Source organism: Pygocentrus nattereri, chromosome 15 (genome assembly GCF_015220715.1).
Source record: "Pygocentrus nattereri isolate fPygNat1 chromosome 15, fPygNat1.pri, whole genome shotgun sequence".
Classification (NCBI taxonomy): domain Eukaryota; kingdom Metazoa; phylum Chordata; class Actinopteri; order Characiformes; family Serrasalmidae; genus Pygocentrus; species Pygocentrus nattereri.
This window is the reverse complement of record NC_051225.1, coordinates 29468682-29540770: the sequence shown is the minus strand read 5'-3', so window position 1 is coordinate 29540770 and position 72089 is coordinate 29468682. Positions and strand designations below refer to the sequence as shown.

General features: G+C 37.9%; 4 protein-coding genes across 9 annotated transcripts; all 4 read right to left on the bottom strand.

The window, feature by feature from the left end:
- Positions 1-24121: 24121 nt before the first annotated feature.
- Positions 24122-25521, bottom strand: foxq2 (forkhead box Q2). Its single transcript, XM_017716797.1, has 2 exons — positions 25114-25521; positions 24122-24442 (listed from the first exon to the last, which is right to left on the bottom strand). The coding sequence occupies exons 1-2, from the start codon at positions 25519-25521 to the stop codon at positions 24122-24124; spliced, it is 729 nt and encodes a 242-aa protein (XP_017572286.1).
- Positions 25522-28580: 3059 nt separating this feature from the next.
- On the bottom strand, positions 28581-47774 carry si:ch211-129c21.1 (uncharacterized protein LOC563087 homolog). Of its 4 annotated transcripts, none has more exons than XM_017716784.2 (15): positions 47495-47774; positions 38461-38864; positions 37559-37704; positions 37398-37460; positions 36379-36477; positions 36050-36149; positions 35279-35383; positions 34762-34913; positions 33576-33748; positions 33216-33375; positions 32072-32294; positions 31642-31757; positions 30542-30705; positions 29472-29524; positions 28581-29386 (listed from the first exon to the last, which is right to left on the bottom strand). In XM_017716784.2, exons 2-15 carry the CDS (start codon positions 38570-38572, stop codon positions 28719-28721), a joined length of 2334 nt encoding a protein of 777 aa, XP_017572273.1. In that variant the 5' UTR covers positions 38573-38864; positions 47495-47774; the 3' UTR covers positions 28581-28718. The 4 variants fall into 4 exon arrangements, with proteins under 4 accessions (XP_017572273.1, XP_037401003.1, XP_017572274.1 ...); XM_037545106.1 differs by lacking the exon at positions 47495-47774 and adding an exon at positions 46947-47024; XM_017716785.2 differs by lacking the exon at positions 47495-47774 and adding an exon at positions 43179-43328.
- A 2404-nt stretch (positions 47775-50178) lies between these two features.
- Positions 50179-59072, bottom strand: LOC108438769. Of its 2 annotated transcripts, none has more exons than XM_017716796.2 (5): positions 58721-59072; positions 57587-57934; positions 57121-57180; positions 54225-54353; positions 50179-50657 (listed from the first exon to the last, which is right to left on the bottom strand). In XM_017716796.2, the coding sequence occupies exons 1-5, from the start codon at positions 58770-58772 to the stop codon at positions 50506-50508; spliced, it is 741 nt and encodes a 246-aa protein (XP_017572285.1). In that variant the 5' UTR covers positions 58773-59072; the 3' UTR covers positions 50179-50505. The 2 variants fall into 2 exon arrangements, with proteins under 2 accessions (XP_017572285.1, XP_037401093.1); XM_037545196.1 differs by having other exon boundaries at positions 54225-54350.
- Positions 59073-64904: 5832 nt separating this feature from the next.
- On the bottom strand, positions 64905-71110 carry LOC119265263. Of its 2 annotated transcripts, XM_037545537.1 has the most exons (6): positions 70957-71110; positions 70157-70501; positions 69463-69840; positions 68751-69062; positions 66833-66892; positions 64905-65878 (listed from the first exon to the last, which is right to left on the bottom strand). In XM_037545537.1, exons 1-6 carry the CDS (start codon positions 70997-70999, stop codon positions 65757-65759), a joined length of 1260 nt encoding a protein of 419 aa, XP_037401434.1. In that variant the 5' UTR covers positions 71000-71110; the 3' UTR covers positions 64905-65756. The 2 variants fall into 2 exon arrangements, with proteins under 2 accessions (XP_037401434.1, XP_037401435.1); XM_037545538.1 differs by lacking the exon at positions 68751-69062.
- Between the last annotated feature and the right edge of the window lie 979 nt (positions 71111-72089).

The following is a 72089-nucleotide window of genomic DNA, read 5'->3' as shown; positions in this document are numbered from 1 at the left end:
TGCACTCGTGTGTGTGTGTGTGTGTATATGCGCGCCTGCTTGTGTGCATGCGCACGTGTGCGCACGTCCAGCCTTCAATACTTAGGTTTAGACCTGGAGAGAAAGAAAGGGGGGAAAAAAATCAACCTCTACACTCGATAAAGCACCGGTTGCTAGGAGACTGAGGGAGAGATGGATTGAGGAGGCACAGCCGATCAATTCTGGAGAGAGTTAGGGAGAGAGAGAGAGAAAGAGAGAGAGAGAGAGAGGGAGAGAGGGAGAGAGCGAGAGAGAGAGAGAGCGAGAGAGTGTGAACGGAGGGCGGTGGAGAGCTAAAAGTGACTGCGGCTGCTTCACCAACACGCTCCTTTGAAGTCAAGTCCAAAAGCCGCCTGCACACCTGTCTCCAGCTGCCCCTCCTGACCCCTAATAATGAATTCATCTGCGCCTCTCACCTGCCCTTCCCCCCCAACCTCTGTGTTTACATCTATATTCACACAGCCTTAACTCTGCAGCTATTGACAGAGTTCTTAATTGTGCATTTTGCAACCCGCAACCTGATTCAAACTCCGCCAGCCAGCCCAAATAGATGCCCACCCCCCTATTGATATAGCAACACCCACCCACACACGCGCACACACACATACCCTGCAGTGTGCGTCTGCCCAGAGTAGTGTTGAGTGAATCGACTGCTTATTGATCCTCCCACTCACCTCCCTGCAGTCAGCTCTTGTCCTACATAGCATGGCCTGTCTGATTCCTCCCTTAATGGCTTTTACCCAATGCCAATCTTTATTTAAACTGAAAGTAGGAATTAGCACTCACCTCCCCATACACACACGCACACCCTACTCCTCTTCCTTCCATTCTCTTCCTCGCTTTCTTACTTTCCCCCTTCTTTCCGTCAACCATTCATCTTCTGCTCAACCATTCATCTTCTGCTCAACCATTCATCTTCTCATCTTCACGCTCACACTTGTTACTTGCAATTTGTTCATCTACTGTTCAGTGCATCATTCTTCTCTTTGTTCCTTCTCTTACTTGTTTCCATCGCTCCCTTTTCATTCCACCTTCTTCGTCTCTTCTTCTCATCTTCACCCCTACATAGCTGCAGTTCACTAGTCTATGGTTCTTTATTACATTCTTCTTTCTTTCTATTTTTCTTTCTTTCCATCCACTGTTCAACTTCTCATCTTCATGCTCACACGCTGTTAGTAACAATTTGGTTTACTGCTGTTACTCATCTTCTAATCTTTTTACTTCTTTCTTTCCATTTACAATTCATCTTCTGATCTTCATCCACACTTGCAGTTTGCTAGTCTACTGTTACATCTTTCTTTCTTCCGTCCATTTATCTTCTCATCTTCATGCCCACACTTAGTTGCAACTTGCTTGTCTACAGTTCATTAATTTTTAGTCTTTCTTCAGTCTTTCTTCTACTTACATTTTTTCCATCAGCCTTTCATCATTTATCCACTCATCTTCTTCCCATCTTCATGCTGACACTCACTGTGCACTGTTTCCATTCCTTTTCTTCCATCAAGCATTCTTCTTCTCATCTTCATACTCAGTGTTAGTTGCAATTTGCTCAATTGCTGTTCATTCGATTTCTTTCTTTCTTTTTTTTCTTTCAGTCTTCTTCTCTGCCACGTATCCACCATTCATCTTCTGATCTTCATGCAAACACTGTTGCAGGTCCACTATTCTTCATTCCATTTTCTTTCTTTCAGCCATTCATCTTCTTATCATCATACCTACACTTGGTTTTGCAATTTGCTCGTCTACAGTTCCTTACATTAGTTTTTCTTCATTTTTCCCTTACTTTTTCAGATTTTTTCTTTCCATCAGCCTTTCATCTCCTTTCAAGCATTTGTGTACTGTTCAGCTTCTCATTTTCATGCTCATACTCTTTTCTTTTTAACCTTACTTCATTCCATTTCTATCAAGCAGCCTTTCATCTTCATGTCCACACCAGCAGCTTATTTACAGTTCATTACAACTTACTTTCTATCTTTCCTTTCTTAATTTATACCTTCTCCTTTGCCATGTATCCACCATTCATCTTCTTATCTTCCTACTCACGCTGGTGCAGTTTGCCCATCCACTGTTCTTCATTCCATTTTCTTTCTTTCCATCACTTTTCTCCTCAGCCCTGTATCCACCATTCATCTTCTTATCTTCGTGCGCACACTGCTGCAGTTTCCATTACTCGTCATTCCATTTTCTTTCTTTGTTTCTCCTCATTTTCTTTTTTCTTTCTCTTTTTCTTTACCACTCATCTTCATGCTCAGTGTTGGTTGTATCATGCTCTCTTCAAGCAGTTATCCACCATTCATCTTCTCATCTTCATTCCCACCTTCATGTTCACATAGTTTGCTGTAATTTTCTAGTCCACTGTTTGTCGTTCTTTTTTCTTTCTTTTTATTAATTGTTCATCTCATCTTCAAGCTTTACACTGATTACTAGTCTACTGATTGCCATTACATTTTCTCTGTCTGTTTTTCTTTCCATTAACCATTTATCTCCTCCTCAACCATTCATCTTCTTCTCTTCATTTGTATCTGGCTAGTCTGCTGCTCTTCGTTCCACGCTTCCTCCATGCCTTTTTCCTTTGTACCAAGCATTAATCTTCACCTCATCCATTCATCAACCATTCATCTCCACATCTACATGCTGTCATTTGGCTCTTCATTCCACACACACACTCTCTCGTTCTCTCTCTTTCCATCAAGCATTCATCTTCTCGTCTTGATTGTTCGCAAATTGCTAGTTTCAATCTGTTCGCCAAAAAAAAAAAAAAGATACATGCAATTCTTTAGTCATATTTTTAGTCGAATAGGGTGAAGAATATCACTGTGATTTACAGTTCTTAGTAATAATCTCTCAAACATCAGTGTGAGAGATGGGTGCTCCTTATCTGCTTTCATCTAAAGAAGCTGTAGCCAATAAGACACTGCGTTCTATCCGTTCAGGCACGCACAATGGGGATTAATTGATCTGCTAATACCACAAATAAATCAATCCATCCCTCCCTCCCACTGAGCCCCTCCAGCCAATGAGGAGGTGCGTGAGTGGATCAAAAGGTTTTGCTCAGCCAATGGGAGGTGGGCTTGGAATAAACTGGCAGTGGTGGAGGCTCAGTGGAGGCAGGGAGAGTCAATCAGAATGTCATTAGCAGGAGATATTGTGCCTGAATAGTATTGCATGGAGTTCTGTATCCACATACGTGCAGCACTGCACTGAGCCAGGGAGCCAGATGGTGAAATACAGAGAAATATATTAACATCCAGTTTTAAATGCTGGGGTGTTGAGTGCTGAAAAGTCCACATCGCTCTCTCTCTCTCTCTCGCTCTCCCCCTCTGTTGTTTTCCTTTTTAGACGTCTATTTTCTTGAAGCTGCTTCTTTTCATGCTTATCTCATACAGCTTTTTCTTTCCCACAAATGCGTCCTCATCCAAAAGCTCACATCATAAGCTAAAAATATTCCCTTTCTTTCTCCTGATATTGATTTTGCCTGTAGCATTGTTTGTGTTGTCTACCGTGTGTATGGGAGCGTTAGGAGAAGACTCACAGAAAGCAGCTTAAGAATCACATCTTCAGTTTCCAGTTCTCTACTTTCAGCACTCCCCTCACGCATACTGTGATTTTCAAAAGGCAGGCATTTGCGAAATGAGCGAAAAAGCATATTCTTTTACTCTAAGCATCCCAGGCTCTTTTTTCACTGGGATAGAATGGAAATGGAGAGAGTTGATCAATAGCGTATTGATCCTCGTTGGAGGGAGTCAGGGGAATTGAGAGAGAGAGAGAGAGAGAGAGAGAGAGAGAGAGAGAGATGTGGGGGTTGATTGTGAGATGTGGGGTTTTTGAAATCCTCGGTTTAAAGGATGATAAATGCTCTGCTGAAAATAGGCGCTCTTGTCCTCCTCATTGCATGTGCCCAAAATGATGCTTCCAGGTTTGACTGGACGCTTTATTTTCCCTCGTAAAAGAGGACAGTAATGCAGAAAACTGGCTCTGCTTATGCAAGATAAAGAAAATTTCACCTGTTTGCTGACCTCTGCCCAGCATATTTTTTCATCTACTTTGGAATCAAGATCTTAATACTCATGTATTTAAGGCAAGAGGTGAAGATTTCATGAAGAATTTTCACAATAAATGCTTCAGGTTCTCCCAAGTATTCTTTTATGTGCAGAATGTGTTCATTTATTGATTAAAACTGTTTACTTTGCATCAACACTCCAGAAATAAAGGGTTCTTTGGAGCAATACCATAAAACTAAAATGTTTGGATACCATAGTGTGCAGAATGTGTTCTTTTCTTGGGTATACTTTGATTAAAACTTGTTAAAAAACTGCACCAGTACCACAGTAATTAGGGTTCTTTGGAGAAGTACCATAGAACGAACCCTTCAGTGGATGGTGTTTTAAAGAATGCTTTTTGTAATTCAGAAGAAGTTCACTTAAAATAAATTCGCAGATTTTATTTTTTACTTTAATGCTTTTCAGTGCAACCAATAGCTACAGTTAAAGGCCTCAGTGTAACTGAATGTTAATCCCATATTAGTTATATCTTGAGGAGCATATTCAAAATAAGACACAAGCTAATCCTAAGTGACTGCTTTCATAACTAGTATATTAGAGTATAGCATGTTACTGGCTGGTTACCCTGCTATATCTCTAAACAGGCTTCAATAACTTTAGAATGCAGCAGCCAAGAGAAGAACATTTGAGCGTATTACTGTGGTCTTGTTTCATTTACACATACTTCCTGTTAAGTTCTACATCAACTACAGTCGTGCTAGGCCTAACTCTATCATATCTTACTGATTGGCTGGAGCTTTATAGCTCAACCAGACCACTACTCAGCTGAGGCAGGCTTACTGCAAACTCCTAGGATCACTTATAGTTCAGTTGGTGGAAAATCATTTTCTCATACAGCTCTTAAACTCTGGACTTGCATTCCAGACAATACTAGGAATGCAAGCTTGATAGATTGACTTGCATACATCTAGAGCACTGTGGCTCAATTTAAATTTTTGTAATTATATTGTTATTTTTCACTTAAACTGTAGTGGTTTTATCTTTTCAGTGTGTCGTATAACCTTGTGCGAAGATTTTGTAGCTAAGATGAAAAGCACTATCTAAAATCAGACCCTAAAATGCCATATCCAAGCCAAGAACCATTAAGGAACCATTGCAGAGTGTAGGCCTCATATTCTATTGGCTCTGATAGACCACTGTACCTTTCCATAATGACCAAATAAATGTTTACTTCCAACTGCACTGCTTCTATGTGCATTTGAACAGGAACTGATGTCTGACGTTTGTCCACCGTAGTGTGCTAACTGATACTGAAGATACATATTGGAGCTATCTAACCCTGTATCACTGTCGGATGTTGGGAACTAGGTGTGCATGATGTTCTAATGCGCAAAGCTGGCCTTGCATTGATCACCATGCAGGATGTCAAACATTTTAGCGCAGATCTTGCCCTTGTTATTGCCCTCCACGGCCAGGCTGTTAATGCACTAAAAAATCGTTTGGCCCTATCTTTCCCAACCCATCTCTACACAGTGCCCGGAGCAACAGAAGAATACGCCACCATTGTACTGTACAACCACTCCTATCCCTCCCTCCCCCTTCCTGCACTCCCCTCATCTCTCCCCTCATCCTCCCATTCGCTGTCTCCATCTATCTTTACGACACCTTGTTGCATCTCCCTAATGTTTCCGGACTTGACGGTCTCCATGCTCAAAAATTCATATTAGAGCTTGCTGTGTGTGTTTGCGGTTTGGTGAGCTGCAGTCTGACCAAATAAACTGGCTAATAAAAATAATGTTTTCATGGAGGAAGGCGAGAGGCTGGGAGAAAATCAGGAATTGTTGTCTGCTCCCCAACAACACTATCTGCTGTCCTTCCTTCTTTTATCTTCATCCATTGCCTCCCGTATCAACATCACTGTCAAGATGATGAGACATACAATACTACGCAACAATCAGAGATCATCCTTCATTTATTTAAAATCCAGTCAAAACAACTATAATATATAGTTATTCATTTTTCAGGGGATATTTGTGAGGAGATTACATATACGTTAATCCACTTGCATAAGGAAGAGGAAAATCAAGGAAAAATAAGTGGAAAAAACAAAAAAAATACTAAAAGATACAGAGGAATGAGACTCCTAACAATCATGCCAAGACCTGGTAGACCACTAAAATTGTTCCCATCAGATAAACAGCACATAAATCTTACATCTGAGAAATGGAAAAAAAAAATCAAGCTTAACTTTTGCTTCAGATTCAGATCCACTGGTGTTTCTGTTCTTCCTTCCACTCTGAGAAGACAACTCAGGGCTAGGGGTCTGAAAGGATGTGCAGCTGTCAAGAAGCATTTAATGAGAAAAGGACATACACAAAAAGAAGAAAACTTGAAAATCAAGCAAATAAGTTGGTGTGTTCAGAACAATGGACTGACCAGCCCAGAGTCCAGACTTCAACCGAATGTGTCTGGCATGAGTTGGATCATGAGAAGCAGAAAATGCAAGCAACTTCTAAGACTGAACTTTCGAGGGGTGGAAAAATATCCCTGCAGATTTCTTTGAAAAACTGAAAGCAAGTATACAGAAAATAATAGAAGCCCTTTAAAGACTAAGAGTGAGTATACAATATATATGTATTTTGCTTTTTTCCTGACTCTATAATATGAATAACTCATACTTAATGGCTGTTTGGACTGGAAATAAATTAATGAAAGGTTGTCTCTGACATTTGCACAGTATTCTAGGTTAACATTGGGCCTAGCTTCTTAAGCTTTTGGCTTACCACCCAGAAACCTATCAGTTTGTCTGCTTAGTCATTCATCACTTTCCTATCAATCCTGGAAATATGACTGTTCATCCTGTATGCCACCTTGTCGTTTACAAAGGATTATTAGAGTTGTTAGAGATTGTTCACTGCATCTTCAGCAAGACAGAAGCTCTGCATGTATGAGTCTATATTGCTTACTCACTGTAGTTAAGATACTGAAGCTGGAGCAAGAAATCACAAGCTACACCTTCATACTTTTTGGGATCTATGTTAAATGTTGCAAAGGCATTTTGGCAAGACAAAGAGTTTGGCATGATATGGACAGGCCAACTGCCTACAAGGTGAGACAGTGTTCCCTACAGTATGTTGATATACACGCATCTGAGGGTGCCACTGGTTTTCAACAGCAATTACTTCTGCACCTACAGAAAAATGGAAGAGAGCAGAGATATATTGCATTTGTTCATTTGAACTAATACATGACTTTATTCCATTTAAATAACAAAGCACATATCATACAGTTCACAACAAAATATGTCTGTAATTTACAGTGTGATCATACCACACATCATATTTTGTGAATTTAGGTCAATGACAGGATATGCATTGTTTTTGTGTGTACTGTTTTCCAATTAAATAATTTTATGACATATAATTACATTATTCTACAATCTCAAATCATTCAAAATAAAATTCTGTTTAGCTGTTTATGCTTACCGAGGTACAAAAATGTCAGGTGGTGTGACCATCCAACCATGTACTATGTGTAGATTAAGAAACCAAATTAAGACAAGGTAGGATCACTGGCAGGATCAATGGAAAACAATAAAAATGTGTAATTTTATTATAATATTGTTTATTTATTTGTTATAAATTATTAATTTAATGATGTATATCAAACTTTGAGTTCAAAGACAAAGACTAGTTTTCAGTAATGCACATTTTCAGTAATGCTAAATCACTTTAAGATATAATATTTTGCCACCTGACAATTTCTTGGTGGTAAAATTGATGATCTTGTTTAAAAAAGCATTTACAGCATTCAAAATACTTTGAATAGATTCTTGCAGATGCAACCTCAATTCCGAAAAAGCAATGATGTGCAAATCATTTAAACCTTATATGTAATTGGAAATAGTATAAAGACAACATAGCAAATGTTGAAACTGAGAAATTATATTGTTATATGAAAAATATATTGCCATTTTGGATTTGATGCCAACAACATGTTCCATAAAGGTTGGGACAGGGACAATAAAAGACTGGGAAAGTTGTGTAAATGCTAAAAAATGCTGCCACCTTCTCTGGACCAGAGCTCATTTAAAATGGACTGAGGGGAAGTGGAAAAGTGTCCTGTGGTCCGACGAATCAACATTTGAAATTCTTTTTGGAAATCAAGGACACTGCGTCAGGACTGATGAGCAGCTGAAATCCTGTATCAAACCAGAATGGAAAACATTTCAGTTTCTAAACTACAGCAGCATCTCCTCAGTTCCTAAACACTTACAGAGTGCTGTTAAAAGAAGAGGTGATGAAACACAGTGGTAAACAGGCCCTCGTCCCAGCTTTTTTGGAACATGTTGTTGGCATCAAATTCAAAATGGGCAAATATTTTTCAAAAAACAATAAAAGTTTTCAGCTTCAACATTTTATATGTTGTCTTTGTAGTGTTTTCCTTTAAAAATATGGTTTACATGATATGCACATCATTGCATCCTATTTTTATTTACATTCTGCACAGCATCCCAACTTTTTTGGAATTGGGGTTGTACAAAAACACATTAAATCCTTATTACCAACATTTTTTTATCATCAATTTTATTACAGTTCCATCTGGACCAATGAGAGACCGGACTCCGATCCACGACCACTTTAATTTAGTGTTGGGAATCAAACTTCCACAACTGAAGTAAGATGGGTTCACTTAGCTCCATATAACCTTACCTACTAGGGGACACTTTCAATCTCACACCTTTCGTGTTATGGTGAAACAGCTTCATGGTGTTAACAGGACAGCCTGTGGTGTTGCTGCCTCCTCTGAGAAAGAGTGGGGCGTGTGTGCCTGTGGGTGTGTGAGAATGGCGTTTCTATGAAGTGTGTCAGTGAGAGGCTTAAGAGGTGTGTGAAGAAGCCTGGTGCAGGTTTGTCAAGTGAGCGCGTGAGTAAATGGCAGTGTTTAGTGTAAATGACTGCAGCTAATCAGATGTGCTGTGAAGTGCTGTGTTTGGAGAGTCCTTACATTCTCAAGGCCTTTCAGGGTCCTGACACCTCTTAACCTCAATCCCACTTTCCTTCTAGCAGCTCAACGCCAGAGCTCCCTGCAGATTCCCTGCCTGCACCCGACATCAACAGGTACAGTTGAGCAGCGTCTGTCAAATCAAGCATTCAAGTTGAGTCAGGAAAATGAAAAAATGTATCTGAATATTCTACCAAAAACTATATTTCACTAGACCGTGATCTCCAAAGTCTCCAATCCAAAGTCATTTTTTTACTATATACATTTACAAATCTAACAGAGCACATTTACACAGTTACACTCCTACAAATGAAAGTGCTTATTTCATTTACAAATGAAAACAGCTTATTTGAAGCACTTCCCTAATGAACCTTTTAATCAGGGGTCTCAAACAATTGCCCCATGAGACAGTCATTCACAAATCTACAGTTTATCATTGAATCATTTTGTGAATATAGATTTGCTTTACACACCAGACACTGTGGCTGGTTACCCAGCAAAGCAATATACAATTAGTTTATACTGAAGCTTAAAAAGTTAAAAGCAAAAATACAGCACTGCATTTAAGGAGAACCATTCAAATGAAAACCTGACGTAGCACGAACAGTGCACATTGAGGGGAAATGGCTGTAATTTAGCTATACCTAATATAGCTACAATTTATTGGTATATAAAATTAGTCAGAATTCAAAAATGAACACAATTTTCAAATCAATTCACCAAGAACTCACAATGTGCCGTTAATTTTGCTAACACTTCACTCACATTCAGCAGGAATGTCCCACATAATTCTACTGTTAAATATAAGTTTACATGATTCAAAAATCAGTACGCCCTACTCTTAGGCGTGAACATGTGAAGGATAGGGCTATGTGGTAGGGGCAAAGGGTGAAATGGGATTGGGCCATAGTCTTTCGCATCAATGCCTACATACTGAATAAGAGTTCTTGATCTGTTGAACAGGTTTTCTTCATGATTAAAAGTATTCAGTCACTCGGTACTGTACATTTCTTTGGTCTACCAAGTTGTTCATTATTTCTGGGTTAAGAACTGACCCTAAGGTCCTGAAACTACTGCCATCCCTTACTCTCCATGTCACACCAGCCCCCAATTCTGCTGCTGTGTTTACCATATTGGACTTGTGCACAGTCATCTATCCATCCATAATATTCTGTTTGGATAAGGAAAAATCAATATATACCGAAACACTTCAATTTATGCGCACTAAATGTGGTTCTACTAAACGTGGTAGTTAATACTGGTTACATGAATTTTGCTTCACTTTGTCAGGTTTTCTGTCCATATGTGCAAATACAGCAAAAGTGTGAACATCCTCAGTCTTATTACATGTTGTGTTGATTTTCTAAGCAAAAAGAAATTAACCACATCATCTACAGGGAGCCCTTTTTCTGCAAATTTTAGTGCACAGGTATTATAATGTTTCTGTATATATTTTTTCTGATCCAAACCTAATATTATGGATGGATGGATGACCATGCAAATGTCCAGTATCGAGGAGCAAACAAGGCAGCGGAAATGGGGGCTGGTGTGACATGGAGAGTAAGGGGATGGCAGTAGGGTCAGGACCTTAGGGTCAGTTCTGGCAGGTGAAAGGTCACTGTGTCGAGGGTCCTGTTAAAAACCCCTTTTAGAGGACGTTAGGGATATCTTGCAATGACAGTGGGAATAGCTAGGAGGTTGTTAGCTTCCTCATAAAGGACGCATGTTCTGGAGAAGTGTGTTACAGAAATGTGGAAAGGTTAAAAACACGTGTGACAAGGTTAAATAGTCAGGTTTCACTTTAATTTCAGGCTTTTCCAACAATAGGCAGGGAGGGAAAGCCTTTTGTATCTAAGGTATATGGTTCTATGTGGAATCTTTTTGAAAATGGTTTCATACAGCATCAAAAAAAATGGTTCTACTATTGTTATGATGACATCTTTGTAATAGTAGAAGAACCCTTTTTGGTGCCACTTCACTATGCAAAGAACCCTTTAAACATGAAATGGTTCTATATAGAACTCATGACTCTTCATTTCTTGGAGAAACCTTTAAATGGTATAGAACTTTTACATTATGTGGAGGTTCTTTGAACTTGAATTTTTGTCAGTTCTCAAACTGTCTGCATTAAACATCTTGCAAAGCTAATTTAAAAGACAAATTTTGATATTTTCAGTTCTGACTGAGCCACATATATACCGACTGCATGATCATATACTTTTTAAAATCAGTATTTCATTTGTTTTTTGTTAGATATTCACTCTGTGTGTTTTTGCCTAGTACAATACATCAAATGTAACTAAATAATATACTGTACCATATGCATGACATTCACAATAGTGAAAAAATAATTTATCAACTTAAAAATAAAAATAAAAAAAAACTAAAAGAAAATGTAGATTCAAATAATAAGTTGACAGAATTAAAGAGATTATTGTCTGTTAACTATTAAAAGTTAAATTAATTCAAAATCTGTGGACTGTTTTTGCCATTAGCGGTTGCTTAGGACCCCCCACGCCATCAGAGGATGCCACATATGTATATTTTAAAATTAATTTAGTATTATTGGCCAAAAAGTGCAGTGACTCCAGACATTTTTTATATTGTTTCCTTATCAAGAATAATTAAGTACCAGTTCTTGTTCTAAAAAAATATAAATTAGGGTGGTTGGGTTTGGGGCCTCTCGAATAGGTTGTCACTTAAGGCCCAGTGTTCAAAAGTTTAAAGAAATGGTTCAAGAAATCAAATATGCAGTTTTTCCCCTACACCAAATGTAGTCAATCTCCCAAGGCGTTTGTTGTTTGATGCTTTTTTAGCTTTACACTGGAGTTACAAGACTAATGTAGATGAGTGATTCTACAATTAAGCTGCCATTTAGCCCTTGTAACTCTTAAAAACTGAACACTTTTCAACACTGAATTAAACAAGTTTCTTTTCTGACATTAGCACAGAAATAGATAATGCACAATATGTCAGGGGTGTCCAAGCTTACCCATAAAGGGCTGGTGTGGCTACAGGTTTTCATTCCAAACAATCAGGAGCGCACTTGGTTCTACTTGTTTAATGAACTGGCCAGGCTTCCACTGATCAGCTGAGCTCCTGCACCCCTTGTATATGTGGTCAACTAGCATTATGGTAATGGCACAAGTCCATTAATGACATAAAAAAAATAATTTACTTTTAGTCTATAATTTGAGTAACAGGGTTGACTTTCAATGAGTCAGTCCAAATCATAATATAACTTAAAATAAAGAAATAATCCCATGATCTTCAGGAAAGCTGGATAATGCTAATTCCTAAAATACATGTTTTGGAGAATATTCCAGACCAGGGTTGATGATGTTGGATTTAACAGATGTGTATTTTCTTAGTTTTGAGCAACTCATGAAAATGGATGTTTAAAATGTTAAATTGTTTCACATATTAATGCACATCATCTAAGATTTTTAATATTTTAAAGATTATATTTCATGGTAAAGCATTTATTGGGCTGGAACGAGCTAATTTCTGGTTCCTAGGATTTGTAGTAGATGTTACTAATGTTTTCATTTATTTGAAATATGTTGTGAAGGACATCATCTATGCTTTAAATGTCTTGGACATTTAATTTCAATCTGAAAAAGTAGCTGCAGTGGGACACTCAGTTAACAAGAAATGGAAGTCTGTATCACCCTCAGAACAGACTTTTACAATGTGAGACTCGTAGCTCCAGTGTAAAACGAAGATCAAACCTCAACCACCAGAAGTGTCTTGGCTGAACTATTACATTTGGTGGAAGGGGAAACTTGGTTTCTCAGTGAAGCATTCCTTCAAGGCAGCTAGGCTACTTATCTTTTCACGTTAAAACAACAACAAAAACAATTCTACCAGTGTAGTATAAGTTTGCTTCGGAGTTTGGAATTTACTGAGAATTCCATAAAGAATACATCATGGCTTTATCAGTAACCACAACATGATCATCCAGAACAGTGTAAGTTCATCATTTTGTCTTATACACAAACATTTCATTTCCCAGCAGCACTTTCTCTTTTTTCGCCTCCATCCTTCGATCTTCTACCGTTGTAAAAGAGCAGCAAGTCCACCTTCACCTCTGCTCTCTTCGCCATCATCCTCACGTACCTTTTATCAGCCCATAGCCATTACCTTCATAAATCAATATTGACAGGCCATCAGCTAAAGGATGGATTAGGTGGGTGCGGGGGACTCTGGTCATGTGACCATCACATTTTGCATTAGGCCTCCGCCATTTAGCAAGATGCTATTATGCAGGGCGACATGCAATGGGCGCTTTCAGTGTGAGGGGGCAACACAGCTGCAGATTACTGTCATTGAATGTAAGCATCCTCCATTACATCCTTAGGATCAGTGCTGGGTGAAGGAGAAAGGAGCAAAGGCAAACTGCAGTAAAGACAACCATTGTGTATCTTTCTTTCACCCCACACAGAAAAAGCACACAGTAGGACGTCTGTTTTGTCAGAGATTTTTGGATCAATTGCACTCAAGGGCCCATATCAGAGGTCCACTCACATTTGTGAGGTTCTAGGTACCAAAGACATCTATATGTTTACATGTTTTCCAACATCTCTTTATTTTTTTATCACTTACATTTGAAAAGTGGAGTCATTGATTTTGGAAAAAGACTGTAAATGTCTGAACTATACAGTAAAACAAGTACCAGAGTCTGGCCTCTTCCTATTTCTCCCATTATAGTAAAAACACGAAAACAAAACACCAGAGGGCACCCAGAGCTCAAATACGAAAAGTTAAAAGTTTCTAATCACTTGCCCAGAATCTTCCTTAGTTTTACATAGTAGAAGGAAGTATATTTCAGTAAAAAAAGCAAAGAAAACTCACATGTATGTTTCCTTTTATTTCTACAGCAAGATTTGGACAGCAGGACGCTTTCATTACTGCTACTGAGTGCTGATTGTTTGGCAAACGGAGCAGCTCATTTGCTGTTCATGATCACAGACCTCAGGGACCTACACTCCTATAACTCAAATTTAAAAGCTCTTAAAAATATATAATAGCAGTGCTAAATCTTTTATGCTATTCAGAAAATAAATACATTCTTTCACATTAAAAATGTTTAAGCATTTTAGACTCACTCGGGAGTGCCCTCTAGCATCTGAGAAACCACAAAGACATTACAGAGTGGTAATCCTCCTCTCTACAAGTTCCCCTCAAATACTCACCAAGGGGAACAACACACTAGCAAACTTAATTTTAGATCTTACAAACCTGTACGGTCAAATACCATGACATAATGTTAGAGCCAACAACGACGCAACAAGTACTAACATTAGCTAGATTGTGGGTTCATAAACCCTCACTACAGTTGCTGCTGCAAGGCTAACCAGCTACCACAAACACTAACTAGTAAATAGAACAGAACCATACTGACCTGATGGTGCTGTGAAACAGCCTAAATGCATTGATGTTACCCATCTGTCAAGCAGAAACAGAGCAAGCTCCTCATCCATTTTCATGCCTTTTTATTTTCATGAACTTTTTATTCACCAGCTTCTGTTTATTTTTCCCAGTTTCACCTTAAATGGTTCCATTTAATGCACCAATTAAGGTGGAACTGGGAAATATTTGGTGAAATTGACAAAATAATGTTATGTTTTTGGTACTGTATCTTTAAGAATTACTATACTATATATAGGTGTCTTGCAAAAACACTGACGTAAGCTACCCCTTCAGATGAGCTAATGCTAAAGCTTTAACGTTTCCTGTAACGTTATTTATCATAAGACCTGACATTAAAATGACTTTTAGCAGTAAGCCAGATAAAGTTTAGCTTACCTTATAGTCGGTGTAAGCCTGTCTGTTACTAGTTTTGCTGGTAAGATGTGAATGTGGTCTTCCAAAGAGGCTAATCCAAAATCTTTCTCAGCTTCAGGACTGACACAAAACTATCCTCCAGATGATCATGGCAGACATTATACTTCCCCTAATATTACATTTCCGCTATGTTAGTATAATAATTCTAACTATTTCATGTCCACCACCACTCTCACTGCAGGTTTATTTTGAGTTCTGTTGAAGTTCTTCCTTAGCTTGCCGGAGGGAGTAACATGGCTGAGAGTCTTGTCAATCATAATTTTGCAAACAGTCAGTTGGTGGAGAACCTTTTACGTAAATGTAAACTTAAACTGTAAACTCAACGCAGCTCATTTCCCAAAAGAAAACCTCTTTAAAAATACCACTGAAAGGTTCTTTATGGTACTAAAATTGGGTCTCACTCCAACCCTTTTTGGCACCTTTTTAAGAGCATCAGTTAGATTCAGTAGCAGTATAGCACTGACTCTTGCCGTACACATCTGATATAATACTGTACTATTATATTTGAAGGCACATGTACTAAACAAATTGATCTACCGCTGTGGTTTTCTGCTGTTATATGATCTGCAGTAAATAATGCAATGCCTTCTCTAGCTGTTTATCCAGCTACACATCTATAGAATAGCCTATACTGCATCCTCCAGCTGAGGATACGTGGGCTGCTTAGGCAGCCAATCACTAAAGGGCTCTCGTTGCCCTCTGGTCACTCCTGACCTCTCATCCCTGGCCATAGCCTCATAGGTCAAAGGTTACTTCAGGGGTCATCAGAGGATACTGGTGGCCTGGGCCTAGCGCAGTCACCATAGCAACCGTTGGAGATAGATGGCGATGGAAGAGAAGGAGAGGGCCATGGCTTTTCCACAAGGACCCCGGTGATCTTTAGGTTCTCTTTGTGTTTGTGCAACTCGCTGGCTAAAGGATCCCCCTAGTGGTGACTGTGGGAAATTGTTGTACAGTAGATACTTCATTTTAACAAAACTGCATTATGTTTACTGCATGTAGGCTTATAAGCTCTCTGTGTTTACTTTCCCTTCTGTCTGACACTTTCAGATTTAGAAGGTTCAAACGCACCAGAATAATATGCAGCAGAATAAGAACAAAGATGTGAAGCAGTGGTTTAATGAGCATCTTCTACCATCTACTGGTGAGACAAGGAATTAGCCTTTCTTTTCGTTTGGGCTTCTGTAATTCAGGGACTTTTGAAAAGAACATAATATTCTCACTCTCTTTACATATGTGTGTGTGTGTGTGTGTATATCATATTGGGGATCGTTTTAATGATTGGACCAGAAATGCTCCAAAATTACTTGGAAAAAATATCTATGCCTTCTCCTGTAAAGGTGCTATTTTGGAGATCCTTGTTTTTCTTTGGACAGTGATATACCCAGAGCCCCAAAAAGTATTTGGATATTTGTGCTGTACTAATGTTGATATTCCAATTCTTGGCAAAGTATTCTTTCCAAAGGAATAGACAATGAACTGAAAAACTTTTCCTGCCCTTTAAAAAGGAAACTTTTAACTTTGCTGCTAAAAATGATGATTAAAAAAAACACAAGATCTAAACTTTAAAATAATTTGAGTGTGGTAAAAACCCTTTGTGTGCTTTTTTATGGTGGAGCTTGTGTTGTGACGCATTTCTCCTGTAACCACCATCACAAAATTCTGAAACTTGTGCCACAGTAGCCATTCTGTCAGTTTGGACCAGACAGGATAATATTCATTGCATTCATACACTGATGATAAGGTGCCCAACACCCAGTCCTCAGTTTATAGTTTGTCCCTTCTCTGATCATTAATCCCCTTGGAATTATTGTATCTATTATATATAGTGTTATATCTGACATTTTTATCAAAATTTAATTATTCACTTATTCATATTCATATTCCATGACAACTTCTTAACATAATGTTAGGTGTTTTTTAGTTGTATGTATTTTTGGACATTTATTCAGAAAACAAAAAAGTGCTCCAAAGTCAAACTCTGACCTGGTTCTGTAACGTTCTATCTGTGAGTCAATCAGCGCTTTCTACACACACAGAGGGACCAATGAGATTCTGCTTCTTGGTCATGAAAGAAAGAAAGAAAGAAAGAAAGCCTTGGATTTGACTTCCGAATACATGTAGACACGCTGTTACACTAATTTTATGTTTTAAAGTAAATTATGTGTAAACTATTTGTGTTCCTTAAAAACGGTTCTTTTCATGTGTTGCCAGATAGAACGTTATAATTCCAAGCAGAAGGTGAGTTTTTAGGATTAGAAGGTTCTCTCTGCATTGGACCTGTTTCAAAAACCTCATTTACAAATTTGATAGAATTTTGATATTGTATATTTAGGAAACATATGGGGAGTCTGTCATTTTCATGTATGCAAGAGACGTGTTCCACATACCAGTTCTGCTATTTGGTATGCAAAATCTTTGACGCTCAGTGTCTCAAAACTGCTGAGAACACAGATAGAACCTTAAAATTCCAAGGGGATGAAATGTCTAAGCTTGAGTAAAAAAGTAAATAATTGTCTGCTTTACGCTGCTCAAAATATCAGTCATTTGAAATGAAAGCAGCACTGTGTGAATGTTACAGATGTGCTACACCAAATGACCAACAGGCATCAGTGAGCTTGAAGAGAGCCAAGACACTGGATGAAATCAGCTTTGGAATGTCGTACAGAACTAAAACACGAACAGACTGTTTTCATCGCACTCGCAGCGTGATCGTCTTCCTACCTCCGCTACTCTCCGCTAATCAGGCCCAGGCCCCCCGCTCTAATCCACCCAGGGCCCGACCGCAGATCCTAATAGATTAAGCAGATAAAACCCAAAACCTCACACACCATCCGTAGAGGGAGGCCTACTGATTAAAATGAGAAAATGAACATCATTTTATAAGCTACAAGGGGTGAAAGAACCAAATATATTCATTACATCTGCACCTCTGCCAGTGTGTGTCTGCATTCATGGGTTTAAAGCAGGAGTTTCATAAGAGCAGTGCTTTGGAATATGAACACACACATACACACACATAGGCACTGATATGTGTGTGTGTTTGCAAACGTGTGCAGATCACAGCATGGTCAAACATATGCAGCACAATTAAAGCCCTAAAGCTGGTGAACTGAAGAGGATTTAATGCCAAGAACAATTCCTGAGAATTAAGCAAATTAGTGCAGCGAACAGAAAGATTTGATTAAGAAATTTAATTAGCTGGCGTTGTTACTACTATTGTAGTTGCTGAAGATTGTGCATTGTGTCTCGAATGCTGGGTGCTTTTTCCCATGACTATGGCTCATATTTTCCCCTATAGCTGAGAGAAAACTAGTGGATCAGTGCTGTAATGAGGATCTTACAGGCCAAGAGAAAAAAGAAGCCCCCCACCCCAATACGAAAAAATGACTTTCAGTAAATGAAAAAAATAACAGTGAAAATTCTTTGTTTACTCCCTATTGTTGTGTCTTGAACAGATTGATTCTCTCAAGGCATGGCACTCAACCCACTAGCATATAATGCTAAGCTAATTGTTTACATTAGAGTGTCTGATTTTAATGATGATCAATTATGAATTGAGGGTGATTCAAAGAGATTAAGCTCATTTCAAAGATGATTTATTTGTAAATCATTACAGAACAAGGCAGTAAATTGTAAATGATGTAACTTTATTATGTAATTTTACAAGTGCTCAATCAACACCATAGTCAAATTCATCCTCTACTCAGTTGAGCATGTTGGGTGTCGCTGCACTCAGTGCGATTAACATCCAGTGTTGTGGAACCAACAACGAATGCTCTGCATTGTTGGAGGTTCACTGCCCACAATAATCACGTTGCACAGTTATGACGGATTCACTCTGTTTGAAACACAAAACGTTTTTCTGACTAGGGGTCACCATCTCCTCTCAGACTGAGGGGAGCCATTTGATAGTCAGAAACTCTAAGACCTCCTCTTTCAATTGGTATGTGACTGGTTCCCAGTCGCCTCATGACTGTAAAAATAAGGTGCTTTGAAATCGGATGAATCTTTTTGAATCACCCTGTATATCGTCTTGCAGGTTGTGGTGGATCTTTTTCAAAACCAATGTAGTAGTGCTGGTCTTGCTCTCTTCTCTGACTTGATTTTATTTAGTCATGTCTTGGTCTTGGGGTAAGATAGAAATTATTGGGTGCAGTGTTTCTGACTGGAAACTGAATTATTGAATATCAACAAAACCAGAATAAACAAAATAAAGCGGTCTTAGCTAATCAGAACATATTTTTCTGACTCACATAATGAGAAATCTGATTTGGCAGCTATCGAGTGCTAGATGTCAGGCTGAAGAGAGGAAAGCTAAAGATTTCCAGCTCAATTTGACAGGTTTAGATATCTAATTGACATGCTTAGTCTTAGTATTGTAAACTTTTGCACCTCAAACCTTCCGTTGAAAAGACCCCTGAGCAAACGGCACACTGCTGTAGTTACTTGTTTTCAGTTCCCATGCAGGTGAAGCCTATAATTATATATTTGTTGTTGTATTTCCTTCATTTCAGTTAGGCTTGTACTGATAATACATAAACATATCTAGCTAACATTTTGCTAGAACAATCAATGACCTTAAGATTCTTCCCAGTATATCTAATTCCAACCAACTAGTTAGGACTCCCCCAATCACATGATACCACCAGTGCTAGGAGGGCTGTTCTGCTACGTCAGCTAACAGATGCCTGCGCTGGCGAGTATCGCACTGAGTGATGGGGGTATAGGGAGGACCACCCAGAGAGAGCAAGGCCAGTTGTGCATTCTTGGACTCCCCAATTGGAATGTTACTATTATAATATTTTCATTCAATAATGAATAAATTTAGGAAACCAAGGAGTACAAAATCTCACAATTGCTTCCAGTTGTAAAGCAAAGTATGACTAATAAAATAATAATTAATAATGTTTTAGACAAGGGTTTCTTAACACTGGTCCTGGAGGCCCACTGCCCTGAACTTCTCCTACTTTAACACACCCACTTCAATTCAACAATGGGCTGTTAACAGGCTGATTAGTTGGATCAGATGTGTTGGCAGCAGAGAAATGATTAAAAATGGGCAGGGCAGTGGGCCTCCAGGAAGAGGGATGAGAAACACAAATTACATTAGGCTATATATTTATTTATAGAGATGATTAAGGTAAGGTTCTTAGAAATACTTTTAACTGATATGGATCGTTTACATTATATATATCCTTATATATATATATATATCCCAAGAACTTTGAAAAGGTTCTTGACATTAACACATCTCATTTACAAAATCCAATGAAAGGCTCTTTAGGGGATCTTGATGCCATCGCTCCCAACCCTTGCTGGCACCTTTAGTTGTCAGCTTTATGAGAATGAAATGTTGCTGTGTAAAAGTCTTTAACAGAGACAAAAAGCCGCACTGTAATAGGATTTCTGTTCAGGGTAATGCGCTGCTGAAGCACCACCATGGCCTAGTCTTAAACCTAATGCTCAACAGCAGCAGTGTGGATCCTCTCCTGAGGAGTGCTTAGCAGATTACTTTGTGTGATAAGCTTCCTATTTCTCGAAACTGCTCGGAGATTCCTGGAATTAGCGGGGCGCTTATCACAGAGTCGGCTTTGGCCGGCCCACTTTTAGCCTGGAGATTTGGTGATGTGGTGCCACTGATTAATCATCACCTGGCGGGGGTCATTCCATAAGCAGCATGTTCACTTTTAACACACACACACACACACACACACACACACACACACACACACACACACACACACACACACACATCTGGCATCAAAAGCTCTTCAGTTGTGGTTTTAATTCTGCTGCATAGCATCCCTGTTGGAACCAAACTTCATCCTTTCAGAAAATTAATTTTACAGAAGAAGGAAAATGTCCTTAACTATGAGTTAAAGTGAATGAAATAAGCAGTGATGGACGAAGTACACAAATCATGTACTTGAGTTAAAGTAGAGCTACCCAAGATAAAATATTACTCCAGTAAAAGTAGAAGTTCCTCCCTTTAGACCTCCACTTGAGTAATAGTACAAAAGTATTTGCCTTCAAATGTACTTAAGTATCAAAAGTAAAGTACTAAAAGTTTAATTATGGCTCTGATGTCCTGTTATCATATTTCCAACATGACTCTTGCTTCATTAACTCATTTCAGGTGAAAATACATCAGTGTCCCTCTTGTAACACCAATATTTTAATATAATGTCATCAATTAGTGACACTGACGTCTATTAAAATGATCAAAAGCATGAAACACTGAAGGCCAACAATTTCCATCAGGTAGAACCGAGTGGCTCTGAAATCACTTTTACAAACAAGCAAAGTTTCAGTTTAACATTTATTTACAACTTAGTTCAAATACAAATTTGTTTAAATTTAATAAAAATTTTCTTTAAACTCACAAATAAGTTTTCCTTTACTGTATTGATCTGTAGGCCTCTGTTCATAAACATAAACTAGTTAAAACAAATTTACTAATAAATGAAAGTGTTTGCATAAATTCAGAAAAAAGCTGCGTCAGTCACGACTGCAGGTGTGTACATATTTCTAGATTGTGGTCTGTTTACACAAAGTCAGGTTAGTCCATCATTTATGTTGAACAGACTCTCCCAAATTTTTACGCTGCTGTGCTGACGTTGAACTGTGTGCTTGCACTGGGTCGGTATGACCAACAGGTCAAAACAAGCTCAGAACAAAGTGACCGCTGTGCCCTGATTGGTGCTCTTGCTTTGCGCTTCTTTTGTTTTGACATGTTACGTTTTTATACACACAGAAACCAAAAGGAACGACAGATTTCTCAAAATGTAGTGGAGGAAAAAGTCAGATATTAGACTCTGAAATGTAGTGGAGCGAAAGTAAAAAGTGGAAAAATATGGAAATACTTCAGTAAAGTACAGATACGAAAAAACTACTTAAGTACAGTAACGAATTACATTTACTTAGTTACTGTCCACCACTAGAAATAAGATTTTATACTAAGTCTTTCTGGACCGTTTCTGTTGATCTGTTCATCATGAAAATTTGACAGACTGTAAAGGGCAGCTATCATTTTAAAATCGAGAAAAAAATAATACATTTGAAAAATGGAGATCCAGCATTTTGTTCCCACAGAAACTGTTTGGATCAGTCAAAAGTTACAGAAGGGTTTTCCTTTTTCTTTTTTTCTCTGTATTTTATCATCATAATGAAGATATGAAAATGACAAAACAACACGTGGGATCATACCATCTTCTCTTTTACATTCTTTTAGAAATTAGCCCCTTTTTTTGATACAGCTTCACACATTTTTATTGTTCTCTCCAGTAGCTTCATGGGGAGCCACCAGGGATGCCTTCCGTGAGACCTTATAGTTGCTGAAAATCATTTGTTGAGTTTTAAAAGCACACAGTATTGTGCAAAAGCCACAGACCACAATTCCTTTATTTACTGTCTAGTTAAAATGGCCATTAAGAACATTTTTCATTTTTCATTCATTTTACAGAGCACAAAATGATACAGAAGCCTCAATAACTAAATATAAAGTCTTTTTTTTTTAAATGTTTAGTGTCTACCCCTTTTAGCTTTATTACAGCTTAAATTCTTCTCAGGAGACTTGCTTAACGGATTCCTTGCATCATGAAAGAATTCTTCAAAAATGTGCACATGAGAAGCATTGAAGCTGTAATAAAGGTAAAAGGGGTAGACACTAAACATTAAAAAAAGACTTTATATTTAGTTATTGAGGCTTCTGTATCATGTAGATGGTTGTATATGGACCCTTTCTAAAAGAGTTCTTCTATTGTTACAAGCCTGATATCATAACAATAGAAGAAGCCTTTTGGGTGCTATATACTATCTACAGCACATTCTCCATCAGTCTGAAGAAGGACTTCACAATGCAAGGAATCATTTAAGCAAGTGAAGGGTTTTTTGAGTTTTCATAGTTCTAGACATTATATTTTTCTTTACCGTTGAAGCACCATATTTTTTAATAGAGCAAAACCAATTTCCTTTTCTTAAATTTGCATTTAAGCCCGAGCCTTTTGATTCAAACGGCCTTAAGATTATGAAAAATGCATTTTCAGTTCAGGCGTGTCCAAACCTTTGACTGGTAGTTTGTGTTAATACACACACAGGAAAAATATAGGCAGGTGCTCTACACTCTTAAAAAAGGTGGTTCTTCAAGGGTTCTTCAGTAAATGGAATGGTTCCATTTAGAACCATGGGTTACATATTGAAACATTTCATGTCTAACTGTTGTATGTGTTACCATACATAGAACCATTTAATGCTTAAAAGTAATATAAGGTACTATACAAAACCTTTATGAAAATGGTTCTACATAACACCAAAAGGGTTCTGCTATTGTAACAAGCTTGACATTGTAACAGTAGAAGAACCCTTTGCTGTATAGAATCATATACAACCCATTCTCCATCAATCTGAAGAACCTTTTCACTATGCAAAGAACTATTAAAGCGTGAAATGGTTCTATATAAAACTGAGTGCCTTTATTAAAGAACCATTTAAGAAGCATCTTTTTAGAACCTGTATCTGACAGTACGGTATGCATGGCAGGTTGGGTGTAGGAAACGAGTCGTCCCCTTAAGAAATTATAGGCTAATCTCGTAAAATCAGTGCAGTATCTGTTTAAGAACAGGAGATTCTGTTTAATCTTTAAGGGACTCATTAGTGAATTTTCTCATTTCACAGTGGAATTAACTTTGTGAGGGAAGTCCAGGAGCCGGGCTTTGCAGTTCATTCCATTAGTGTAATGAAGCCTCAATAATGAAGCCTTTTAGAAATCTCTGAAGCATGAGAAATACACATATTCATCCACAGCACTGCAAGCACGCAACAAAATACATGAGACTGATGCACGTTTATTTGATTGCATAGTACAAAAACACACGTCAAATTTAGAATATTCCATGAAGTACATTATACATATACTTAAGTACATTATACTAATATGACGTTTTTAATATAATGTTTTTTGATGATAGCAATAATATGCATTTCACAAAACTACATACAACAGAAAAAAGTATGTTTCTCAAAAAGTTCTATTACAGGTGTGATCTAATCAATGCTTTAAATGAGCTAAAACACACCGTGTAAGTGCATCATATGTAAACTAAAAATTCTCACTGTTGATTATAATACAGTTTACAGTAAACTTACTGTAATAATACTACATGAAGTTTTTTTTACCTACTTACTTTGTGCAAAATATAAATAAAATGTTTCCTTAGCTACACCAGGCCGTGGAGGGAAAGTGTCCGGCATCATTGGAATGCTGTCCAGCTCCAGTACTCTCTGGTTGTAAGGCATGGAAGGGGCCGGGAATGCGGGCAGCACCAGCAGGGCATCCCCTTCATGCGGCTGAAGGGCTGGTAGGAGGTGGGCAGGGTGAAGGGGAGTCGTGCTGTCACTCTGCGGTTTCTCCTTCTGGCCTGGTGTCGGTGGTAGTCTCCGTTAGAGAAGTCGTGGAAGTTGGCTGGGTGAATGGCCCAGAAGTGACCCTTGCCGTTATCGCTGCGTCCAGCCTTGATAAAGCACTCATTGAGGGAGAGGTTGTGCCTGACGCTGTTCCTCCAGTTCTTGTCCTGTCGGGAAGGGAAATCAGATTACAGGATCTTGTCTTCAACAAAAATAAAGGCATTTTATTTGTTACCCCAAATGATCAGTGAACCTACATGTATCTTCTGGGGTTTCATGTATAAAGTTGATAGATAAAATAGATAAAACAGAAAAAGAGTTTTTTGGGGGTATTTTTTTTTCATTGAACTCTTTGTATGTACCTCATTGCCATAAATAGAGTCTAAAATCAATTTTAGGCTAAAATCCTGTTTCAAAGCTATTATAAAATAATGTCTCAGACATCAGGCAACATAGTGATGATCATTTCATGTTTCTTTAAGCTAGCTTTTAGAGGACTTAAATGCTTTAGACAATTGGTTCCCATCACCACGACTCTGAACGGTTCTCTAAATCTCAGAGTTCCTCATCAAACCACCCAGAAATCTTTTGGAATTCCTATTTAAAAATGAAGCTGGAGTGATGCTATAAAACAATGTATAATTATTTAAATTAACACGTGTGAGTGAGGAACCTTAAAGTTTAAGGAACCTCCATATAATGCAAGATGTTTAACGGACTCAGAAGTCCAAGCCAATAAATACTTATGAACCTCCCTTTTCAGGAATGTCGTAGTTCCTCCAGTGGACTGACCACCTGTTCTAGGTTCTATAAGCTTGCTTTACTATCTATGAAGTACCTTGCTCTTGAAGTAAGGATATTGATCCATGATCCACTGGTAGATATCAGACAGCAGAAGTTTCCTCTCTTTGGAGGCCAGGATGGCCATGGAAATGAGGGCGATGTAGGACTCAGTGGGTTTTTGCTCTTGGCTCAATGTTTTGGTGGGCAACTCTGTCTTTTCATTTGCAGTCTGTTCTTCTTGCTCATCTGCTCTGTCCACTCCATTCTCCTGCACAGCCACTGTTCCATTCTGAGCTCCACTAATTTGGTCATCAAGAGTGGTTTGAGGAACTGCCGTCTTTGATTCACTCTCCTTCGATTCCTCTTGTCCAGTCTTGTGACCTTTGTTGTACAACAGGTAGTCGATGGTAAAACGAAGTCCTAGCTGCTCCCGTCCATTGCTGCAGGCACTGTTGTTCTCCATTGTGGTCAGATATGCTCAATTTCTGAAGGAGCTTGAATCTTAATAGCTGTTGATTGAATCTAGGTTAAATGCTCAGTTGTCTAAATAGTGATACTCTGAGCCTCAGATTTCAGCTTAAAATCAAGTGACACTTTCTTTGTTCTTGATTTCTTGGTAAAAGTCTTCAGTTGTCCATTGAAGTTGGAGATCCACGCTTTGTACAGTCAACAACAATCAGAGCTGTGCTGATTCCCTTTAAAGTGACTCCAGTAAGGCGAATGACGTCAATCTCGAAGGCATACCAGAGTGGCCAGTCTAATAATTAGCTGGGCATTTCACTTCAGGTCCCAAAGCAGAGTTGGCCAAACTATTAATTAGCAAAAAAGAAAATATCCAGATGCTTCTTTAAAAGCCGGTTTTCGGTATGTTGCCAGAACTACATTGACTAAAACGTTAATGCTGGTCTTTTTAAATGGTGCAAGAAGAATTTATCCTCGCAGTTTGAAGCAACATGGGGTAGAAGAGAGTTAGGGGTAGGGGGTCTCATTGAGCAGGATTATTTTTATTACCTCAAGGAAATCTGCAATTACGAGAGATTAAACTCTGATTAAACAATGCTGGGTGGTAAGGAGGCGTCTGCAGTAACACAACAGAGTGGCTTCATGGTTGCTCAATGCTTTTTAAATATATTCAAATGAGTGGGAGGAACCCTTTCAAAGATTTGATGTTTAAGCAAAGTTTTTTTTTTTTTTTTTTATTGATCGCCCACATTAATGTGCATATAAACATACTTTGGAAATACGTTGGGAACTAAAATTATATTCTGTCTTATTTAAACAGCCCAGTAAGTGTTTGGAATTTGAAACATAAGGGCTCAGAAAGGGACCCACGCCCCCCCTAAAAAACCCACGCAATCCACAGGAAGAATCATGAGAAGACATCATTACCACAACTCAAGTCACTAGATTAACTTTTTAATCATTTCTTTATTGATCTGAAGTAGTTAAATAGATGGAATATGTCAACGTGAGATATCCAGCGGAAAACTGCCTCAAAAACCTCAGAGGTAAATACTTTGAGTGAACCTACTGAACACATAATAGCTTGTTCTTGACTGTTGAGCTTAGTGGGTTGAAGTTGACAGATAAAGCAAAGTTAGTGCCAAGAAACAATGTAACGGAGTAGGAACAGGTTTTTTTTTTCTTAACCTGATAAATAGGGTAGAAATCAACATGCTTAACGTACCACACTAGAGGTAAAACTGAAGAAATAGCCACCTTAGAAGTAAATAAATAAAAAAATTAATGTATAAAAATAATCTTTGAGAAGAAAATCAAGCTCCACTCTGGCTTCAGATCTGAAAAATACACAGGTGCTTCTGTCCATCCTTCCATTGTGAGAGGACAGCTCAGCACTATGAGTCTGAAAGGACATGGAAAGAGAAGAATATTGGGGGGGGGGGGGGTAAAGAAAGTAGAAAAAAAGAAGCAAATCAAACAAACTGCTGGTGTTTTTAGAACAATGGACTGACCACAGAGTCTTGACCTTTTAAGACTGAACTTTAAAAGGTATGGAAAAACAACCCTGCAGATATTTTTATCTGCACTAAAAGCTCATCTCCTGAACAAAATGGAAGGTGTAATAAAAGTGAACAATGTGATTTTATGTATTAAAAGTGAAAACTAATTTTTATGTTTAACTGTTGGAGTGAAATTTTCTGTTAAATATGTTTTCTGCATTTCTCACATTTTTTCCAGATGCTGAAAAATGAATAACATGTACTTTAAATGGAAATTAAGTGAAGGCTGATGCAGTGGACTTACTTGAATCTACTTAATTGAAATATCTACATCATTTCCACACTAATAACATAAGGTGTATATGAACATAATGTCAGGATATTATTTAGTAAAAAACATTTAAAAAAAAGTTTAACAATCTAGCTGGTATTCCTCAGCATAATAATAATAATAACAACAAATAATAATGTTACACTTAATACAACAGAAACATATCTTTAGCACCTCCATAAGTTTCTGTGTCACAGCACCACTGTCTTCTTCAGAACACTGAAAGAAAATCTCTCTAATTGTTACACTGCAAGTCAGAAGTGAAACGGGTCATCTTTGCTTACATATACAATTAGTTGCCAATTTATGAGGCTTTTATCTCTATTCATTGGCCATTTTATTAGAAACACCCACCATTTGGATTAATTTATTGATTTTACAAATACTGACTGTAGCTCATCTGTTACTGTACAAATAAATGGTCTTTCTCTACCGCATCCATCAATGGAAATGGGTCCCCAGGGGACCACCACTGATCAGACTGGGTAGTGGCACATCAGTGGCATAAACATGGTGGAGGCATCTGTTCAGCAGTGAGGACCAGCAACAGATGAGCTACAGTCAAACTGCACATATATGATAGGTGTATCTGACAAAATGGCCAATGACTGTACAATTTAGGGTCATATATTTATATATAAACGCGCACACACACACACACACACACACACACACACACACACACACACACACACACACACACAGTAAAGGTAAGTGGAAAAAATAGTAACCTGCTAATTTATTTCCATTTATATCCACACACACACCTTGTTAGCTCCCCTTTCATATCCTTTTTGCCCCCCAATGGTCAGGACACCCACAGAGCAGGTACTATTTGGGTGGTGGATCAATCTCAGCACTGCAGTGACACAGATATGGTGATGGTGTGTTATGAGTGTTCAGGATCAGACCCAGCAGTTTTTAAACACCTCAGAGTCACTGCATAAGTAACAGTCCACCAGTACAAAGTAGGGCTAGCAAAGTACGCAGAAAAACAGATGAACATCAGTCTGTAAGTGTCGTCTGGCTGCACCAGACTAACATATACTGTAGCCTACATGCTGCCATAGCTTTAGTACACTATTTTATGTAACCTTTTACTCTTCGTTAGCTTTTTTCATTTTCTGTCCCAGACCTTAAGGATCATCTCTTTAAGTACCACCACAACAATTAAGTAAAATTTCACGGCAGAACAAGATATTGCTCACCATTTAAGGAAACTCCTCAGCATTGTCATTTAGGTGTTATTTTATTAACATTCACTTGTGAACACAATCTTGTTTAAAAAAAGTCAAAGATCCTCAGTTCATGCATTTTCTCCAATGTGAGGTTTCACAAACTGCATAAGGCTCCCTTTGCACAAAAAGCTTAAATCTCTGACTCGTCCATGGTGTACTTTAAAGATCCCACATTATTCCCATTCCTATGATTACTTTTTGCACTGAGATACAGTTCAGCTTGTGGTTCAGTACTGTTTGAGGCAGTGTCCTGGTGCAATGCACATGTAGCAGAGTCACAATGAGATGGCAGCTTGTGCTGCTGCCTGCAGCACATCTGCAGCTGCAGATGGCCCATGTACAGGTTCCACATCAGCAATGCTGCCATCATCACCGACACCACAGCCAGAGCAACCTTCATGGCCACCCAGCTGCTCTCAGTGTTCAGATGTTGTGGAGATCCTGGATACACATTTGGAACAGCAGTTGATGTATGAGGTTTTTTTGTGACTATGCCAACTAAAATACGGTCTTTATCACCTTCATCTGACACAAGGCGTAGTTCATAAACGGCCAGCGTCCTGTGGTATTGTCTACTGACTACGTGCTCCACTGACTCGCAGGTATAGCGGCCTGCGTCAGAGGCTGAAGCATTATAGATGACGAGGCCATCGTTATAGATGCTGTACTTCTTGCTAGAAGGGTTGAGCGGCTTTTCATCAAATTGCCAGTTCACCTGAGCCAGGCTGGAGTCTTGCTGGCATGGCAACTTGACATTGTTGCCCAGCACAAGGGTTCTGTTCTTCGGCATCACAGGGACTACAGCATGCACAAGCAGATTATCAGTACACATAATACTACAATAATATCTCAGTATAAATTAGAAAAAGGAAGATGTCAGTACCTGGGTCAGGGCAGCGGGAAGCATTACCCTCTTTTAAACTTTGCAAGAAATCACTGAAAAAAAGAAAAGACAAAGGATTAAGACATCTGTACACATGAATTACTGTCAATTTATTCTAGAAATGAAAGAGATGAGCAGGCTTCTTCAGCCTCAATGAGACAGAAAACCCAGCTGCTTTCTGTAGGAGACGACCTATAACCAGCCTCTGGAGAAAGCACAAAAATGCTTAGTTTACATTCTTGATGGATATTTCATTTAATGATGTCTTTTTTTCCCTCATTATGAGATTTTTGTTAAAATATTATATACTTTCAATTATTTTAGGTTAAGTGAAACTGTAAGTAAACTAAGTAATTAACTACCAGTGCAGTTCAAAATTTCACTATCACTTTACACAAGTGAAAATGTGCCGAAATATGTTGAACAATAAAAACAATGATCAGAAATTACTCAGATGCAAAGTATTAGATAAACAAATGTAATGCATTAGTTAAACTGTCTACACTGTAATATTGGGTAGTATGGCCAAAAATATATATCATGGTACAATATAATTTTCGGATGGCTTTAGTATAAAATCATGGTATTCTTAATAGAAAAAAAATGTTTGCTTGAGTAAACCTGTTTTTGTAGGTTAAGAGTGGCTTATTATTCTGCAATATCCCAGAACTATTTCACCAACCAAAGGAAATTCTAAATATTTTTACTGTCGCAACAGTAAAAACAAAACTCAACACTAGACCAATGGGCCTTGCAAAAATGGTGCCAATTAATGTTTATTATCTTAATTTTTAAATCTGGCAAATTTATTTGCCAGCATTTTGTTCGACGATTTAAGAAATTTCTATAATATAGCCCTAGATACATAAACAGGAGTTTCAAGTGTCACAAAATATTCAAAAGCACCCCATCTGATGCACTTAATTAGGTGCGTCAGAGCAGGAAATCAAAAAATTACATAGCATTGAACAGATAAACTAAACTCAATTTGAGACTACAAAAGAATGGCGATGCATTTAGCCAATGTGGAATTTGTGTATATTATTAAAATGTTAATAGATTCTACATACACATCTTTCATTTGGCTGGAGAAAGTGGTGCAGTGGCGAGCCCTCAGATCCCAGGCACAGTAAGGATCTCTGGCGAGAACACAGTCCAGACATGATGAGTAGCGACTGCAGTCAGCCAAAGGTATCTGCACCACACCAGATGCTGTACCAGCAAACAGCTGGAACTAACAAACACAAAACCAGATAATTAACCACAACACACGTTATTAGGCAAAGAAAAGCACTCACTGCTTACTAGTCATAACACAGACGTATCGTGTCTTGTGTTTATTTTGAAGAGGCATATTTGGGTTAGGGACGGCGGATATGGCAACAAAAAAATAAATAAATAAAAAAAATCACTACTTCATTTTCAAAATACACAATATGATATTTAGTTTTTCTAAGAATAAATATCTTTTAACAGTCAAAATAGAACCTGTAGTGCCATGTATAAACTTACAACTACAATGATTTTTATTCAATGTTTTACAAACTCAGCTGCACTAAATACAGATAAACAGGCCTAATTATGCTCACTTTGCAATAAAACCTAGTTAGCCAGGGTTCTTTAAGTACTGACTACAAAAAAAAGGATTTCAAATGTGCTGCTTACAAGTGAACAGAACAGTATTTCACAAAGGAAAGATCTGTCTATTATAGAGCAGCACAGCATTTTAGGGCCATTTAAGAGGCAAATACAACATAAATCAAGCGCATAAGGTATAGGGCAGGGGCGGTCAGTCTCTGACAGACAGTCAACTGGCAGACAGCAGTCCAGTTAATGACCCAGGCAAGCATTTCAGAAACACATGAGCATAAACCAGTACAGCTTCTGTACCAGTTCTGCACTGAAGTATGTTCAAATCACACACATTTACATAAATGACTTGGCTGAAGGCAGCTCATCGGAACAGAGACAACAGGGCTCAAAGATCGGCTCAAAACAAACTCAGAGACAACAAGATCGGCTCAAAAAGCTAATAATTTCAAAAATTTCATAGATTTTTAACTTCATTTGCTTTTTTTGGCTTCATTTACTTTTTTGAGAACTGATATGGTTTGTTTAAAAAAAGAAAAAAAAAAAGTGTTGTGTTAATCTTAAATTGTGTTTTTTGTACCGTGCTCGAGGAGAGACGCAGGACACTGATTGCCTCTGGGCTTTTAAACAGTTGTAATTCCTCAATGATGTGCATCTCCCCATTGTAGTTCACTGCTTTCTGCACAAAGCCATTGTCTGAAAGAGAAGCATCTCAAATGAACAGACAGTTTCACTTCTTCATCAGAGCTGCAACTGAAACTTCAAATCACAACATAACAAAAACAATTCTTGTGAATGACCACACTAAGCATACACTCATGTTTCTGTGTGTAGACTTTTCAAAAGTAGCACTGTTGTTGGGTGAGCACCAAATCTCCACCCAGGTTTTGAAAAAAGCGACACAAACAAATCCACTGAACAGGTATTCAAATTTCTCTGGCCTTTAACACAGCATGATCTTTATCTCCAAATGGAAATAACAGGAAATGCAAGGTACAGCACAGACGTACCTGTGCCAATGAACATGACAGGGTAACGCTTTCCATCAAGTGCAACTGCGCAGTCAACAACAATGCGAGTGAATGAAATCCCTCTCCTGACAAGCAGTGGCTCGCCTGTGAGGGGCTTCACAATGTCATCCATGAGCGGTCGATCTCGAATGAACTGGAGGGTTTTGTCAGGAAGGTCCAACGAGCTCTGTATTTTTGAATCTCTTGCTGCATTGTTGATGCACTGCAACAATTACAAGAAAAATGTTACCATGAATAAATAGTGTGTTCATTTTTTCAGGATGCTTTAGTCACTGTTACTATTAAAGATGATGCTATATGATCTATGTAATATACAGATGCTGGATTAGACAGTGTAGTTTTTGTCCATTAGGTACTTTTTAAAGGGCCCATATCAGTGAAAACCCAATTTTCCACCTTCAGAAATAAGAATGACATAGTATGTAAAGAGTGTAATGATTTCAAATTATACCATTGACTCCATGGTTTATATAATTTATATATGTACACACTAAGCTGCCAAAACAGGCTGCTTTAAACGAACTGCTTTTGTGATGTCACAAAAAAACAATACATTTACATATATCCACCTACTCAACCTAGAACAGTTCAGAGTGTCCAGACTGCTTTTTGAAACAGACACAACACAAGGCAGCCAACCAGAACAGAAACCAGTAACATGTCTGCCTTAAAGGCACAGTAACAAAATTGCTTGTTTAATTCTGAGGGATAAAGAGAGGTTGGAAAATGATCATGTAAAAATGAATAATGACTTTTTGGAACATATAACTTCAAAAAACAAGAGGCAGACATCAGAGGGAAAAAATAAACAAAACAAAATTGTAATAGATGAGCCCTTAAAAACAAAAAGTCTCCATTTTTAAAACCCAATTTCCCCCCAGTTTCTGTTTAAAAAAAACCCAACTGGACAATTTCCTTATCACACGATGCTACCAAGCTAGGGGGGTGAAGGCTAGCATGTGTCCTTCATGACGAGTGAAGCTCATCTTTTTGAATTGCTGTCAACACATCCTTTCACAACTCAAAGTGCTTGGAGCAAAACAGCAACAAGGTAAAGCTGCAGATTACAGAAGTATAATTTCTGTCCAGCAAACATGCCATGAAATGAAAAATAGTGACTCACAGCTCCTGGTCGAGGGACAGGAGGGTCTCCAGTATACATGATCCACTTCACATGAGAGGCCTCTACTGTTACTGGCGTTTTATACTTTCCATGGGAGAACACCTCATTAATATCTAACACGCTGTACGCACACACTGCTGAAGACTTGTAATTCGAGGCCCTAAATGCAAAACAGACACACAGACAGACACATTAAGAATCACGCCTTTCATCACATAAGTAAATATACAATTCTCGCCAGGACTGAAACAAGCTATTCCTGTTCTAGATGTTAGGGAGCAGAACAGGTCAGATTAAGGCTCAGCAATATTTTGCAGTGCAGATCTCCTGCCTACCTTGCAAAAGAAAAACGTTACTCACGACTGGGAAGTAAAGATGGCGTAAAAAACACTGTTCCTCCAGTTGCTGTCGCGAACCTGGAAGACATCTTGTACAACAAATGGCAGAATGTTCCCAGACACCGGGCATTCCAGACTGGCCTTAAGGAAAGAGGTCCATCTCCTTTGCAAGGTCCTCTGACCACCCCGATCACCCTGCACAGTTAAATAAATGAATAAATGAAAACAGAACAAGTGCCAGAACTAAACTATTCATGTATTAAGTTGATGGAGAAACTGAGTGTTTCACTCCTTTAAACTCCTTTAAATCTTGGGCTTATTAATCTTAAGTCTTGTTTCTCCATTTTACTACATAGCATTAGTGAAATACAATGACACTAATATGCAAGTTATGTGAAGTATGGGCTCACATATGGGCCCTTAAGATTTTAGGGGTGAAACCGATCATACAGTAGGGGTGAATATCTGACTAATAAATCAACTAGTGGTTTCTGTGGGCAGCATTCAACTAGCTAAGGACTGTGCCTACACAAAACAGGCTTTTAAGCCAGACTGAACAGGTTATAAGAACCACTGTCTCTAATAGGAAAGGGCCAATTGAAGGACATAAAGCCTCCAATCACAGACCGATTGGTGCAACATGTGCAACAAAAACATACTTCTATTGAATAAACTTGGAACACCAGCAAGAAAACCCACAAGGATCTTGACTACAACTTTATATAATTTGTGACTAAACATTTAAAATGGGATATCACAAATGTTTCTTGGTTCTGTGACTAGGACCATTTTGCTCTGAAAGGCTTACAGGTGAGTAGATGCAACTGCCTGCTTAAAAACTTAATTTGATAAATGATTTATTCCCCTACAGTGCAAAGAAGCACAGCTAGAGATCTAAAATAAGTCCAAGAGAGCTGTTGTGGTTTTAGCATCCAGTTTACATCAGACAGCCCATGTAACTTTGTGGGCAGAGTGCCTGAGGCTGACACTTATTAAAATACAACCAAAAAAACTCTTACAGGGCATCTCTTACACCCCAAAGCACAGTATCCATCATGCCAGCCCCTTTCTGAAGTGCTCACTTTTTGTTTTAAAGTATAATAATGATGCCTAGTTGACCAGTCAGCTGCTTTTTTGAGCAACTAGTGAAAAATGAGCCATGCAGCCCTTACATTACAAGTGTGAACCGCAATTAACTTGATTCTTACCTTGCAGACCTGAGCAACTCGTGACACTATGAGCTTGTTGTAGAAATCATATTCTACTGCATTTTCACTGAAGAATATGTAGATCTTGTCATCATCCCCTTCAGGACTGTCCATACTCTCTGGGACCACATCCATGTAGACAAAGTTGGGCTCTACGAGGGGTATTAGGAGAGGAAGGCAACACTGATAAATGTAAGTAAGCAGCATGTTACTTTTGCACAGTGCCTAATATAACAATGAATCAAATGCAATGCTGCTTAAAGGGGCATTCCAGGCTAGTAGCATTCAATGTTATTTGTGATGTTATTTTGTAGCACAGCATTGTATGCCTCTGCCTCAACACACATTTCAAAAACAGCACAGCCTCAAGTCCCCAAAGCAGTTCTTCTAAAATTAGATTTTATAAACTGTAAAATGTTATGTTTTTGTATCAACAAGCATTAAGGTCATTTGCTCCATGATGGGTTGAAGGACGCAAACCGATAACTATATTTAGAAAAATGGAAGACAAGCATACCATTGAGCCAGGAGCTTTCAGTGCGCAGGACGGTCTGAGAGCTGCGAAGGATGACTGGCTCGGAGCCCAGGAAATTAAGGACAGTCGCAGAGTACAAGTCTCCATCTGACAGAAGAGAGCAATAAACAAGGTTCAGCCACTGCATCAAATACTACCAACAGCCATGAAACGATCACAGAAGGTGTCTTTAGTAACCTACGACCTTGTCTGTGATATGGTGAAGTTGGTCAATTGATTCGGACAGTAAAATCATTTTTCAATCAAGCTCAAGAAGAACTTTAACACCACCAAACAGGAGCAGTAGATTAGTTTTAATCCCAAAAGGGCAAACTACAACTGTCCAAGTTGTTTTAAGCCCTGCTGCTCCTTTGCCCGATTTTGAAACCAAAATGGAGGATACAGTTTTTCCATTATTGGAACATAAATATGCCTTTGTGGTAAACAACTAGGATCATATTGATAGATACTGTATATGTTGTTTCAACAGTAAGTCAATCAATGACCACACTGCTATACTTATTAAAATGGATTTCTTGCATGCCAACTTGTTCTCTAAGCAAATGATCACTTGGGTTGGTAAATTGAGTGGTCTGAAATTAATTATTTGACTTTTAGCAGAGGACAAAAAGTAATTATATGAGAAATAATAAAATAAATTGATCATGAGGGAAAAGAGGATGCATATTCTTAACAAATAAAATAATAAATAAATAAAATAACAAAAAATAAATAATAATAAATCAGAATGCACCAAGACAAGAACGTACATACCAACCACGACGGACGAGTACCTCTGAGAGGGATCAAAGGGACATTTGCCCTTCCCCTCCTCCTGTTTTCCCTCCAGTTTCAGCTGTCCGTCAGCATAAACCTGTTCACAAGGAAAGCAAATACATCACAACCTTCGACTCTTATCTTGTATTAATCTTGTTTTGAAAAAGCATGACAGAGAAAAAGTTTGAACACAGCAGCTCTACCCTCTGTGGGGGGCAGCAGTTGAGGATTACTGCATATGAAAGGCAGCTCAACAGCTAAGAAATTACTGTAAACAACACACTTGTAGTTGTAAATACAAACATTTCTAGTGATTATAAACTTACAAGAGTATCACAGATGGGGTTGAAAGCATTTGTGCCACAAACATACATGACATCTTCACTGATCTGGTGCAGCGTCCTTATGTAGTTCCGACAATCAATCTGAAAGAGTAAAGCTGGATTAGAATATAATAAAAGTCTCGGAATAAAATAAGTAGCTACCATACACACTACTGTTCAAAGTTAGGTTATATCAGTATTTTATATTTGTATATCAATATCTTACACAATGTAGAAATACTATAAACTGGACACCAGACAGTATTATAAGTGTTCTTCAATATTTCAAGTACTTTAAGAGAATCAATTAGTTAACGCTATGCAAGTTTATGGAATTTGGAGATGGTGGAAATGTGTAATCTCACACAAACGTGCAGTAGAACATTTTACTATGCGAGTTGTGCTTCAGACCCCTTCCCCTAGCAGATGAATCTAATGAATGTGAGCACATTGAAAAGTACTCACAGAGACCTCAGTCAAAAGCTTGGTGAAAGACATGTCTTCAGAGAATGTAAATGAATGATCTACTATTGTTATCATATCTTCATATTAAGTATAAAGTTTTTTATAATTTACTTATGATTGTGCATTTGACCCTGAACAGCAAGCTAGATCTTTTTTTTTTTACCTGCACGTGTGACTTTAATAAGAGGTATGAAGTTGTCTTAAAAATCTTGTGAAATCAGACCTGATGTCTCTAACTTTGATATTATTATTCCAGGCTTTACATGGTGGCTTGCAGGAGCACACATGCTATAATTTAAGTAATTTTTTTCTCTTCTGACTCTTTCTTTCAAATGGTTTGAGTTGCAGCAGATAAACAGTGAACCTATAGTTTCCTATTACTATTTGAAACCTGTAAAGTTGCACACAGCTAGCATCATTTTATACATGTACCGGCAAAAAACATTTTATACATTAGAAACACTCATTTCAAACTTTTTTTTCTGGTGATTATAAACGTCTCAACCATAGCACGCATCAGCGTATGAGTGGTGATAATACAGAAAGAGCAAACTCACATCAGGATGCTTTCCTTTGTAGGTGCACTCGTCCTGCTTTGCCTGCGTGACCTGCCACCTTACCTGATATATTAAGCACAATCAAATTAGCAAAGCTGTTGCATTTAACTGCATCTAGGGAACACAATGAATTCAGCTGCTCAGAAAGTTTAAAAAGCTACCTCAGCCTGGACAAAAGAGATGTTTTTGATGTCAAGCGCATAGATGGCTTCTCTGGCTCCCACTATCAGCAGACCCAGGTCCTCCCTCATCAGCATGGAGGAGTAATTCCAAATACCTTCCTTCCTGAACACTTTAAAATGGCTACCTGATTGGTTAAAAAACAGAAATGAACTGGAGAACAAGTAACATATTCGAATGGCAATATACAAAAAGACAAATATCGCTGCTGTCAGACCAAAAAAGTAACTTTACAGGAGAAGGAAAAAAAACCTACTTTAGTATTAACGCAAGTCAATGAAACCAGACATTTTTCCAAATAATTTTGGGCTGTTTCTTTTAGTCCATTCAACTTGAACTTTACACACAAAGCAAAGCACAGTAAGTATTTTCATAATACTGAAAAATGACAAAAATGGAGATATAAGGTTTTGGTCCGCCGGCAGAGATATGCATCAACATGTCTGCCCATGTCCCGCCTATAAATGCGTTCTACAATGCATCTTGAATCGCAAATGAATGTTCAGATGCTTAGAGACTTACTGATTCAATCTATCCTAACAGAGTGACCTGCACCAACACAATTACAAGTTATGTGCTACAATTTGTGATTTCTTAAGTTTTTTTTTTTTGTTGCTAATTTAAAGCTTGTCTTACCTTGCAATAGTTGTTGCTACGAAAGACCGCATTTATGGGCAGACCATGAATGGCTCAACTACCACAATTTGCCACATCCTAAAAGTTTATTGGCAAAAGAAATAATTACGGATTATGATCTAGCAATGAAACATAAGCTCCAAGACTAGTCCAAGATTAGGCTTAATCCTTGTCTGGGAAAATCAACCCACAGGGAAAAGACATGCACATATGAAGTACAGCTGGATACTAGAACAGCGTGTCTTACTTTCATATGGGACACTTTTTCGAGGAGTGCAGTCTGGTGTACAGAGGACAGTGAGGGCATAGGCAAGCATCAAGCCACAGAGGACGTTTGGGGTGAGGAGAGAAGAGGACATGGCGCGAGAGCCAGGAGGAGCTTGGCTACTTTGGAGTTCAGTTCACCAATCAACACAAAAAAGCACTAAAATTTAGAGAAGTCTTTTTGGCACATTGCCATTGTTGTTCAGTAAGGAGTCCAGGCTAGGTAGGGGTAAGCCTCCAGCTTAACTGTTTGCAGTTTCTGCGTTGCTGCAGATGAAGAGGGAAATCCATGGTGTCTGTTGTACAGCAGATTGGAAGATGATGGATCGATTGCAGTTTGGCCTCTTGACCGCATCATCTAAATTATGTTTTTTCAGGGGTCTCCATCTGAAAAATCAAAGCAGTGTCAATTAAAGAAGACAAATGACCTTAATACTACTTACCAGCATCTTAACATAGTCTAATACTGTATATCTATTCCCCAAATACACATGACCATTGATGCATTTAAGAAAATATTGCACACCTACTGCACAAATAACCTAAACAAAGCAAACTGGGGTATTAGTAATACACTGTTGAAACACGTTCACTCTAAAGCACCCTTGTGGCTTTTCTCTTCAGTTTGTCATGCTTAGCCATGCTCAGTTACAGGGAAAAAGCAGGAAAAACAGGCTACACACAACTCCTTTGCTTGAAGCCAACCTGTTGGCTACATTCACAAATCACAACAAGTCTGTTGTTATTGGCTGTCAGGTTTCCACCTAGCTACACCACAACTGGGACTGCCATCTCAATGCCTCTAGTGACATTCTCCAACTTCAGTCCCAGAACACAGCACTGCACCAATTAGCAATGAGCCCTGAGTATACAATGATTATCTACAAACAGAGAAAATGATACAGTACTGTACAAAAGTCATATTTAACACATACATGTACATTATATTTACAAAAGTGTTGGCTCATATGCTTTCACACGCATATGAACTTGAGTAACATCCCATTCTTAATCCATAGGGTTTAGTATGATGTTGGCCCACCCTTTGCAGCTATAATAGCTTCAACTCTTCTGGGAGGCTTTCCACAAGGTTTAAGAGTGTGTTTATGGGAATTTTTGACCATTCTTCCAGAAGCACATTTGTGAGGTCAGACAATGATGTTGGACGAGAAGGTCTGGCTCGCAGTCTCCACTCCAATTCATCCCAAAGGTGTTCTACTGGGTTACGGTGCAGGCCAGTCAAGTTCTTCCACACCAAACTCACTCATCCATGTCTTTATGGGCCTTGCTTTGTGCACTGGTGAGTAGTCATGTTGGAAGAGGAAGGGGCCATCCCAAAACTGTTCCCACAAAATTGTAAGCATGAAATTGTTCAAAACCTCTCTGCTGAAGCATTAAGAGTTCCTTTCACTGGAACTAAGGGGCCGAGCCCAACTCCTAAAAAAAACAAAAAAAAAACAAACAACAACCTCATACCATAATACCCCTTCCGCCAAGTCAAGTCAAGAGGCTTTTATTGTCATTCATACAAGTACACAGTGGAGTGAAATTTTGTTCCTCCAGGAACAACACGGTGCAACAAGAACAAAAAAGTACGAAGTGCGAACATGCAGACATAGTGTGCAGACATAAAAATTAAGCTAGACACAATATAATAAATATGATAAATTAAACAGACATTAGACACCATAAACATACAGGACCGTGCAGCACCGACACAGCACACACACAACACCATAACACCAAACTTTACATGTCACAATGCAAACAGACAAGTACCATTCTCCTGGCAACCGCCAAACCCAGACTCGTCCATCTGATTGCCAGACAGAGAGGCGTGATTTGTCACTCCAGAGAACATGTCTCCATTGCTCTAGAGCCCAGTGGTGGTGCTTTACACCACATTCAACACTCTGCACTGCGCTTGGTGATGCAAGACTTGAATGCAGCTGCTCAGCCATGGAAACACATTCCATGAAGATCTCTACACTGTTCTTGACATAATCTGAAGGCCATATGAAGCTTGGAGGTCTGTAGCGATTGACTCTGCAGACAGTTGGCAACCTCTGTACCTCAGCATCTGCTGACCCCGCGCTGTCATTTTACGTGGCCTACTACTTTGTGGCAGAGTTGCTGTCATTCCCAATCACTTCCACTTTGTTATATTGACTGGACTTCATGACTGGACTTGTTCCACAGGTGGCATCCTATCACGGTACCACACTGGAATTCACTGAGCTCCTGAGAGCGACCCATTCTTTCACAAATGTTTTTAGAAGCAGTCTGCATGACTACATGCTTGTTTTATACACCTGTGGCCATGGAAGTGATTGGAACACCTGAATTCAGTGATTTGGATGGGTGATTGAATACTTTTGTCAATATAGTTTATAATTTTTTTTTTTTTAGTATTTAGTGCAAGGGTGCCCAATCCTGGTCATCGAGATCTATCACCCTGGGGAGTACAGATCCAACACACCTGGCTCTAATTGTCACAATCCCCTGAGGACCGTCATTACCTGAATCAGGTGTGTTAGATTACGGTTAGGGCTAAACTCTGCAGTATGGTATATCTCCAGGACCAGGATTGGGCACCTTTGCCTTTTATTACAGCTTCCATTCTTTTTGGGAGTCTTGCTTTCAGTTTTTCAAAGAAATCTGAAGGGATATTTTTCCACACCTCCAAAAGATGGTCAATCCATTGTTCTGCGAAAACCAGCAGCAATTTTCTTCTATTTGTGTCCATCTATTTTACAGTAATAGCTTCTTGATGGCTACACTTCAGTAAGCTTTTAGACCCATAGTGTTGAGTAGTCCTCTCACAATAGAAGAATGAACAGAAACACATGATTCCTCACCCCCCCCCTCCCCCCTCAAAGCAGGAGTGGATCTCTCAAAGATGAAAGCAAAACTAAAAACAGTTTTGATAGGAAATTAAATAAATGACCATAAATGTTTTTCCCCCCAGTTTTGCACAGTTCTACAAATCACTAGTAGATGCATTTTCCCACAAATAACAGCAAATCCAAATCAGTAACTGCACAGCTTATACTTAAGTTTACTTAGCTCATTACATGCAAAACGTAATGCAAGCTTTGGGCTTGCAATGGTGTTTTTTTTTTAATGCACCTTAATGGACATGTTTGATAACATGGACTTCTACAGCTTCACTACTGGACACACACGGAGTTGCAGGTTTCTAATAGATCTGTTTAGATGTGTTTAGAACTGCAAGACAGCTGTCAAGTTGTCTATGTGCCAGCCTAACCAAAGGCACAGCTGACTGTGGTCATGTTGTGCACATTAAAAAGACAATCTGCAAATGAGGACCATTTCAGATGGAAACTAGACCAGATTGAGGAGAGACTAACCACAAAAGAGAATACAAGGAGACTGCTGTGATTTGCATGACAAAGAGGCAATGAAATAGCTGGGAATTGAAGGCAAGATGAATAAATTGAAAACAAGCAACCTGCTTACTGACTCAAGTAATATACAGGTTTTTTTTTCTGATCAGTGTTAGAACAGGGTTTCAGGACTTCGCAGAAAAATCTGCTTTACCTGTGTGGACAGCAGATGTTGATCACTAAAGATCATCTTAAAATGACACACATTTACCAAACTACCACTAAAGTCAACAATACAACTCTTAATAAACCCTTAACTAATTAAATTAGACACAAACACAGACAAATCATTCCTCAACCAATTATCATCTGATCACAAGTTCTACTGATATATTACAAGTGAATAGTTATTAGGTATAAAAGGACTCCAACTGGGTAAGCTGAGGAAAGATTCTGCTACAATATGCAATCTTTGTGGCTTAATGGCCAGACCATTCCAGGACTTCACAAATATTTGCTGCACATTTTATCCATTTTCTTATTTTCCCCAAGTGTTTTCAATGGGCGGGAATATAATCCATTATATATAATATATATGGATATAATATATCCATTTTTTCCCCCAAACACACAGGAACCTCATAAACGACCATTAGCTCAAGGACATTGGAATTTACTTCTACAACTCTATTTCTATTTATTCTAAATACATTGCCACCTGTTTTTTGGGAGAATAAGGTGAGCAAGTGTGAAGAAGTTCTCCTTGCCTACTCAGCTTAGAAGCCACTACTAACAGCTGCTCACATAACACACTATAGAAGACCCATTTCTGGTTCCCTAAAAACATTTTAATGCGTAGTTCTTTAAAGCAATAGTTTTGTAAATAACTGAAATGTGAAGAAACTTTTCCCGCATTTAAAGAACATAATATGAAGGTCCAATTTAAGTCTTTCCTAGAGCTGTTCATCAAAGCCAAGAACCATTTAGGCATCTGTATTATTATGAGTGTACAAATCTCACTACATGCATCAGAAATTATTCCAAACCACAGTGTAAGTGAAACATGGTGTCAGTGATGGTCTCTGTTCTAGCTAGGATTTTCGCTTAATAGTAGGTAGAGGAGTTGGGAGGGGCAATGAAGCACGTTATTACTTGTTAATAGCATTTCTCCACACCCCCTGGTACAAGGTGACAATAAGAAGAGATTTTAGAGGCAAAAGGGAAAACAAAAGGTTTTGCCTTTTAAATGAAATGATATTCTGACTGCAAAATTTTGCAAAGTTTTTATTCTGTCTAGCAATCTTTACACCACAGGAATGAACAAAATGAACAGTTCAAGGAAAAATCAACTTACAGTTTTTGCAATTCCTCACACAGCACTACATGTCCGGACCTCCCACAACAACTTACACAACAGTGTACCGAACTCTCGGAATGTTAGTGAGTCACTGTTTTCCAACAGGGCTTCAACGTGCTAAAGGCCACTCTACCATACGAAGCTAATACTTGCTCTCCTAGGGCTGATGACAAGGCTCCTTCGTTCCACCCAATGAGAACTGAGTGTGTGTTTGGTTTGTGTTATTATTTAAAACAAGGGGACAAGCTGGGGCACGCCAGAGGCCGAGCAAAGACACCTCGCTGTTGTTCACTGGCAGAGAAACTATTTGCCCGATTCTGACTGCCTGTAAACACAGGGTGTCATTCTGTTTCACTGATTTGAAATGTTGCAAATTATCAGAAGTGAGCTGGGAAAAAACTGCTCACATCAGGGGGCGGCAAAGCTTTGGAAAAGTTTCCTGTAGTGGGGAAATGTGGGCTGGTTCAGGCCGACAGTCTATCAGGGCTTACTTACTGCTAGCCAGGCATAGTGTTCTCACACACACACACACACACACACACACACACACACACACAGTGTTTCCCCACAGTTCCTAGGGGGAGCACCACATGGGGGGCGAGGGTGAGAGGTTATTTTCATAAACGATTATCTGATCTCATTTTAGCTGTAATTTGCATATTGAGCTTATGTATCTGAATGAATGTTATGCCTCTCACGTTTTCTGTTTTTAGATGTGAAGAACCTCCCAAAAAGGCATTTTACAAATTGCTATTATAACTTACAAACTGCCATCATAATTCCTGACCAAATCCTTGGGATTTCATGTACACAGTTCACTTTGTATGAAACAAAGGTGTTTTAGGAACAAATGTAAAAGCAACATCAAAGTCATACAGTAGCTAAGATTGACGGCAATGCAGCCACAGCAAACTGAGAAGGTTCAGCTGATGTTGCTCATACAGGGTGTGTAACTAAATGAGCCATCACTGAATCAGATGCAAATTGTTTAAAAATCATAAAAAACCCACAGGTATAAGTACATACTTTCAAAAAGTACAACAGTCTCTAGTTATTTAAGGGAACATACTTATATTCTAGCATATAGACTCGTACAGACTCAATGCAGCTTAAAAACAATAACTACAACAGAATATGGTATTATGTTCCCTTAAGTAACCAAAAGGTACTAAAGATGTACCCTTGAGGGGTACCACCGCAGTGACAGAGTACAGTCAGCCTATAACCTTGTGAAGAACCCTTCACATTTCCATACAGCTCGCACAACTAGTTTTAAGGTCTATATAGGAGACATCCATCAAATAGTTCACTTCTGTACTATAGATACAGAGATGCAGGCACACATTTGGTCTGAGATATTTTATAGGTCTTATATCCCTGATAGGTCTTTAAGAAAGACATGTTACCTTAATACTATAACGAGACCACACAGTTCTCAACAGTGTGCAGATTTAATATACTACAGGAGAGACATCATACATGACGGTTTCACAAGACACAAGCCTGACTCAGGACACTCCCAGAAAGTACAGTGTTCCTAAAAAGTTTTAGAATAAAATCCTCCTACAGTGACAGCTACAAGCATAGCAATCGTTGGTCTAATCTACTGCGAAGGACACAGGAGGACTGTGGGAGGAAGCTTGTTTTCATTGTGTTACAGTAATGTTGCGAAATCTCACCACTAGAAAATACACCCAATTCCTTGTTAGGTTATCTCAGCTGCAGTCAGAACAAACTTATCGATAAAATGAACCCAGTATGACTCCTCAGGTGAGAACACTAATTAGCTTTGAAGGCCCAGGTTGTTGTTCTAAGGCTTTGTCTTCGGTTCAAAGTTTGGCAGTTCCCAAATTGTATTCACATTAAGAGAGTAGTAGATAAGGTAAACCTGCCAAACCCAGTAAACGTGTAGGTGGTAGTGAGTAAGATATTACAAGCAGTCAGACCTGCTCTAAGAAATGGATGTTTAAAAAAAATAATAAATAAATAATTATAAAGTCTTTGACACAAGTCAGGGCAGGATTTACAGAAAAATTAAACAAAAATCTGACTGTGAACATGGTCTTAATTGGTCTGATCAGGTTAAATCAGGTTTATTTCGCAAGGTATGTTACACATGTATGATTAATCTGTCTGGTTGAGTACACAAGCTTGATAGCCTCACTCAGCACACTACACTATTAAGAAATGCAAGAGATAAACAGGTAAAATGGAATAGAAGTAGGAAAGTACACACATAAATATGGTTCTTCAATGGTTCTTTAGTAAACAAATTTGAAAAATTATATATGTGTGAGTGTGTATGTATATACATATGCATATATGTATATTATATATGTGTGTGAGAGAGAGAGAGAGAGAGAGAGAGAGAGAGAGAGAGAGAGAGAGAGAGAGAGAGAGAGAAATAGAGAGAGAACCAATTTCTTTACTAAAGAACCCTTGAAGAACCGTATTTAAGTGTGAACTTTCATACTTCTAGTACATGGTTTAAAAAAAAAAAAGCCTACATCGTAAAAAAACACTTAAACTCTTTATATGATTAAAGGGTTCTTTGCTTTGTGAAATGGTCATTCAGATTAGTGGAAAAAGTGCTGTATATGGTTCTACATAGCACCAAAAAGTGTTTTTCTATTGTTACAAGTGTGACATCAATACAACAGCAGAACCTTTTAAAAAATTCTATATAGAACCATCGACAACACATTCTCCACAAATATGCTTTCACTTCGCAAGGAACTCTTTAATCATGCAAAGGGTTCTTTGAGAGTAAAAGTGCAGGTGAATGAGAATACATACAGAATTCCACAACAGTCAGAAACCACCTTTTTGGTAATGTAATTTCCAGTCAAAACAGCAGTCAAATTAAAATAAGCTTTAAAAAAAAAGCTTTAAAAAATTATTAAAAGCTAAGGCGATCACACAAGTCTTAGTGACAGTTTCGGTGGTCTGCGATCAGATAGAGAGACTTAAAGCATTCATCTTTGAGAGAGAAGAAGAAAGAAAAAGAAAACAAAAAAACAAATAAAGCTCCTCTGTTACTTTAGATTTCAAAAAAGATGTGCAGCTCTCTCAAGCTGAGAAAAGGAAATTTAAAAAAAAAAAAAAAAACCAACAACAGAAAAAAACAAAAATTTTCTCTACAACACAAACGGGACATGCGAGATGTGGCATAATAGTGAATATAAATCTGAAATTTGGATTATTTAGAAAATGCGACCAGCTTCTAAGACTGAACTTTGGAAGTGTGGAAAAAAAGATTTCTTTAAAAAAACTGAAAGCAGGTCCTCTGAAAAAAAGGAAGCTGTAATAAAGGCAAAACAATTAAATAATACAGAAGGGTTCAAATCTCAGGACGACATGACCTGGGACAGACGCTTTGAGAACTTTTACAGTAGTATAAGTAAATTCGGACTCCAACAAAACCAAAAATGAATAAATAAATCAAACAAAACCGTTAAGCTTGACTATCAACTTTTCATTAACACATTAGCACACAGATTCTTTAGAATGCCATACTGATGAGTTGAATTTCCCTGGAAATTCATTCTCAGTTCGCCACACACTAAAGACTGAAGAGCTTCTGGTCACTGTGGTACAGCAGGCATTTCTAAAGAAGCCTCCTGCTACACTCAAAACATTACCAGTAACTTGCAAAGTGAAGTCTTCTGGGTTACAACATTATCCTATCAAATGCATACTAGGCCATTTACTAGCCTACATAAACATATAGATGCAATAGACACCGAGAAAAGGCATAATACTTACACCAAATGCAGATTTAATAAACTTCAACCGGGTAAAGTTATAGTCTCATTATCCCAAAGTAGAGACATTTTATATTCAGTACTCTATAAAAATATTCTGTATATATATAAAGGTGTAATAGATGCACAGATGGCACAGCCCTGCCATGTGCTGTGTAGCAAGATCACGGCACTAACTGAATCAGGCGTGTTAGAGGAAGACAAACATGATGTGTCGTTAGGGGAGACAGTCCTGAGAACTGTGAATGGAAAGAGGTGCCTAAAGTCTCTATAATGTTAATAATACACAACATAAACAGAAAACAGACTGACAGTGGTACTAAAACACTGTGTGGGTAAGCGTGGTCTGTCGGGCGGTTTTATTCCAGCAACAAGTCGCATTTCAGCTGCTACCTATTTAAATAACTAACTAACTTAGCCACCAACATTTCCATTTAGTCACATGAAAACCAACAATATCTGTTTACTAAGCCATATTTAGACACTTGTGGCTAAGTACTTAAAGTAACCAGCCACCGGCAAACAAGACATACAGGGTGCTCGACCTACCTGCAGTGTCCGTGAGGGCGTTAGGTTAACTTGCGTAACGTAACGTTAGCCGTCTTCACGGTAGGTAACAGTTAACTAGCTAGCTAACTATAACAGAAGCGAACAAAAATAAAATAAATAACTCCGTTATCCAAATAAAATGGCATACTCGGCCGTATCTCACGTGTTACCAATAAAAGTGGGATTTATAGCAGAGAAAAGAACTTTTACTTCCGGCAAACAAAAACACGACTTTTCCCAGGTGCTAGTGTTTGTTTAAACGTGTGTACGGCGTGGTGTAGCGTCGGTCGCGCTCCATTCCGCAGCATCTTCCCTTGTGCCCTTCACTTCGTCTGAAGGGGGCGACCGCAGGTAAAAGGCCGTTCTTCGCCCAGTGCAATGAGTGAAGGCATGTGCCCTTAAACACCGAAGCAAATGACATATTGTGTCCCCTAAACCCCATAAAGCACAGACAGAAGAATATCACCATAATTTCACAAGGTGCTAAATATAACTTTATATAACGCCTCTTGAAGATGCTGTTGCTTTAAATATCCCAAAACATCTTCGCTATTTAGACGCTAAACTTTTAACGTTAAACACTTCATGGCAACTACTGTTCTGTCTGTATGAAAGTCATGTTTGAATGGTATGTATGGCCTCAGGATGGTGTATGGCCTCAACCTGGCTGTATTTAAAGTATAATTCAATATTTATACGCACCAGTTTAATAAAAAATAATAAAGTGTGACTTACTGCAGACGTTCATTTCTCCTAAACAAGACCATTTTACATTCTGTGGATTTTATGCATAATGACATAATGCCATGGCAACAGCACCTGCAGTGCATTGAATGAGAGTAAACCGTTACACTGCTATTTTGAGACTATTTGGAGACTTTGGACAGTGCCATCATTTATCACATTACAAGTCGTCATTTCTCTCTGTTTAATCATTTCAGTCTCTGTTTAAGAAAGCATATATGTATGGCTGGTATGCTCATGTTTTTTTCATGCCTAGATAATTACATATTTTTGTGAATTACAACATTTTAAGTAAAACATGCCAAAACTGCAACAGCAAAATGGGCATTGAATATATATTTAAAATTAAATTGCTGGATTTGCTTTAACTAAACATCAGCTATCTTTTCCTTTTGTGTAACTGGTGGCCCAGAGATTGATGTTGGGGTAAGGGAGTCGGAAGGCACACTACGTTGCAGTGCATGCTGGGGACTGTGGTGCATCTCCAGGTGAAACAGGCTTATAATAATGGAAATAAATTTCAGGAATCCGAATAGAATTGTGTCACAGGCCTGACTTATGTTTGACACATGGGCTCTAAATGGTTGAAGTGTGATTAACAAGCTTGAGGGAAAGCAGACCAAGAAGGTGCGAGGAGACCCCAAGGAACTTTCCCTCCTGCCCTCCTGTAGTCTGGCTGTCTAATCAACTCTCCCTCCTGTGCTCCCACCCCTGTTAGATTATCCCTCCTGTAATCTGACTGGCTAAATGGAACGTTGCCACTTGCAATCTGATTAGTTGAGTGGAGGTCAGAAAAAAACCCAGAAAATCCAATGAGAAGGGCTGGATCAGACTGGATCAGACTTCACCTTTGGAGCGATAAAACACTGGAAAAAAACGAATCTGCAAATCAAACAGTAGATTCAAATAGCCTATTAAAGTGCAGAATTCAGATAGCCTATCAGGTTCCAGGATTCAACACAACACTCACATACAGAACACTGTGCAACAGTTCTAAATGTGCTCCATCTATTCCTTTTAATGGACAGAGAAGTGGTCACCAACCCTGGTACTGAAGATCTACCTCCCTACAGAGTTTAGTTCCATTCTGTATCTCATAAGCTGCCCCACCCCTTGCTTAACTCTAATAAATCTGATCCAGCCAATTAGGGGGTTGGGGAGAGGTTGATAGCGGGATTAGATGTGTGGTTGGAAATAGACTCTGCAGGGAAGTAGCTCTCCAGTTCCAGGGTTGGAGACCACTGTTATGGAGTTTTGTTCCCATGTTGATCATTAAAGTTGAGGATGAACTACAAAGCTGAAATCAAGGAAAATATATGTGGTGGTACCAACATAAGGCACATCAGGAAATATCAGGCTCAAAATAGTGATATCAGGTTCAGCTGAACACTTAAATCACTACAGTAAAGTCTGATCCAACCCAAGTGCTTTTAAGCAACACGGCGGCACAATATTGGAGCAAATCCACTGGGTGGCAGCACTGGCTAGCAAACATATGACTGGTAGCAGATGTTCCAAGTAGGGCTGATTTGTTCACTTGCTTTTAGTAAAAGGTAACAATAAAATAACAATAATAAAATATCAACAAGTAAAATTATCAAAAGAATAAAAAAAAGTTAAGAAATGTTATTATCATTTTTAAATGATAATAAATGAAATTTATTATCATGCTACGCCCCTGCCAGATAAGTAATACGCAGATATGAATATACAGATGACATGTAAAAGACTAGCATATCTTGTAACTTCCAATAATGTTTCTTCAGCAGTAATCTTTCAGCAAAAGGAAAAAAAAGAATTCAATAAAAAACAAATTACTGCAAAAAATGTTCACAAGAATATACAGCTGACCTGCAAAAGACCAGGAATGAAATACACACAATACACAGATGTACTGATTTATTAAATATATATTAAAAAAAAAAAACATTTTTATTGCCCCTTGTTAATATTTATATAGAATATTTTTTAGCTTTCTGAATCATCTGTTTCTACATTCATTAATGCATCACTGTGTGAATATACTGATTTGTGTTGATTTCATTTATTATTCATCGCATCTATTCATTTGCATGTGCTTTATTTTAAATTATTTTTAAGAAAATAAATCTTCTTTACTTCTTCTTTTTGACAGACATCTTTCATGCCATACGACCTTGAATGAAGCTTCTGTTGATCTGCTTTCAGTCATCCAGCGGCAGAAAGTTGCAGATAATAGTGATGAAGAAGGATGAGAGAAGAGAGTCCACATACGTTTGTATTTACATTTATGAGTTCAGTTGACGGCCTTTGGGACGACTTGTGTAATGTGATCTCTGAGGGTCTCTTTGCTTCGTCAGGTTGTCTTTTTCCACTGACTTGCTTCGACAAGGAGAACGATCCTTCTGATATGCCTGTGTGTTCTCATAAACAGGGCTCTCTAGAAAAACACACACTTTTTGTTAGGTGTTTGTAAGACAGCAAGAATGTGCAAAGTCTAAGCAAGAATAATGTTCAGTGACCCAAGTAAAAAACAGTGAACCCAAAACCGAATAAAAAGACACCCCAGTAAGTGAAGGGGAAGACTCACTTTAATGTAAAGTTAAAGACTATTTATTAAAGAGGAATTACACTGATTTGTCAAAACTTCTGTATAATTCAAGCACTGAAGTGACAAAGCCATGAAATAGTTAATTATAGAGGAATTTACTGACTCTGATTTCTTTACGGGGTGGTGATTAGAAATACGGTTGAAATGTTTACAATGCAAATATAACATTTTTATTCACTATAACTTTCGTTAGAGACATTAAACTCTCCAGACTTCTGGTTCCTATCACATCAAACCAATATGAATGACTTTGTTTACACCTTAACCTCGGAAATGTTTCCCTTTAAAAGTTGTCAGTGATAAAAATAAATAAAGCCAACATTGCAGCTTAGCTGGCTTTTATCAGGGCAAAAGATAAAACCAGTCTGTGTCTCAGGTTGTGCACTATGCTCTGAATTCTAACACTATATATTATGCTCTTCTCTCTCTAGAGTCTGGATTTTTTAAGGTGTCTCAAGTTGACATATATTAAACAGAAATGTTAAATTACCGTGAAGTTCCTCACATCATAGAATCGCACCTAGCTTGAGCTAGCAAGTTAAAATCAGCTATAACATACATTTTTTTATCTTTATGATACAGCAAAGAGCCTACTGAACATAACTGTGTGGTTATTGAAATACAAAGACATATAATGACCCTACCACACTCCCACCCCAACCCACCCAACATTTTGCTTTTTTTAAAACAGATTTCACAAAAATCTTCATTAAAAATCACATAATTAATAGGGGTGCATATCTGATATTCAATATGTACATATCTGCTGAGCTGCCGATATCAATGCTGAGAGAAAAATCCTGAGACTAAATCGAGACTAAATCCCCCTGGATTAGCATTACAGATAAATATAATATTAACTTGTATACCATTACAAATACAGAAAACTGAATAAAAGTGTAAAAAAAGTTTTAGCTCAGCAGTCCAGCATCACCTCAACAATCTGCTCTTTTGGAGTACAATAAATCATAAAATATCAGTTAAACAGCTGTCCCATGTTGATATGACAATGTCATTGTGTAATAATAGCTAATAATAATAGCTCCACCTGCTGGAGAAACTAGCAGACTAACAGACTGCTACACATGTATCACTGAAATAAAAGAGGTCAGTTTCAAAGCAATGTCCATATGCGTTATATGCTTAAGAAACAGCAAGGTGTTTTCTGTCATTTTAGCAGAGACGCTCTGGAATTCAGTTGATGGACACGTGATGGACATGGATGAAATATCGTATTTTTAATCTGATAATAATAAATAATAAATCTGAAACACTGAGACACCTAAGTCCTCAGAATTTTCCTTTTCTAGGCCTTTCATTATTATGTAATATTAGGTGATGATCAACTGCCATATAAATGATTGTTATTAACAATTGTATTGTGTGTATAGTATGCAACTATTAAAGTACAGGGTCTAAAGTGCCCCCAAACTGGCTGATCTTGCTTACTAACTGTTGATACTTAGTTGCTTCCAACTGAAAACAGATGCAACTCAAGCTCAAATGAACAAACATCACCCAACGCTGCACTCAAAAGGTGCTAAAGCGCTGGTCGGTGCTTTCTGCTTTATTTTATGTATATGTATTTCCCTCTTAACTGACAAAAACGCACCAAAGTCATGCTCTGTTTGTTGCAACATAAACGAACATAAAATATGATTGTGAAGGCTGACAATTGAGGAAGACAACTGCAATCAGCTCAAATAACTGCGGTGAGCTCAAATAGAATATTAACAATACACTACACCCCACTTCGTTTTCCAGTGTTAACTCACTACTTGGTCTAAAATTGACTAGCGCACTATGTAAGTACTCGTCAGGTGATCTTTATAAGATCATATCTTATAAAGTTTAAAACTAGACAAACAATCTGAGATTAAACCAGGATGTTACAGTTAAAAGTCCTATAGAAAACAAACAGGTCTTCACTGATCAATGAACGGCAATGGACAGAAAAAGGCCATACTTATTAAATAAGTTCAATTTAGTCCTATGGAAATAAAGTGATATAGTCCAAAGACATATAGAACAGGCACATATTCATAATAATAATGTAAAACATAACTGATTAGAAACAAACTGCTTGTCCTCTTTACCAGTGTTACCAAATGGTCAGCTATGCACTTTGCAAGATAAGGGTCTCAGAAAAGAGGACAAACAGCTCGCTCTGCATTCACACGCTGCACACCAAGCAGTGTAACCGCAGATAGACTTAAGCACTCTACCGTATCTGACATATTCATCTGCATCTCAGTCTGAGTCTTCATAACCACACACCACCTACACGCTCATTCAGCGCTCCACCACGTCCCAGGAAAGAGCACGCCTGACCTCGAACACAAGCCTAGCTCTCGGGGTGCATGGCTTTTTTTTTAAATGCAACCACGTTCAGTGATCATACCTCCTGTTTTCATTGCTGTTTTCTGTCTGATGTTATAAAAGGAATACTTCAGTTTAATCTAATCTCTAGCTGGTGCATCAGTTGCATACAGTCTATTTCTACAGGCAGTAACGTTGACACATTTCCCAGCACTTAGAAAATAAACAGAAAACCTGTTGACTTAAAAATAAAGTCTGGGTAGACAGATAAAAATGCGCACTGGCTGCTTGGCCCCCAAGACAATGCATCTTGTAGCTAAAAACCAGTCTGGTGATGCTCTGAAAGAGGACAGTTTTATTGTAAACTTACAATAAAAAATACAATTATAACAACCGTGGTGACTGTGGTGGTCCAGTCTAGGTTATAACATAAGATACTGTTTTGCTACTGCAGCGGTGTAACCCTAGCTTATTTAACACCTTATTTCATAGACAGATTAAAGCAAACATCAGCATATCTGATGCCAAGTGGCCTCAGTAGGGGGGCCATCATGGTCACGGTCACCACACCACCAAGGCAACTATCAGGGTGGTTACTGTTTTGTCTGATTAGTCCAACCAAACAGGTTTGTTAAAAGAGAAACAAAATAGAAAAATCCAGGCCAAGTGGCCACTCAAACCACCTCTGCATCTGTCCAAAATGTGAAATCTGGTCACCAGTTAAAAAAACAGAAAACTGTATTCACTGATTATTACAGAAGAAGATGGGCACTTGCTTCAGCATCTGCCCATTGGCTTCTATTATAAGCATATTTCAGATCAACAGGCTTTCTGTTCTTTTACTGTACAGTAAAGAAAAGAAGAAAACCTCAGAAACACCAGTGAAACACTTCTGAATTAATGTCCACAGTAACTGACCGTATGCTACAGATGCAGCAGGTAGAACTTGCATCAAAAGAGGCTGAAAAATGCAGAAGCATTACTTTAAAGTCTGAAAGTAAGTCTAGCTGTAGGAACCTGTGTTTTTGTTGCTATTGTGTGTCGTGGAAAGTATAACCTAAAGAGATGTTTCAATACCTCTTCTTCTGCAGAATATGTTCCATATGGTCACTATGACGATTACCAGCACAACACACACCATCGTCAAGGCTGTCCACAACCACCAAGCCGAGGACTCAAAGCTTGAAGGTCTAGGGGTTGTCACTGCTGGAATAAAGTCAAGAAGCACATTACTACATCAGAGTCAAAATTCTGTGTTTTAGGATATATATATTTTTTTTTTGGATTCCTAAGCACCTTCTGAGTCAATCTTTAATCAGGATGCCATGGTGGGACTGTAAAATGAATCTTTATGTAACTTGATTTTTAATACGCATATGCAAAAGTTAAGGCACTTCCGAACAAATGACGTTTTATTGATTTTCTAAGTGAAAATAAATGAACACATCCTGTACAGAGAACAACTTCTCCATATCTTTACACAAAATTACTGTTAATTTACTGAATTTAACTCGTCAGAGAAAAAATATATAAAAGGTGGCTTGTGCAAAAGTTGCAAAAGGCATGTTTACATTTTTTCCCCACCACGTTAAAATCGTGCACTAAAATGTGTAGAAGTGTTTACGTAATTTCACACATTAATTTAACTAGGAGTGATCAAACTTTTGCACAGAACTGTACATGCAGCCCACAATTATTTGTCCACCTTCAGACATAGCATTAGCTTACCTGAATTTTTTATGGCTTTATGTTTAACCATTTAACAGGTTTACACTAAGAGTTAAGTATTATATCCACCATATAGAGTTTATTTTTCATCATAAATGTAAAAATATGCATATCCTACTATGATGATAAAGAACTCTCATCTAAGGAATAATTCTTTTGTTGCCTCCCATAGTGTCTTCATTATTTGTCAATAAATGGTAGTTGTTTTCGTTATTTCAACACACGTTTCAATATAATAACCTGTGGTGTCTACTTTTTTCTACATTTTCATTGTCCTAACCCAATAACTAATGGAGGGCCGGTTTTGCGGACAGAGACTTTTTTGACTAGTTCTACAATAATCATTTTCTTATAGGGCATCTTTTCATCTTCACTTTTTTTCTGGGTTTTAATGCAATCTTCTATGTATAAATGAACAATGATAAAAATATTGCATAAGCTCTGTATTTTCTACTAGACCATACTATCACATTTGAGAAGCTCTGTTTACTAGAGCGGTTTGAAGAAACGGATTAGTTCAAGATACATGAATAAATAAAGTTTACTAAAGTGAGTTGGCTGCTATAAAACTGGCCAGTGGTCACTACCTTTACCTGCATTTTTTTATTGTCCTAATAAAGTAACTCATCAAAATAACATTGTAGCATTGGTTTTGTGGACAGGGATTAAGCCTAGTATATATTTTCTACATATTATATATATAGAATATATATACTATATATTCTATATATATAGAATATATATATTCTATATTTTCTATACTATATTTTCCTTTTGATGGATTCAAAGTCATTCAAAGTCCTGTGCAGTCCAGAACTAGGCTTAATCCCTGTCTGGATTATATGAGGCTAGGCCAGATTCTCAGCTAATGCAATTGCCTCCTAAATGAACCCTGTTAAAGATGTATAGAAGCATGTACTTTACTTATTTTCAAACAGCTCACTTTTTTGCTTGTGGTGTTACGAAGCACATAGATGGTTATTTCTGTTTTCAGTTCAACTTTCACTGCAAGAAAAGAAAAAAAAACTTTTTTTGTGGCTCTGGAGCGGCTGTCAACGTAAAACTGCGACCCAGTTTCCAGATGACCACTCAAGAATGTAGATTCACAAATGTCATTAAAGGTGCTCGACAAATTGCAGCATGATGAGTGTGGAATCAGTACAACGCAACACAGTTTTATGTAAAAACGTCTGAGCATCCTTGGTTAAATGACATTTTAAGACAAGTTAATGAATCCTTTACAGGGAACACATTTTAATTATCAGCATTTTGCTGAGTTTTTCTATATTAGTAGAGCTTACAGAAAAATATACTTCACATGTGAAGTGTCTAAAAACCACAAGTGCTTCTAAGTAAATTGCTGCTATCGGAACAAAACCTTGTACCATTTTTGTCATTTTTCAGTGTTTGACATAATGTAAAAATGCATGTTGCCCTTTACATTATGTTTAAATTTTATTGTGAATGGGCCAAAAGAAATGATCCCAAATTACTTAGAAGAAAACTCTGGTTCCATTGACTTACATTAAATATCAAGTAGGTTTTTTCCTTCTCCTGTAAAGTTTCCGTTTTGGAGACACAAGGTTTTGTTCCAACCACAGAGAAATACGTGCGAATAATGTGTGATCATGTGATATAAAAGGGCAATACTTTCCTTATGGTTTCATGTTTTTTCACCGATCACTTTTTTTCACATGTATGTGAAAAGTAACATGGCATGACATGCAAAAGTCACATGTGAAATCATTTTTTTTCCTGTAAGGGTAAATAAAACAAAAAACATAAAATGTGCCATAACGTTTGCACAGGCCATATTTTATGTTTTAGTTTTTTGTCAGATTAAGCAAATAAGCAGTAATCGGGCAATTAAATTGTGCAGAAGTGTCTTCTCTGAAGAGGATGTGTAACTTTTCACTTAGAAAGTCAACAAAACATGTGATTTGACCAGGGGTGCCCAAACGTACACAGACAACAATGTAAGCGCTTTCCAGGACTGGAAGTGAGAACCACTCTGCTGTAGAGAAAGTATCTCCTGAAAATCCCACACACTCTCACAAATCTCTCAGTTGCTTCAGCAAACCAGGCTCAGTGCAGTAGTTGGCAACATGCTGCCATAAATAATAACCATTGTTTTCATCCTGTCTTATTAAATCAGCAATAAAATTCAAAACAGGTTCATGTACTGATGTACCGTGGGTGACTACAAAAAAGCTTGCATTGAACAATCAAAGATTTGATAATTTACCACACATTGTAGATGCTGCTGTTGTTGTGTTAGGCTCTTGAACAATGCCTGTGGTTGAATCTGATAACAGGAGATAAGACAAATATAGACAAGTATTATGCAATATGACCGAATTGAGTGGTTATGAGACTCTGTCATAATACATATGAAAAAATATCTACTGTAAAGAGTTCAAGGGATTTTTTTGTTCATGCAAATGTAAGAAAAGAAAATGGTCCAATGAAATTAAAAAAAGAAAGAACTCCGCTGAGAATTAGGTTATTTTAGGTTGTCTTAACAAGAGATGCAGTAATAATTGGTTCAGTCCTTTGTCCTTAATTGCAAAGGTTTCCTCCTTACATGATGATATAAAAGCATTTAAAAGATAAAAACTGATTTAAAGGCAACATATTCAGACTCTTTGTTAATTCCTCAGGATTCTCTCATACTTCCTACTGAAATGTTCCCTCACAGAGACAGTACTTACTGATGATGATTAAATGAGATCCATTACTGTGGTACTGCCTAAGTTGAGGAATGTGCTGTATAACCTGGCAAAAATACCATCCACTGCCATTAGATAGAACCTCTTTAATGGTCAGGCTTGACCACGTCTCTCTTTTTTCTTGGTGATATCGTTCATCATGGATTTCTATCTTCTTGGATTCACTGGAATGGTCAGGTGTTTCACTGAAATACCAGTTCACTATGGAATATGAAGCATTTATCTGGAATGTGCAGTTGATGATTGCCGACGAGCCGGAACACGCTTCAACTGTCGCTGGTATCAGAGGTTGATCTGTGTCCTGGGTTGCGCTTTTAACAATCACTCCCACTGTAGAACAAAAAAACAGAATTGAACGTCAACTGGAAAAACATGAAACGCAGCAAGCCAACTTCTCACTCCATCATGGCCTTAATTCCGATGGCAGAGATTTTAGAGAAGTGACGAGCAATTTTATGGTGAACTGCTCAGTGAGATACGACCAATGATCAATTAAATGATCAATTAAAAACACAGAAAAATGTTTTTTACAATCACACATTGACTGTGTAAATTTATTGTTATCATTATTATTATTAGTTGAACTAGTTTTACAATTTTTGTATGACACATCTTTTTTGTTTTAGTTTTCCTTATTGTTCTTTAAGGGTTCTTTTATATAGGCAATGGTTCTACTGGTTCTATTCTAACAATTCTACCATAGGTTCTATATAACCATTTCATGCTTAAATGGTTCTTTGCATGGTGGAATGGTTCTTCAGAATGATAGAGGAAGTGTTGTATAAGGTTCTATACAGAACCGTTTCCAAAATGCCTCTATGTGGCACCAAAAAGGTAATCTGAACAATAACTTGATTATGCAGAGAACCATTTAAGCGTGAAATGGTTTTATACAGAACTCATGGGACTAAGCAGAACCACTGGCCTTGCTAAAGAAACCCTTGAGTGTGTACAAGACCATACTATCCTGTGTGAGAAGCTCCATCTAACCAAGCATTCTGAGGGAACTGATTAGCTCAGGACATACTGACATTCACAGACAGACAACAAAACGGTGGTTTACTTTTATTTGCCTAAGCTACATTTCTTAGCTAAGGTGAGTGTATTCCGTCTGACCTGTGAACACCAGCAGAAAGGGCAGAAAGGTCCCCTTGCACAACCAGTCCATTCCTCCAGCTGAGAGAAACTGCGTCCAGAAGCTTCTGGTCTGACCAAAGCAATGAGCATAGATCCACAACGTGTGTCTTCAGAGGAGCCACATCCACAACACTGAGCGAGCAGTGCCACAATGATATTATACAAATCCTCTAATTACACCATGCGAAAGGTTACTAACCTGCTGCTCACTGGTTTGTGGGCTTTTGTGTGAGCAGACAGGTAGCTAGGCAAGTTCCTTTGTGGTCACAGTGAAGAGCCCGAGCTGAAAAAACAGAACAAAAACCTAACAAGAGGGAAGCGATCGCTCAAGAAAGCTCGCACAGCTTTCACTGATCGCCACAGTCCACGATGGTAGATTCGATTCCATTGTACAGAGTCGATTCTTTCAAACGGTCCAATGAATCAATCATTCGATTCACACATTCACAAGTTTTCGTTAGATTCAACAGCTATCCTCATAAAATGTCCCGCTGTGAAAGATTATGACTTAAATAAGCCTCACCATGACACTCCAAAAGTGTTTGAAAAAGTGTCCAAAAGTTGTGAACCGACTCAAAATAGCGGTTCATTCTATGGTCTAGAGGAAAAGTAGCCGTGTGATATTTTAGTGTAGAATGTAACATGAAATATAACATAATTGAGAAGAATGCTTGTCGAAATAAGTTTAACACGGATGCAAGCACCGTGTATGCTGGATATTCCAAAAAGTTTCATTTATTTGGACTTGAACCGTCATTCATTCTATCGTTTTTTGAGGGAAAAAAAGTCGGCAAAATAATAATAATAATAATAATAATAATAATAATAAAAATTTTAAAAACAGCTCCAAGTATGGCACAGTGTTGTATTCTATATTATAATATTCTTCACATCGAAAAAGTCTAATAAACTTTTGGTAGACATTGAAACAAGTGATTCATTTAGAGCTATGAATCGGTTCAAAATAACGATTCATTGACGAGTTGCTACCGCAAAAGAATGTGAGTTCTGCTTTTGTGGTGGAGGTGAAAAGCAATAAAGCGTGAGAAAGACAGCAATAAATTTGGAATTGACCGTGAAAGTGAGAAGCACGGGCTATATGAAGAGAGTAAACAGGTCTTCTGATAGTGTGATTCATGCTATGCAGAAGAAGAGTTATGGCAAATTCAAAGAGAGGAAATGTCAGCCGAATAGCCAGATTGAGTCGACGAGCAGACTGTGAAGAACAGTGTGAAAACAGGTCAACCACATGAAGGCCAGACACGAATCAGCACTACACAGCGCAGCCCCCCACACATGAGGCTGAGAAACACACATGTAATTCAGTTCATTGTCACTCTTCTCTAAACCAAGAGCACAACAGATTTGTACCAGGTAAAATAGGCCTCATCTGAATGTGGCTTCACACTTCCAGCAACAGGTCTAGACCAATATTGAGTGAAGCACTAATAATGCTAGAATGAAGACCTCGTTGAAAAAAGTTGTTATATTGAGCCCTAATGAGAAAATCATACTTCACACTTGAATTCTGTTCGAAATGGCACCACTGTTTCCTTTTACTGCTCAGCTAAGTCGCTTGACAAGTACAACCTAGACAAAGCTCCACCGCTTCCTGACATGAATGGAAACACCACCGAGATGCTGATGATGTGTACAGCGTGTGTTCGTCATTGACTGGAAGTGTTTAGATACATGCCTTTGTTGAGGAACTTCATCTTTAGTGTGCGAACCATCAAATAATCGCTAAGACAAACAAGGTAAACAAATAAAGAGTAAATGGAGTTCAATATAAAATAGATGTGTGCCAAGTCAGCAATTATTATAAAAAAGATCTGCATATTTCTGTCAGTCTTAGTGATCTATGGTGAGCTATGGCAATTCCTGGCAATCTGCTGTTTGGTGTTATTCCTAGTGATCTATTGTGAAAAATAGTTATTCCCGGTGAGCTGCTGTGAGACATAATAATTCCTAGTGATCTAATATGACGTGTTATTCCCAGTGATCTGTTATTATATAAGGCCATTCCAAGTGATCTGTTGTGAGATGTACAGTTCATAATGATCTGTTATTAGATATGGCAATTCCTGCTGATATGTTGTAAGACATAGTTATTCCTAGTAATCAGTTATGAGATATGGCAGTTCCTGGTGATCTGTTGTGAGACATGGTCATTCCTATTAATCTGTTATTAATATAATAACGTATAAGAATTGCCAGATATAGATATATTGATTCATAGTGATCTACTGTGAAGTGTTATTCCTAGTGATTTGTTGTGAACTACAGTAAATCCTGGTGATCTGTTGTGAGATATCGCAATTCATAGCGATCCATTGTGAAATATGATAATTCCCAGTGATCTGTTGTGAGATATAGTAATTATTGGTGATTTGTGGTGAGGTATTGTTCCTTGTGATCTACCATGAGATTTGGTCCTTCCTGGTGATCTGTTGGTAGGAATGGTAAGTCTGTAGTGACTCAAGTTTCTAGATTACAGTGGTGGTGACATGAAATAAAATGGTGTGCAATATAAAAAAAACACAATACTTGGTCAAATTTATGTGTTCCTAGGTCCTACTGAACTCTTGTGAACTATTGTATTCCTGGTGACCTGTTCTGAGATATGATCATTTCTGGTGATTTGCTGTGAGATATAATAATTCCTAGTGAGTTTTGTTAGATATAGTCATTCCTAGCAAACTGCTGTGCATTCTGAACAGATTGTTCTAAATGTCTATGTAATTTGATAAACATACTGATTCAATTTTTCTTTTTTACAGTGGTTGTGAGATGTCTGCAATACAAACTTAGCCATCCTATGCACAGTGATCAGTGAACCTGCATGTATCTTCTGAGCGTTTAAATGTAATATAAGAAATAGTAGAATAGTGGTAAATCTAAAAAAATGTAAAATGCTTTCTTTGAGAACTATTTTGCCTCACAAAGCCCTGCATGTGCCTCTCCACTGTGAATCATTTTTTTTGTCAACACCTCAAATGGTTTCGATGTCTGGATTTTTTCACTACCACTGTGAACAATTCTGACTCAGAAAGTTTCTTTAGAACAGAGTATTTCACATCAAACCACTCTGAATGACTTTGTGCACATCTAAATCATTTCATTATACTGACATTTAGAATAATTGGTGGAATTTCCCTTTAAAAAAACCCAGTCCAAACAGCATCCACATAGTAGCATATCAAAGCATCTACAGTAAGTCCTATGAATATCATCATAGTTGATATATTTTTCATTAGTAATATGTCTAACATATTTTAAGATCAGTTTTGTGGGAATGAAATCATGCTAAAATTCCCAAATATTAAACTGTACTATCAATCGTTAATGCCTGTGAATGCTCCAGAGATTTAAATGTTGTTGTGTTTGATTCCAAAAGATGCAAATGCACAGTCTGTGCTCATCATACTAACCAAATCATGCCCATAGAAACAGAGTGACAGCAAACAATGTCTGATCTTCTTCAAGACCAAAACAATCTAACATACTTTTACCTGCAGTAGGATATTAATGAGCTGATATTTGAATCAGGTGTGTTGGAGCACTGAAGTGTTCAGAGCAGTGGGCCTCCAGGATCAGGGAGGGAACCACAGTATGGTGGGGCTTGTTAACAGGTGAGTTAGATTTCAGAAGACACCAAAATTGTGAATCTTCTTCATGAGCTCTATAGGTACACAAAAATGATTTATTATGTCTCACCATGTAATCCGTTTTATTGACTTCATTATGACAAACAGAAAACTGAAGTATTCTTGTGAATAGAGTAGCTGTAGAAGACTCACCAGTTCTCTGTAGAGGGGATCCAGAGTGAACCAGAGCGCTACAGCACATCTCTGCCCTCTGGTGACAGCACATACAATGTGGGTTCTCACCACCAGAGAGGAAAACCCAACCATCCTCCCACACAGCATCTATCTGCATCTTCTCTTCCCCTATGGCTGTTCCAGTTCTAATGCAGACAGAAAACACTACCAGAGAACATCCATTTGTGTCACAAGTGGCTCCTCCCAGACCTCTATATGATTTTGTTTACTTCTGGTCTTGTCCATGTGCTTCCTTGTTTTGATTCTTCCCTGTTCTGCCCCCTTGTTTCTAGACTTTGCCCTTGATTGTACTCACCTATGTCTTGTTAACCCTCATTGTTCTTGTATTTAAGTCCTGTGTTTTCCCTAGTTAGGTGCTGGTGTCACGATTGGCCCGTCCAAGTCCTGTCCATGTGTTTGTGTTGTGTTTTGGTTTAGCCCATGTGCTTTTGTTTTGGTTTTTAGTCCAGCCCCTTGTTTGGTTACTCCACCCCTGAGTGTCCCCACCTGTGTTTCCACCTGTGTCTTGTGATCCCTTGTTAGCCCTCATGTATTTAAGCCCTGTGTTTGCCTTGGTCTGTGTTGGTCTTTGTAATGTTTGATGTTTGGAAGCTTGTTCTGTTTGTACTGTTTGGATGGTGTTTAGATGTTTTGATCTTGTTTGTTGTTTGATTCTTGGTTGAGGTTCTGTGTTTTTGTTTATCATGTCTGACCCGCATTCTCTCGGCTATTGGCTACTTGAACCTGGACTGTCATGACTACAAACCTGCATTTGCCCATAATAAAAGTTGCTTATCTCAGCGTATGCGTCCACCTCCTCGCTCCTCGTCACAGCTGGCCTTTGTATAGTATTGTATCTGTTAGCCTCCGTTAAATTTTCTAGTCTCGATCTCTCCGTGTTGGCTCAATCCCTCGATCCCTCTGTGTTGGCTCTTTGACCCTGGACTGTTTAGACCCTGATTATGGATTTGCTCCTAATAAAGCTTGCTTCTCTCAGTGTATGTGTCCACCTCATCTTTGCTCCCACGCGTTACACATATAAACAAGTTCCTCTTTAATCACTAATTAGGCCACTTTTGCTATTGCAGTTCCATTTTCACAGCAGCTGAAAGGGCACCTGCTTCTTCTCTCAACTCACACTAATTAAATATAAAACACCCCCAGAGTTCATTGATAGGGACAACCTGTTAGAGTTACATTATGCATGCACTAGTCAAATAGCAGGAAAATTGCTTATTGATTAATTAATTGTTGTATATAAAATGGACAAAGGACCTCTTACTGTAGAGGCAACACATGGTTCATGCTATTTAAAAAAGCAACTGAATTTAATTTGCAAATTAAAATGCCATTTTGGCTCATTAAATAATAAATAATGTTACATATGTTGTGACTTTGACTAATAGAAAGTACTGGAAATGTGCTGGAGCCTTTTGTGTGTTCTGGAGTCATTTAGCCCACACTGTGTGAAATGCATGTTTTATAAAAGGATAATAAAAGTCAACCAACAAAAATGGCCTCTGGTCTATTTGGCTGTAAGAAATAAAATCAGAGTAGGCATAAAAAATCATGACCATTACACTGTTTATTATTCAATGTATATATTATTTACACATGAATCAATTATCTGTTACTAAATTTGTGCATTTACTTGAAATGAATTCTTTGCTACTTAATTTTGACAGAAATTTGTCTACAGACATTTTACACTGATCTATCATCCCACACTATTCAGTCAAATGCAAAAGTCTGAATATCTCTGGTCAAATGACATATTTTGTTGATTTTCTAAAAGAAAGTAAATAAATGCATCCTCTACAGAGAACACATCTAAATGTGACATTGTTCTGCAAATTTTAGAGCACAATTTCTATTTATTTAACAATTTTGATATATTTAACATACTGTAAAAATAAAATACACAACATAACTGTGCCATAACATTTAAACAGGCCATATTTTATGTTTTATTTTTTACCAGCATGTTAAATTCAGCAAATAAACAGTACTAAAATGTGCAGGGGTTGTTTTTGTAGAGGATGTGTAACTTATTTTTACTTTGGAAGTCAACAAAATGTTTCATTTGTCCTGGGGTTTTAACTGTACAAACTGTTGAAGTTAAAAATGGGTCCCCTGGTAACTGTACAAGACCTGATAGACTACCAATACTGTCACCTTCAGATAAACAGACCTTAAAGCTTTCATCTTTGAGAGAGAGGAGAAAATCAGCAGTTCCTGATGTTCTCAGAACAATGGAATGACCATCTCAGACATCACTGAATGTGGTTGGGATTATTTGGATTGTGAGAAGCAGAAAATGCAACCAACTTCTAGGACTGTACTTTGGAGGTGTGGAAAATTATCCCTGCAGATTTCTTGGAAAACTGAAGCGAGTCTCCTGAAAAGAATGGAGGCTGTAATAAAGGCAAAGAGGGGACACACTAAACACTGAAAAAGCTGATATCATATTTGTGAAGAATAAATCTGTGAAGAATAAATCATTTATATTTAAAGACTGTTTTGACTGGACAGTGAATAAACTGTAAAAAAAAAAATTACTGTACATCACACAGAAGAAAAAAACAATAATAATGATGACAAACAAGCTTTGGTTAGAAAGTTCAGAGAGCGTGGTCCACTTAGATTTCTTTACGTTTAAGGGCTCTGTTGTCCATCTTTGGGATGATATGTGTAGTTATGTTTTTTCAGGGTATCAATTTGTTTAGGATGTTGTACCATTTTCCAATAGCATGCTGGGAAAAGATCAGTGTGTGTACAGATGCACACACATTGTTAATTATTTTTATATTCATTGCTGGTTTCATCAAATGATCAGCTGTGCATGTTGTAAGATCATGTTCTCAGAAAAGAGAGCAGACAGTTTTCTCTGCATTCACACGCTACACACCGGCACTGGGACCGCAAACAGATATCCTGTCTCATCTGAAATTTATAGTCCAGTCTATGCATGTGTGAGTCTTCATTACCACACAGCACAAACCAAGCCAGGCATGCATGACTTTTTTAGAAAATGCATCCTTGGTCATTCTTTCCTGCTTTTCTGGCTACTTGCTGCTTGTTGTTATTCATGAATTTTGGTAGACAGCCTGTAACAATCTTGGTGTACATTGCTACTTGTTTTTTCCATTGCTTGGTTGTCTGCACAGTCAGAAAGTGTAATGTGAATAGAACTTTTAAGGGGCTCTTCTTCGTGTGCTCCATATGATGGCCATAGCTATTGCCAACACTGCACACCCCAACACTGAGCCTGTCCAGATCAGCCAAGTAGGGGTCACAGAGCTCGGAGACTCAGAGACTGCCAGTGGAGAGGAGAAGAAAGTAGAAATGCTGAGTATTGTAAGAATGTAATGCTGTAATGTTATAAAGAATACTGCTCTAACTATATAACTGTATATACAGTACTGAGCAAATGTCAGAAACTACCTTTCATTTAAATTATTTCCAGTTTATATATATATATATATATATATATATATGTGTGTGTGTCTGTGTGTGTGTGTGTGTGTGTGTAAGTTTACCTGTATATTTAGTGGTATTTGTTGAAAGCTGTCCTGATGGTGTTTTTGAACAGGCTGATTGTGATAGGGTTCAGTATGTCTGGTGCTGTTTATCTCTATGCTGATTTGATGCGCTTGGCACCAATAATATGTGCTTTCCAGCTAGTTTGTCACATGTTTTTGTTGTGTGCAGCTCATGGACATGGCTTTTAGCTCACGCTCAGAGTTTAGCAGGCGATAGGTTCTTCACAACAGAAAACTATTAACACTCAAGTAGCTTTTGTGTGCGTCATTAAAATGGAGGAACTTGTATAGATAACGGTTATGGAAACACTTAAGGTTACGATTCATTTGTTTCACCAGTTTATTGTGGATGACCCCAGCCCAAAAAAGACAGGGGTGCTGAAAAGTGAAATTTTAGCATCAGTGACACGGTGCAAATAGGATGAGGTAGCTATGTTTGGTATGTAATGAACGACAGCACCGCCCTTTCATGTGACAAAACCCTGGCACCCCACAGTCCTTGAATGCATCAAAGATTTTATAGGGGTTGCGCCTTTAACATATCATGAAATAGGTTTTAATTACCAGTTGATCTCTGTATAATTCTAAGCTGTTGTGTACAAGTGCCATTCATACATTGCAAAGCACTGGTACACATAAAAATGTGTGTAGGGCAGTGTATCTCCAGGACTGAGAAAGCAACAGCAGAACAGATCAACACAGCCTTAAGCACAGTTAACCTTTTGTACCTGTGCAAAAGCTTTCACTGGGCACACAGGCGTCCGTTGAGTACCGATCCTGATAAACCTCTGTGGGTGAAAACATGGAGACAAGGAGAATAGAGATAAGTACTGTGAGACATTACTTCATTCAATAGACGTGATGTCAGCATTAAAGGAATACAGATATGTCTGTTTTAAAAAATCTTGAAGGTAGGCAGGTTGTTTAGGCTGGTTAAAATGACTTGAAAATGACTGGACAGAGAGCACAAGTCTTACTCATGAATCTCAGGAACAGCTTTGAGGATTAGCTTGAGAATAATTTTCTCTTGGAGATGGGGTTAAAATTAAGCTGGGTTAGGTATCATAGATTTTAAAAGTAACCTATTTACATGACATTTGCATTTACAAGTGTTTGGGGTTCACGTCCACAAAAATTCAGTGGGAATTCACAAATGAATTCAGTTCACGAAGGCCTTGCTAATTCGCTGACGAGCTGTATCAGGTGTGGTCAATGAGGCAGTGCGCTGCAGTGTTTCGGCCCGCGAGGACTGGAGCCTGACACATGTAACTAAGGGGGGACTCATTCCCCCTTTAAACAGAAACTCAAGTCCAGGGGAATTCTGCCCATTTCACTAAAGTGATTATTTTTGTCTCCTTTCAGAACTAAAACAAATTTGGGCAATTTCTTAGGTGGCTATTTTGAGCCTAGACATGATTTTTTGGATAATCTTACTTCGAGAAAAAGAAGTTTATTTTAGGACTAATAGCATGCACTATCTTGGTTTATCACATATGATCTCAACCTGAACTGCTTTTTGAATGAGGCACAATACACGGCAGCCAATCAGAACAGAGTTCCAGTTTTAAATTGACAGTAACAAAAATAGCTGGTTTACTTTAAAGTAATGCAGAGGATGGAAAATGGTCATATACAAATGGAATGTGACTATTACAGTCCTACATTCATACAGCCCTACAAAATAATGATTGTGAAGAAGCAGGTAAATACATTCTAAACTTTAATGGAACTGAATGTAAGAGATTTTATTCCAACTAATTTTGTTCTTGTGGATACATTCATGATTTAACTCTCATTCAATGTAAATGACATTTTAAATATTAGCTGCCCCAATGCCTCCTACGTTACAGCATTATACAAGAACAAGATAGAAAAATTAAACAAACTTAGATGGACATTTAATGATTACATGGTTGAAACTTCTATTGACAAATAAGTGAACAAATAAAACAGACTGATATCTACTTAAAATATAGTTGTATACAAAACTTAGTTTCACTTCAAAACCAACAAAAACCAGGCGGCCTGGTCACATATTTTGTTGATTTTGAAGGGAAAATATGTAACACATCCTCTACAAACAGCATACTTCTGGATATTTTATGCACAATTGTTGTTTACTTGCTGAATTGAGCATATTAGGGGAAAAAAACTAAAATGCGGTCTGTGAACATTAAGAAACATATTTTATGTTCTATTTATTTTTCAAATCATTAAACTCAGAATAAACAGTAATTATGGATTAAACTGTGCAGAGGTGTGTTCTCTGTAGAGTGTTAACTACAAAATCAACAAAACATGTAACTTGACTGGTGTTATGTATTGAGATAAGACTATAATGTTCAAATATTTTATTAACAATAGTTCCCAGCCTAAATTTTGTTACTAGTCATTCTTAAAAAAAAGTCGTAATATTAAAACACCAAATAGCAAAACACGAAATTTTTTTCTTACATTGCAAAATTATTATATATTACCTATAATTATTACCTAATTACCTTTCACATAACAATAGGCATTAATGTTATATTGTATAGTACATAAATTAATTGGATCAATTGTACATGCATTTTTTAAAAATTTATTGAATTCTGCCTTAGTTCCTAAACCCATACTGAAAGGTTACCACACTGAATCAGTACTTACTGATGATGATTAAATGAGATCCATTACTGCGGTAGTGCTTTAGTTGAGGAATGTGCTCTGTAACCTCACAAAAATACCATCCACTGTCATCAGATACAACTTTTTTAATAGTCAGACTGGACCAAGTATCTCCTTTTTCTAGATGATATCGTTCATCATGTACCTCTAACTTCTTAGATCCACTGAAGTCAGGTGCTTGACTGAAATACCAACTTTGTCTCAGATGGGAAGCTGTTATCTGGTAAGTGCACTTGATGACTGCAGGGGATCCTAAACACGCTTTAACTGTCTCTGGTATCAGTAGTCCAACATCTGAGCATTGAGAAGAATCAGAATCCACAGAAACCCAGAGGACAAAAGCAAGTAAAAAAAATTTTTTTGGAGGAAAAAAATTGTATTATACTGCTGTTAGCTTTATAGCCCAATGCCCAATTTCAATGCACATAAACCATAGGAGCAGCTTTGGAGATTATTTGGAAATGAGTTTTGTTGAATTTCTTCTTTGCTGTGGTGAAAATACTTTTGGTGTCCCTAATTTCAGACTTAGCAGTTAGAATAACCTCAGGCTATTTGCATGAATGTAACATTGGTATGTTTTAATTCATATGTAAACACAGTAGGCTATTACTATGTGTAAATGTAGAATTAAAAATAAGTTAGTTAAAAATAAGATAGTGTCATGCATTATTGTTATCTGGGAAACAGCACTTACCGATGATGATTAAATGAGACCCATTACTGTGGTACTGCCTAAGTTGAGGAATGTGCTGTATAACCTGGCAAAAATACCATCCACTGACATTAGATAGAACCTCTTTAATGGTCAGGCTTGACCACGTCTCTCTTTTTTCTTGGTGATATCGTTCATCATGGATTTCTATCTTCTTGGATTCACTGGAATGGTCAGGTGTTTCACTGAAATACCAGTTCACTATGGAATATGAAGCATTTATCTGGAAAGTGCAGTTGATGGTTGCCGACGAGCCGGAACACGCTTCAACTGTCGCTGGTATCAGAGGTTGATCTGTGTCCTGGGTTGCGCTTTTAACAATCACTCTTGTAGGTTTGATGGATAAAGGAGAATTGAAATCTACAGAAAACCAGAAGAAATAATAATTTAAAAAATAAAATAAAAAAACAAGGTTGAATTTAAAATTTTTGTTCAACTTTTACTCTAAGACTGAAAACAGTACTTTGCAGTCTTATAGTATCAGCCGCTATGGATCTTGGTATTTGTGTTTTTGAGTTTTTACATATTTCACAGGTTATAGGTATTTGCTACATAGAAAACATGGCATTTTTAGGATAAAAAAGACAGGTCCTATGAGGTGTTTACATGTTCAGACTGTTCCCTACCATTTGTTACTTTCTGCTATCTCACATTTCCTCAATAAAGCAGTACTTACTGAGGATGATTAAGTGAGATCCATTACTGAGGTAGTGCTTTAGTGTAGGACTTTCCTGTATAACCTCGCAAAAATACCATCCACTGTCATCAGACACAACTTTTTTAATGGTCAGGCTTGACCAAGTGTCTCCTCTTTCTAGATTATAGCGTTCATCATGGATTTCTATCTTCTTAGATCCATTGCAAGATGTTTGACTGAAGAACCAGTTCATTATGAGATGAGTAGCATTTATCTGAAAAGTGCAGTTAATGGCTGCAGGGGATCCTAAACTTGCTTCAACTGTTGCTGGTACTGTAGGTTCAACTTCTGTGTCCTGAGTTGAACTCTTAATTACGACTCCCACTGTGGGAAAGAGTGCAGAAAAGAGTAAAACACCCTTTATAACTAAGTAAATGAATGAATGAATAAATAAATAAATAAATAAATAAGAAAAAAAACAAACCTGAAAATCAATTTAATAAATAAATAAATACATAATAAAAATAAATAACCTATGTATAGATGTTTATATAGTTTTACATGCTTGCACTGATACAGTTTAGATGCTTTTCCATTCAAACTACCTCACAATTCCAGGACAATACAAAACCAAACACAGCCAAATAAATAAATAAATAAGTGACACATTTAAGAGAGACGACATACTTGATTTCCATCAAACATTTTTTGTAACTCTGCAGATCCTAATACAAAACCAATGGAAGAGCTGCTATTAATTAGCCCTGCCTAACTAGCCTACACTACATGATTAATCACAGTTCTCTTTCATAGCTACGGTGACTATAGAAATGTCGGACCTGTGAACATAAGCAGAAAGGTCCTGACGCACAACCTGTCCATTCCTCTGATTGAGAGATGATGTGTCTAGAAGCTTTTGGTCTGATCAGAGGGATGAGCAAAGATCCACAATATGCGCAATGCAGGTCTTCAGAGGAGCCGCATCCACAACACTGAGAGTGAGCACCTAACGTTACTATGCGAAAGGTTACTAACCTGCTGCTTACTGACATGTGGCTTTTTTCCACTGAGCAGTCAGTTGAATAAGCAGGTTCCTGTGTGGTCATACTGAAGACTCAAAGAGGGGGAGGAGAATGCACACCAAAACTCTCGCAGCGTTCAGTTATCATAAGTTTGATTTAGTTTTAACAAATCAGTTCTTTCTTTTTAAATGTCCTAATCAAAAGGACTTGGCTATTCGGCCGATTACAAAATAGAATGACTTTGAGTTCCGCAAATGAATGTATTCAAAGGAGGTGTTAATATAATAACTGACAGGTAAGGAATCTGTGTTTGTGAGGTAGCCCCAACCTCATGGCAGCAACATGTCCATGTGGGCCCCACATGAGTTTTACCTGAGCTGTGTGGGTTTTATCTGGACATGAGCTTGTAGTGTGCTCTTTGATGGGTGGATTGCAGGCCCCAGTTAAGCTGCCCATTCTGGTCCATGTGTGGGTCCTGCATGTTGTATGTCTTATTTTCACATATTTCTTTCCAGGCAATAATCAATGTCTGTATTTTCAATGCCTCAGTCACCTCATCTCAGAAGAAAAGTAGAACCTGAGCATTCAGCATAGCCTATGAACACGTCTGCTTTACTATTCTGCTTCATTTCAACTAAAGATAAAAGGTGACTTTCCAGAATTGGTTAGGATCGTCAAAATGACTAATCCAGTATCTGATTTTACATGGCATCCTTATGCAGTTCCTCCTAGAACATCATTCTAGGCACCTCCTGCCTTAAACAGCTAAAAGGCTAGCCTTCCACTGCTAAGGGATAATTCGTTTTGGAGGTAAGAAAATAATATTTATTCCAATGTCACTGCTATTGCTATATAATTGGAACATTTTGTTGAAGGAGCTGGCTAGTCAAGCTCAAAATGCCTGAAAGTTTAGCCTGTAAGCCAAACACTGAACACATCAGCCAGCTAGC

Bases quoted from the DNA above. Each gene is read 5' to 3' on its own strand.
- LOC108438769 (XM_017716796.2), bottom strand. From the start codon at position 58,772: ATGGACTGGTTGTGCAAGGGGACCTTTCTGCCCTTTCTGCTGGTGTTC. The intron at 54,354-57,120 runs GTAAATTATCAA...ACTTTATTCCAG, and splicing joins AGCAGCATCTACAATGTGTG to CAGTGACAACCCCTAGACCT. The intron at 50,658-54,224 runs GTATTGAAACAT...GTGTTTTTCTAG, and splicing joins CATATTCTGCAGAAGAAGAG to AGAGCCCTGTTTATGAGAAC.
- si:ch211-129c21.1 (XM_017716784.2), bottom strand. From the start codon at position 38,572: ATGTCCTCTTCTCTCCTCACCCCAAACGTCCTCTGTGGCTTGATGCTT. The intron at 37,705-38,460 runs GTAAGACACGCT...TTAACCAATCAG, and splicing joins AAAAAGTGTCCCATATGAAA to GTAGCCATTTTAAAGTGTTC. The intron at 35,384-36,049 runs GTATGTACGTTC...CTCTTCTGTCAG, and splicing joins GTACTCGTCCGTCGTGGTTG to ATGGAGACTTGTACTCTGCG.
- LOC119265263 (XM_037545537.1), bottom strand. From the start codon at position 70,999: ATGGACAGGTTGTGCGTCAGGACCTTTCTGCTTATGTTCACAG. The intron at 70,502-70,956 runs GTCCGACATTTC...TCTTTCCCACAG, and splicing joins CTTTCTGCTTATGTTCACAG to TGGGAGTCGTAATTAAGAGT. The intron at 69,063-69,462 runs GTAAGTGCTGTT...CTCAATGCTCAG, and splicing joins GTCTCATTTAATCATCATCG to ATGTTGGACTACTGATACCA.
- foxq2 (XM_017716797.1), bottom strand. From the start codon at position 25,521: ATGGAGAACAACAGTGCCTGCAGCAATGGACGGGAGCAGCTAGGACTT. The intron at 24,443-25,113 runs GTACTTCATAGA...CCTTCCCGACAG, and splicing joins ATCCTTACTTCAAGAGCAAG to GACAAGAACTGGAGGAACAG.